Here is a 72,089-nt window from a genome sequence, read left to right as displayed (position 1 = left end):
TTTGAGTAAGTGTAAAAAACAGGTTTACGAACTTATCAACAACGTAGTTGGTGTCCATTTTATCCCTCATTTACAATGCTCTCCTGCATTTCCACAAGTCTGTGAGAGTCGATGACATTTCTACTGCTGATTTGCAGTGGCGTAGGCACCAACTGCTTTTTAAAAAACCCTCCTGTCATAACACCAAGAGAGATAAAAAAAAATCAGATGCAAATTTCAAACTTAAACTGAGCTGTTTTTCTCGCAAAAACCCTACGGAGGAAAGGTGACGCCTGAATCCTCCCATGGTCTGCTTTTTCACATCTAAGAAAGACCCAGCAAACTCTTGTGAAAACGCACTGAAGGGTTCGAGAGACAGAGAGAGAGAGAGAGAAAGAAAGAAAGAGAAAGAAAGATCGATAGAAGGAGCAGGGAAGGCAGAGTGATAGGGAGGGAGAATTTCCTACATATGTCGGTCGCTCCCTCTCTTTCTTCGCTGTTATCGGGCCCCTTCGCTGAAGCAGTCTGCCAGCACTTGGAATCTGATTAGCGTCGTCTCATTCACAATGACAAATATCAACCCACAGCCGAGAGGAAGGGCCTCCTCTGTAGCACATCGCGCATCTTATCCACGCTGGATAAAAATACCCTAAAGATGGAGAGAGCCAGCGGCCTGAAGAGAATGAGCAGAGAGAGAGAGAGAGAGAGAAAGAGGGAGAGAGAGAAAAAGGAGCACAGGGAATGAGCAAAAGGAAGAGAGAGTATGGAAAAAGCAAAGAAGACATCCACAGAGCTGCTTCCTTGATGATTGTTTTTATTTATTTATTTATCTATTTATTTACCTCTTCCCTTTCCCTTCGGATGTATGCTGTATATCCGGTGTACCCCCTCAACCCCTATGCTTTGGCAGTACTGCAGAATGTTATGGCCACGCCAATAAAGCTGCTTTTGAACTGGAATTGGAATCTGAGAGTAAAACACACAGAACCAGAAACAGACAAAAACAGAACAGGGACAGAGAGAAAGAAAAATAAGGAGAGTCTAGAGAGAGAGAGAGAGAGAGAGAGAGACGGAGAGAGAGAGAATGAGTAGGGAGAAGGGAGAGAAAAGGAGAGAGAAAAAGAAAAAGAGATAGAATAGAGAGAGAGAGAGAGAGAAAGAGGGGGAAAGGAAAAGAGGAGAGGATGAAAGAAGAGCCTTTTCTCTCCCTCCTCGGTGTCGGCAGGCAGGCAGGCAGGCAGGCAGGCAAGCAAGCAGGCCGGCTGCCAGCACAGATTATCCCTCTCCCTGGTTCACAGATTTGCATGGAGGCAAATGAAAGACACAGAGCCCACGGCTGAATTAAGAGGTCAGGTGCAAAGAGCTGGAGATGGAGAAGAGGAGCGAGAACGCCAGCGACGGCAAATGAGAGAGAGAGTGAGAGAGTGAGGGAGAGAGAGAGAGAGAGAGAGAGAACGTGAGAGAGGAAGAGTGCAATGAAAGTCAGCTCAGTAAAAGACGACTGCCAGAGATCAAAGGAGGAAACACACAAGGGGGGGGGGGGGGGCATATTAAGCAACACACACACACACACACACACACACACATATATATAAATATACTGAAAAAGCCTCTGAGGCATATACCTGCACAAAGAGCTAAGAGTTATCCACACAGGAAACAGACTCCTTCTTCAGTAAGTGTGAGAGTAAGTGGGCCCCCTTCACCACCACACTGACACACAGCAAGGCTAAGCCAGTAGAGCCCAGGCCATCTCTGCTGCCATGGGCCTCCATAGTGTGAGTGTGTGTGTGTGTGTGTGTGTGTGTGTGTGTGTGTGTGTGTGTGTGTGTGTGTGTGTGTGTGTGTGTGTGTGTGTGTGTGTGTGTGTGTGCGGTTGGAGTGTGGTGTAATCCCCATGATTATCTACTGGGGGACAACTCTATTTTTGGCAATTACACAGTTATGGAATCATCTGAGTATCACAAAGGCTGGCACAGACACAGTGATGCATACTGTATGATCACACACACACACACACACACACACACACACACACACACACACACACACACACACACACACACATTTCTACCATGTTAATGTGCTCAATCCTATAATTACACACAACAATTTGCGTACTGCTTACAGTAAAACACAATGACGATTCGGCAGCAAAATGACTGGACTTCAACTCTAAAGACCAGTGAATGTGATTGGACTGAGCCAAGTCCTCCTGTGAGTGACACTGAGGCAAACGAAGGCACAACACTGAAGCCTCTCTGCGTGTCATTTCCAACAAAGCATGCAAAAATATGCAGACACATGGAGGAATGCAAACACCCAGAGGTCACGCTGGTCCCCAGAAAATAGAGCCCCTGACTGCGAGCCTGCCTCATTCCCGGAGGACTCAACTGTGTGTGTGTGTGTGTGTGTGTGTGTGTGTGTGTGTGTGTGTGTGTGTGTGTGTGTGTGTGTGTGTGTGTGTGTGTGTGTGTGTGTGTGTGTGTGTGCCCCACCCACCCATCACTGAACACTTCCCTTTGTTTTCTTGTGTGGAGGAGATGCTGTCCTTGGCACTTTGTTTTTTTGTTTTTTTCCCCCCCATCTCGTTCTCTCCTTCTCTTTCGCAAACTGTCAGCCAGCAGCCAGAGACCTAGCCAGAGCTGTCGGCCTAACGCCGAGTGATAAATAAATCAGCCGGGAGGCTCCATCTCTTAGCCAGCAATTAGGCACTCTCTGACAGCTGACGAATCAGCTTCCTGCGATGGCCACCTCCTGATGCATTACCACAATTACGCAACGCCGCACAGCTGTTCCCGCCAAGCCGCCGCAACGCACCCCTGACCCCCCCACCCTGCTTTCCGCCTCGCGGGAGTGTCACTCGCGGGTCCCTTTTGCCGCGCGGAAGGAGGTGTTGTGTTAATCACACTGTGCCGCTCCGACACTCCCATGGTGTTGAGTGAGGCGCCACCGACCAAACAGGAGGAGCAGCAGGAGGGCGGGGACATCAACCATGGCGGCAGCGTTCAGGGGGAGAGACGGACGAGGAAGTGTCTTCCTGCCTCAGCTGTCTCCACTTCAGTGGAGGAATCAGGGATATGGGGGCCTTCCTTTTCTCCCCAGGAGCGTTGTTATTTTTTTTGTCATTGTTTGCATGTTTGCATAATCAGGCCATCATGATGTTTATTTTTGTCATTTGGTGTGTGTGTGTTTGTTTGTGTGTGCATGGGAGCATGTGTGTGTCTGTGTTTGCGTGTGAGTGAATGTGTATGTGCCTGTGTGTGTGTGTAAGTGCATGTGTGTGTATATATGTGTGTGTGTGTGTGTGTGTTTGTGTGTGTGTATGTGTGTGTGTGTCTGCGTCTGAATGCTGCACAGCTTGCAGCAGGAAATAATCTTTCTGCAGATTTGTGGCTGTGTTGTCCTTGGGGCGGCACAGGGGGGCGGGTGGTGTGTGGGGGGGCTGGGGGGGGGGGGGTAACAAAGGGACAAAAAGCTGATGGAGCAGTCAAAACAGACAGAGGGAGAAGTGAAGTGGTGCGGCTCACTACAGACAGAAGGAAGACCGCAGATGAAAAGAGAGACACAGCAGGCGACACCAGGAGAGAAGAAAAGAGGGATGAAGCTAAACAGAAAGAAGAAGAGAAAAATAGGTGTATAGTTGCCTTCAGCAGATCTCTCTCTCTCATCCTCCTTTCTTTTGCTCTCTCCCTCTCTATCTCCTCTCTCTCTCTCTCTCTCTCTCTCTCTCTCTCTCTCTCTCTCTCTCTCTCAGGCTTTCCTGCTTAACCACATGAAGCTGCATGCTCTTGGCGTCTGGTGGGGACTCTTTAATCGAGAGAGATCCTCCAACACACCAGGACCTGCAGATTGATTCCCCTATTTAGCTCCATCCACCCACACACCATTTGCAGGTCAGTGCCTGGGTCAGGGGGGATATAGAGGTCTCTCAGACACTAGCAGCAGTAGGGGGAAGAGAGGTGGAGAGAGAGAGAAAGAGAGAGAGAGGGCAGACCTGTGATAAGCGAAAATAAAAGGAAAGCAAGAATGAAAGGAGGATAACGGAGATAGAAAGAGAAGGCGCAAGAGAGAGAGAAAGGAGGATGAGAGAGAGAGAGAGTGTGTGTGTGTGTTGACTGCTAGTTTGGGAGAGTAGTAATAAAATCATCACTTCGCTCTCTGTGCTACAGCCTTAATTACCTCTCAGAGGAAAATCAAATGGGTAAACAGCATTTAAACAGCCAGCTGGGAGAGCAGCGCGGAGAGAGAGAAACAGAGAGAGGCAGAGAGAGAGAGCAGGAGAGAGAAAGAGCAAGAGAGGGAAGAGAGGAGCAGAGGAAGAGGGCAAGAAGATGAGACAGAGAGGAAGAGAAGGAACATTAAAAGCACTAAGATGCTCCTCGCCACTTGGCATTCAACTTATGATCTTGACATGAGAAAGGCACACAGTGAAAGGTGTCACTACAGAGAGGGAACGAGAGCTACCAAAACACCCTCACACACACACACACTAACACACACACAAACACACACACAAACACACTCACACTCACACAGAAAAAAACTAACAGGGCTCTTGATCTCAGCCTCCAGCCTGGTTGAGAGAGGAATTCTGTCTGATGAGCCTAGTTTTGCTACGCTACAACAGCCAACGGGATAACTGTACTAAAGCTAATATTTACATTATCTTTAAGTCAACTGTAATTAAGATATATATGTTTCTGGCGTTTTCTTTTTGTTTACCTGAAGAAGTCTGTTTAATCTTTGTACACAAACACATATACCCTGAACATATAACAGTTCCTCCACATAAGCCCACACAGGTACATGAATGCAAACTATGCAACATTTAAACCTCACAAAAAAAGCAGTACAGAAGCAGTTCATTAAAAAGTATATGACCGACGGAGATTGTAGGAGGCTTCTTAAAGTTTACCAAAGAGATTACACTCATCCTCTTTCTGAACCAGCAGCACTCTACCACAGCAGAGGTGAGGAGAGGAGGGAAGGGGAGAAAAAAGGGTGAAAAAAAGAAAGGTAGCACGTTGAAAGGTGGACTTATCTGGGGGAAGCAGGCTGCTGCTATCTCTCCGCCCTCCAGGCAGGGAAAGAGTGGAGTGCTCTGCTTTCCAGAGTGGAGACGGATGAGCGACAGCCGTGGTCCCTCAGAAGAGGGCGAGGTGGCGGAGACAGAGAGTGGCCAAGCACACCCCACTCACACACACGGGCACACACACACCTTCACACAGACACGTACGTGCACATGATGGTGAAAACACAAACACACCAAAACAGACTCATGTGTGTGTGAGTGTTCACAATCATTCACACACGTACATATGTGGGCGCCGCAAACACACACATACATACACAAGCACCCCCCCCCCCGAACACACACACACATACATACACAAGCATCCTCCCCAGTCACGCGCACACACACACACACACACAAACACACACACACGCACACACACTCCTGCCCCAGTGATGCCCCCTTCAACCATTGAAATAACATTACTGCACAGTGAAATGTCAAGGGCTGAGGCTCCACACATATGACAAACTGAGGCAGCAAATGTCAACTGTGCATCAACATGGCAGCAAGGGGGGGGGCGGTTATGGGTGGAATCTCATTAGGCTGTGGGGACTCGGGGGAGTGTGTGTATGTGTGTGTGTGTGTGGGGGGGGGGGGCATGTGTCATGTCAAGTGTTAGCTGCCATAGGTTCACTCAGACTCAAGGACGTGACCTCATACAGGGCATAGTCCATACACTTTGGCTCAGGTCACGAGGAAGTTAAACTAAAGAAATGACCCCGAAAATCGGATCTGTCTGAAATCTCCCACAGCTGCCACCAGGCGAACACTGGCTGATGCAGTAAAACTGAAGCGGATGCTTTTTCGCTGGCAAAGCCCGAGCAAACGTTGGCTATATTAGATGTGATGTATTCCAGCGTATTCCGGCGTGTGGCGTGGCACCATTAAAAGCTGTCAGAAAACGAGCCAAAGCCAGCTGAGTGAGTGATCTGCAGCCAAAATCTCTCCTCCTCTTCCTCCTCCTTGCCCCCTCTCTCCTTGGGCGGCCCCACCCAGCGCAACTGCCCCTGCCGGTGGTAGTCAAGCACAAGGTCATCGAGAGTTCCAGAGTCACAGAAAGAGAGCAGTGGGCTGTAAGTTCAGAAAGAGACGGACCAGGTTTGAGAATGGAGGGTGGGGCTGGAGAGGTGGAGGAGGTGGAGGCGGGGGCGGAGGAGGACTGCACTCAGCTGCAGATGTCTGAAGGTGCCAAGGCTTGGCGGGATGGGCGCCACGTCGAGGAGTAATCACCCTGTGAGCGCAGCCAGTAACGAGCCTGCTGCCCCGCCCAGCTCCATCCATCACCAAACAACCCCCCAGGCACCCCCACCACCACCACCACCCCCGCCATGGCTGGTGTAGAGGTCATCAGATCAGCCCCTGGGAGCGCTGCCAGAGACCTGCCACGAAGGATCCCGCTGAGCGCCCTCCTCCCCACGCCAGGCCCCACGGCTGCCTCACAGCTACACACCTGTGATTATCCTCCTCTCTCCCTCTCTCACCTCATGAGGTCACAGCCTTTAACACAGGCACGCTCACACAAACACATTTACACAGAATCAGACATATGTAAGTATCTATACAGATGACATAATAAGAGTTTAGTTGATACAATGAAAGAGGAGGTCCAATTGGAGTTTTGGCGAAATTTGGTTGCATTTTGGTCTTGTGTTCACAAGGCAACGGTGTTTTAAGTTCCTGAAAGCGCATCTTTATTTAAACATGTTAAAGAGTGGAGACTTTTGAAAATGCAGGCCTTAATTACGTTGTGTGGGCAGGTAAAAACAGATGACGAGATTGACGACACGGCCCAAACTTTATCCAATCCCCTTTCATTCTCCATGAAGCTTCAGCCTGAGCTCCATCCTTCAAGGCCTCCACCATGTCCTCAGTGGCAATGAAAAGAAAATCTATTTTGGATTGTCAGACACATCATGGTTCTCAGGATTTATCTCAAATCTTTTTGAAAATGCAAAGGACAAACATTGTTTTTAAAACACTCTTTTTTTTTTGTGATATCTGACATGCCAGAATGCTCCTCTCCTCTGAGCACTCCTGAAGTGACATATAGAAAGCCACGCACACTGCATAGATAGACGGTAAAGCCTTAGTGGTCACAAACGTCCACCTGACCATACTCTACTTTCAGTAAAAGCGACAAAAGCCTTGCAGCTTTTACCGTAGAAGCGTTCACATTAGCAGGCATGACCTCACTACTGCACAGCACCTTCACCATCAGCCCCTGGCCTTTCGACCTCTAACACCACCTAGTCTCCTCCACCCTTCCTCATTCCATTCCCCCACCCCACGTTTGTTTCCCGTCTCCCAGGGAACTAATCAACAGGAACAAGTTCAGGTAAAGATATGCAGAATTACACTTTCCCTCTCATTTGCATAATGAGGGCGATTCGCCTCTAATTATTGTTCCACTGAGTGGCGCCCCCAAAGCAACTCTTAACCCTCGTTATGGGCACTAATTGCTTCCTCTGCACAAACAGGAGTCACTTACAAGTGGAGGAAGTAATGATTTTACTTTTAATGAGCAACTGCCCTTCAAATCAGCTCAGTCAAATTGGGTACAATTCTGACAAAACAGCAAATGATAAACATTTTGGAGAACTGTCAGAAGTTCCTTTTAAACCCAGCAGGTGCTCCTGTGCTAGCCAAGCGAAAGAATGCTCATTTGCGACACAGATCTGTTCCTTTTGTATTTATTGAAGAAAGGCAAGATAAGTGGGAATTGATGACCATTATTTGAGTCAACAAATATTTAATTTTGAACACCACAAACAAAATGAATGGGCACCTCAGGGGTACAAATCCTCTCATGAGAGACTGAATATGCCCCTGTTGCCTGGCACGCACCTATGTACTTTCAGCTCTGGCAACAGCAGTCAGATTCACGTTTATGCACCTGGGGTAGGAGCTCAAAATCAATCAAGGAGCAACAAAGGCCAACATGGTGCATCTATCCAGTCAAATGAATGCAGATGACGACTGCACCAAAAAAGCATCCGTTTCATTCCCCAGTGGAAGTACATAACCTACATTCAAAATGAGTGTATCAAATTCCAATATCACTAAATCAGAGGACACCTTGTAATAGTTGAACACAGACGAACAGCAACATTTCGTAATGAAAGCACACACTGTAGGTATGCGCTTACATAGAGTTCAGTCACCTCTGGGACAGCAAAACAACGGAGGGAATTCACAATCTCTAGAGCAAATGTACAATAAAGGTCAGACAGGTAAGATCAGACAGTACTTCTTCACACTCTTTTCTCCTTTCTCTTCTTTCTCACCACAGCCTCCTTCATCCTTCTCTTCCTCACCTCTCTCTCTCTCACACATCCTCCAGCACACACTCGTCCTCTCTCGGGGCCTAGAGGAGGGTTCGCCGTCTTCCACACATCATGCACCACCATGTGTTCTTGAAGGCTTCAACAAATGCCATTAAGTGGTGAGGCAGAACCTCTCAAGCATGTAAAGCTCACTTTGTAATTGTTCAACCAAAAGACTGCATGTGTGACTCACTTTTGTTATTTAAAGGTTCCTTTGTACCCATCCCCATCTCCCAGACGCTGCGCTTAGCATTCAGAAGCCCGGCTTTTGTGGAGCCCAACTGGGAGTCAGCTTCGCGCAATTAGTTTGTTCTTGACTTGATTGTATTTCCTGATAATGTCATCAAAAGTGAATATGCCGATAAAAACTGATGACAAGAAACTCTGTCCGTGTTCTGGAATACTGCAGTAGCCATTTCCAAAGTAGCTCTAAAACATGTCCCTAATTTTAAATGAAATTAAAAACCTCAAAGGTAAATGTTTTTAGGAGAAAGCATAGAAATGTACCATCCTCCAAAATACAATCCTTGAATTAAAACCAGCTTTCAAGTTTTAATTGTGTACTGTTTATCTCATTACAATAATGCCATAACTGCCTACCTTATCACAAACGTATTGGCCCATTTCAGACAAGTTATGCACTATTTCAAATAAAAAATGTTACTCTGGCATTATCCAAGAGCTGAGGTCCTGGAAGAGAAGTCAAACTGTGAGGTGATTAGATTCTTTCACCAGACAACCAGATTTCTCACCACTTAACAGTAACCGTTTTGGTGCGGAACTGGGATCAAGGAGCACAAGTATTGTTTGTATTCCACCGAAAAGCAGTTCAGCTTTCACAAAAGTGTCAGTGGGAAGCCAACAAATGCATTTCTCACTGACTAGCTTAGCTTTCACTGAGTCTTATGTGTCTCACTAGGATGCATATTATATCATAAATACGGTTACAACCCAAGGCATTGATAAAATATAAAAATAGATTGACAAACATTCCAAATAATTTGTGTTGGGGGATTCTAGTCTAAATGTTAGCAAGAAGCCCCCACTAAAAGTGTCTCCCAGTTCTTTATTGTCTTTCTTTTCAAACCTGTTTAGCTCTTTCACATGTCTCATTCAGCGTTGAAGTCAAAGGGCAAGATTCCTTCCTGATCCATCATGATGGGTGAATCTGACATATTCATGCTCCAGGTATGACTGGATTACACTTACTGACTTTCAATAACTTATTCACTCAGTAGCGGTAAACTGGTTAGCAAACTGCTATCGGCATGGCTGTCCTTGAAAAAGTAGCATTTCATTAATAATAGAAGTTCTCAAAGGAAATTAAAGGCAGTGGCTTTTCATTAATATATTATAATAACACATCATAATACGGGGTAAGTGGTACTTAAATCTTCAGCGCTTATGGTTTGTGATCAAGTTTATAATGGTGTGCATTTATGAGCAGGATAAACAACAAGAATGAGCTTATCAAGCCCGGAACAGCACATGTGCTAGACAGCATATCACAAAAACACTGAAATGTCTATTCCTTAAAGAGATTCAGAAAGATTGATTTTCCTTCAGATTTTGTGTTAGTCACTGCCAGGGGATATATAAAAAGAGTGGGAGCAGAGGAGGGGAAAATAACAACATGGGGCTTTATCTCAATTAGAACACAGGCGATAATGATCTTTCATTTCCCTCTCCATTTCTATGGACACTAATCTGATGGGAAATAAGCTCTTGATTACTACCGACTAAATGTTACATTACTAAACAGTCCTCTCTCTCTCTCTCTCTCTCTCTCCTTCTATCTTTTTATCCCTCCGTCTCTTAACACACACACACACACACAACACCCCCCAGCAAGTAAAAGCAAAAAAAAAGGCAACCAAAAATGCATGCACAGTTGAGTAGAGACAAACAGAAGGATCTTGCTCAGTTTTGTCCCACCCAAATCATTCACTGTCTTTCATGTTTGTGTCATTAGTGAAATTTCAAGACAAAAAAAGATTATACTCTTTTATTAACATCTTCTGTGAGTCAAATAATCTAGTATATATTTTGAAATGCTCCAGACGTCAGACACTGAGAAGTGGGGTTCATCTGTTGACACACACCGAAGCACAAAGGGCAGGGGAAGTATGTAGCCTCTTGAGAGCTAAATATGTCCTCCGTGTCCGCAAGCCCTCAGACATATGGGTCCCTCTCTAAGTCACAGACGCGGCCCATATCAATTGTGAGTGTGTGAGTGTGTGTGTGTGTGTGTGTGTTTGTGTGTTTGTTTGTTTGTGTCTGTGTTAGGCTACCAGTCCGATGGTCTGACAATCTTAATCACACCTCTCTCTCGCCTTCCTGCTGCAGGCCACAGCATGGCAGCATCCTTGCACATTCCCCATTCCACATCTCTGCAGCAACCACACACACACACACACACACCCACAGACACACAGACACAGACACAGACACACACACACATACACACACACACACACACACACACACACACACACAAACACACACACAGGCCACAGCACAGAGTTCAGCACCACACAAGCCACTACATGCTCAGGCACCAAGACAATATCCCAAACACCCCACATCAATACAGCTGACACAATCAATATCATTTCATATCACATGTGAGTCATAGTCTTGGAGAAGCCACTTCTGAAAGCTGTAGTGTTTGCTAGTTAATGTGCCACAAACAACCTACGTGTATGAGAATCTTGTGATGCTCCAAAAACCTTTTGGTGGTACGTCTGAATTAGGATTCTTCCCAGGTCACTTACGCTCTGTTAGGTGTCTTTAGTTTCCCCTTAACCTCTTTACAACACATAATACAAACATACAATACATTTGTGGGGTATATGTGTGTGTTGGTGTGTGTGTGTGCAACAGTAACTCAGAGCAATTGACAGGACATGATGGGCAGCGGGGTTTTTTTGCCCAGAGAAAATAAAGCTGCACCTCTGTACAAAAACACTCTACATGACACACTTGATGTCTACAATGAATAACTGCACTTTAGCTTTCAGACTCCTTGCTCTCTCCTGCTCTCTCCTTAGCATGCCATGCTCTGACACTGCACTTGTCAGGAGTGTGTCCGGTATCCCTTAACAACACATCCCTAGTCACGTACTTCAGCCCATCAGAGCAAAATGACAAGAGGACACTGACTGTCACACCACCATTACATTTTCATGTCAATCTCGAAAACGGAAGCTCTAGTCCTTTGCACAATTCTGGTGTAAAAAGTCTAGTGTGTAAAATATATATATATTTTTAAAGCAATAACGTTTGATTAATTTGGTCTGTTTAATAGAAAGTGTGATTCCATAAATTATCAAATTAACTCACAAGCTTCAGATGACTGCCAAAAAGCGAGTCACCGAAACATGTGCATTTATTAAATGGGTAGATTAGTGTTTTCAAATGCAGCTTGCGCTTCATTTACCAATGCATTGATCTTATTGTCATCTCTCATGTAAGATATTATATGGATTTGTCTTTGTGGTAAACCAAAACTCCCTACAGGAGAGCGTTTGCATATGATTTCAGAAAAATCCGGTTTTATTTTAACCCCATTACAAACTCATTTAATGCGTTGAAGTGCTTCTTTGAACAATAAGAAACTCTTCAGTTACGCTATAGACAGCGTCCCTGCAGTGAAAGCGATCGCTAATCAGAATTGTATAATCGACCTCATGCATCTTGAATTGATAATTAATTCCACAAAAGCTTTAAATAGCGTTACATGATTACACGTGAATAAGGGAGTTAGTATGTTCCTATCAGATGTAATTCCAATCATCTTCCCACGATGTGCCGGTCTCGCTTTTCACTATGGGACGAGTTCCGAACAGTCACCGCCGTATAATAAGCAATCCACCATTTTAATGTCTTACATCATCTTACTGTCTCAAGAGAGTTTTGGCGTCAAAGCACTTTCTCTGTACAGTATTGCCCGTGAAGACATTGTACCGAAGGCTTCAGAGAAATTATCTAGTCCGCGCTTAAACACAAAAAGCGACGAAGGGGACAAGCATTGCTTCGCGGCTTGACATAGGAGCGTCGCTTGGTTAACATATGAATGGCTTTGTACTATTTTCAAGTAACGCAACACATGCATGTAAATTGTGTCTGGTAATCGGAGTTTTATTAAATGTGGCCTAGTTGTTTTATTCACATTATGTCAGTAGGTGACGTTGATGAGCACCATTAGAAATTGTTGAACTGACTTTGCCTAGTTTAGACATTCGGATGTCAAAGGTTGCATCATCTAAACGACGTGACTGCATTAAAGTTGCCATAAAACCGCTAAAAACAGGCTCTGATAATACATGGAAATAATTAGGTCGCAAACCGTCTCTACGATGTTAGTGCCTATGGAAACGAAAAAGGTCCGTCCAGGATCTCATTATTAACTGACCCCGTCTGTCATACATGGTTTAAACCAGCTATTCCGACTGGACTTAACATTAAATTATAAAGATAACATAGCCTACACTAAATGGCAGGAGAAAGAAAGAGAGTGAAATGTTGAATGAAGTGATTAAGAGAGGGAGAGTGACCACCAATTCCTCAATTTCACTTAAAAATCAATATATCACCCAAACACCTTGTGTTAGAGTAGCCTGCGTAATCGTTCGTCTTCTTCTGAAAATAAACCTAATGAGTTCTGCTGCTGGCAAATTAAAGGCTCGAATAAATGTAATGTGAAGACCCAAGTAACGCTTGAAGCTAGAACTACGTCGTTTTAAAACCAAAATTAGGGCCAGGTTAAAATTATTATGTAAAATACACCACCAATGTTGCGTGCCGATACAATTCTGTACAAGAGAAGCCTGTGTTGTCGAAAAGAACTGCGAAAAGTGTCTTTTCAGTCCTTCCTTTCGGCCGATTAATAGGCTACCTGCCTTTCAAACATTACATCTGTTGAAATAGGCTCAAGCCAGCGCAACCTTTACTTTAACGTGCATGTTAACTTAAGTTTCCATATAACTGCAATATGTTGGCGTCTACATGAGAAACTCAAATACTTGCAACAAGTTTTACATCTTCCCTTACCTCTGCAAAGAGACGTCAGGAGAGCCCATTTTAAAATCTGACAAAGCCGTCCGTCCCCTTTGGCATCTCGGTCCCTGTTCATCTTTGGCATTTTCAGGAAACTGTCCAACGGGCGCGTCTTAGCGTTCTATTCTTAATTAGAAGGCGAACTATTTTCGAGCAAGTCCTCCAAATAATGAAATGTCGGCTTGAAGTGCCAATCCTCTAAACTCCTTGACTGTTAAGCAGATTAGATGACGAATTGTTTACTTCTCCCAAACAATCGTTATCCACAAAAATAGTGACGAACTCCGTCTTGACCTCCCTACATCCCAACTCATATAGAAAAAAACAGTAGACTAGAGAGCGACAGCCCGACTAGTCGTCGGTTCCTTGCATCCCAGAATATTTCCTCCGATTTTCCCTTTTTGGCTAAAGTTCTGCACAACATCGGGGGTGATCCGCTCAAGCCTACTCAATACCCCGCTTTTAAATATACACGTTGTCTCAATCCATCCCTCTCTGTGCAAATCATGGGGAAGTCGTTGTCACAAACCCCATGTGGAATTCTCCCATCACTTCTCGCAAGCTCAGTTCCGTTTAGATGCCTGATTTCATGATGGGGATCTCTACGACAGAACTTCGTAGGCTACTTGCATGGAGCCGAAGGGGCCAGCTTTCGGGCTTGTGGTCCTACAAGGAATAGGAGGCGGGGCAGTCAAGAGATGTGACCGACGTGTTTGAAAGCCAATGGTTTTGTTGCGACTGAACAGGTGAATAAAGAATGAAAGTAGCAGCTCAACCAATCACACTGAAGTAAAATATCCTCAAACAAGCTTGAAGTGGAAAACAGTGAGGAACGAGAGCTTAGAGGGAGGCTACAGTCAACCTGTAAAACTTTGTTGATATTCTTATCTTATTCTTTCTCGCCACATACACGCATAATGTCCAGGTAAGCATGCGTTGCAGGCTTTCATGCAGATATCATATTTTATATAATTATGATATGTATTTGTTGATAAACTCTTTATTGTTCTCCCGACCTTTTATACTTCCGAATACTTGAAATACTTGAAAAATGTATTAAAACAAATAACCCAGTTTACATCAATTCAAAAACAGTCTGAAAGAATGTTAGTGCGAAGAAGAATCACATTTTGCCATAGTGAACCATGTGGAAGCATACAAATACGTCATTCGATCCATTTTTTAAACAAACACCCCGTCAGAATATAACAATATGGTATTTAATAGTCTTACCATTCGATCTTGTCCACAGAACATCTCATTCTCATACAAAGGAGTAATAGCGTGCCCTAGTGTGTAGTCCGCGCATCGCCGTATAGCCTGACGTTCATATTCCATAAAGCGTAGGCTATCAGTCTTGGACGCCATTGATTTAAGTTACTGCATGCCAACATGTGTTTTCCTTGACTCAGTCAACCCATTTAAAAGCAAGATTTTGATCCATAGCCAAGATTCACAATAACGCAAATGTTAAATAGGCTTATCTATTAGATTATGTGATGTATACATTTCATTGATTTCACTGTTGCCTCTGTGGTGGGATTTTTAGGCTTTCTGAAACTATATCTCAATATTTAGCCATTTTGAAGCGATTTCTAGACATTTCAGTAGAACATTACCAGTTGAAATACGTGCAGTGTATCTCATCAACAATCATATGCCATGTGTATTTGTACAGCAAAGAAATGTAAACCATTAAACATTCTGCTAATTATATGTGGTCAGGTGAACAACTGAACAAAAGTAATTGTTCAATTCCATCATATTCATTTCTGAATACTGTATTAGCATGCAATTGTATTATTATTTACAGCTTCATACAGCATGTTACCACTGTAAATGTTATTCAGATACAGAAAGACAGTACTGGTGTATGTGAAATTAAGGTCTGGTAACTCACTCCAGACCACCACCTTCACAACCTCTATCTCTTTCTCCGTCCCTCTCTCTCTCTCTCTCTCTCTCTCTCTCTAGCTCTCTCTCTTTCTGCTCTCCTTGTCTCTCTCTCTTTCCAGCTCTCCTCCTCCTCCTCCATCCCTCTCACCCTCTAGCCTCGGCCTCTAATAAACACAAGGCAACACAAGGAACAATCCAGTGCTGAAATCGGGGTTTGTGAGCACTGGACCACATAGAATACATTAGAATCCAATTAACTGGAGCCCAGTGAAGCAGTCCTTCTTCGAGCGTGTGTGTAGGTGCAGCCCAATAGGAGACCAGCCAGTGACTGACTGTTAAGACCATTCCAGTGACACTTGCCAGGAAGCAATTCATTAACTGGGAATTATATGTCATACATGCAGAGCCACATCACAGCTCATAGATGATCACTGATCCACAAATCAGCTGTATTCCATACGGTAATTATTTGGTCATTCTTTGGTAAGTATGGTGTATATGGCACATTTTATCATGTCTTTTGTCAACTTAGAAACACTTTTTAAATGCACACGCTAATTGACACGACTAAAACAAAAGGTCCCTGGATAGTATTTGTTCACATTCAAATGACTGATCGGTGCATGAGATGATTTGACACACAAGCCCTGTGCTGAATTAAAAATGCCCTTTTGTAGAAAGAGCCATTGTCTCAACTTATCTCGTCAGTCTGTCTTTCCCCCCTCGCAGAGGGTTTCTCTGATCCAAAACAACAGGGCCTTTTTTATCGGACATAACAATGTCTTCAAAGCTGGGATCAATTAAGCTCTTTAAAACCTGCGCTGTGAAAGGGCCCTCCTTGAGAGTATAAATCAGTGTGGATGAGTGGGGCTAATTTAAACCATTTGATGTCAATTTGGCCCTGACCCTAGCTCTTCCTAATGACTAAATCTGTTAGGAGTATATTACGTGGAACCGAATTACGGAGCGACCACTCATAACTCCTCACCCTCTCGATACGGGGGATGAGATTAGCATATTGTGTCTGTCCAAGACATTTTGTTTACTAGGCTCTTCAAATGAAATAATGGCCCCTGGTGCCATCAGTTTCCAGAACAGGGGCATAAACACACTCTCCATTTGGTCCTTTCGGAAGCTAAGGGCATCTGTTAAGCACTGAAAACCACAACACAGGGATATCTAACAGGACTTTTCCAAGTGGTGCTCCATACAAAAAAGCATGCATTACCACAATGATGGTAAACTGCTTCAAAGAGCATGTGGAAATGTAGATCAAGCTGCCTGACTGCTGTGGTGTGTGAGGTGCATCAAACACAGCTAAACCCCAGCCCAAGTTGTTGTCACAAATCAATGCTTAAGGGGTATTATGGACGTTTTATTTCCACCAACTAAATATGAGAAGATGCAGAAATATGAACAGATAAAGACATTTATTTATGTATTAACTTGTTTGCATATTTACATGTTTGTATTTATGTATTTACAGTGTTCTATTGTGCAACATACACTCCACAGTGAGGCCGCAATATTGAACTACACAGATAAAATAAAAATGAACAGTGCAACAAAATGTAAAACACATACATATTTTACAAATCACAAAGCAAAGGGGTAGCACTGAAAGCTCACTAAGCTAGTCACATTTTCAGACAACAGTCAGCTCTATTAATTGTAACTCGCTGCATCTGGGGTGGACAGATGTCTGCCTGCATCTGTGGTTCAGAGATATCCATTCTGTGTATCTGAAGAGATACACAAATTTGGCTCGGACACCATTTCAGACATTTAGATTTGTCATGTGGACATTATCTAATGTTTGATGGTGACGAGACACTTGACTCCGCCAGCAATACTATTTATTATTTTTGCCGTCTAATGAAAAAAAGGCTTTCTCATTGACATCCAAGTATGTCATCTGTATACAATGTCTGGCGAAAGATCATTCTGGAACTACAGGTCCATCAAAATGCAGTGATGTATTACTTTGGCCCTGGGTAACTAAGTGTAGTCTGCAAAACTGTCACTTTCATGGGGGATAAACATTTTTCAGTAGTAACCCACAGCACCGTTGGCGGTGGAGATAGCCCCTGCAGAGAAGCTGGCAAGCAGTCCAGCACCATGGACAGCACCTGCACTAGCCCCCTATAGACCGCAGCAATAAGCTCTCCCTCCACCTAAGCACATTCCCCTCGAGTCCCATGGTCTAAAACTGAGACATATCAGGATCAACTCATGGGACTGTATAACCCAGAAATGGTTGATATGGATAAACTAACCAATAAATAAATTAAAACATCCACAGGTGTCTGCTTGAACCAAACAAACAAAAACAAACCTATTTATAAATTAAATGTCACAATAGGCTTGGCATAGACTGTTCCTTTTTCACTTTAACTGGCCCAGTGTTGTACAAGCTTATTTCATCCATAATTCAATGTCCAGTGTGCTCCTATATCAGTTACACAATGTTGTTGCATCGCTAAAGGAGTCGATTTGCTTATGCAACTGGATGTTGAGGTTCCTTTTTAAGTTCTGAAAACAGTCCAACAAGCTGTTCTCAGGACAGAAATGTAAACAGCCTTACCTAACCTTCCATTCTAACTCCAGTCTGTTGTTCTGTTCTTTCACCAGCATTATAGGCAGCCGTGGCCTAGAGCACTGGAAGTGGTAGAGCACTGCTCTCCCATGCCCACATCCACGGCTGAGGTGCCCTTGAGCAAGGCACCTAACACCAATGACTGCTCCCCGGGCACTCAAAAGCAGCTCACTGCTCCGGGGTAGTGTGCTTCACTGTGTGTATCACTACCCTGGATGGTTAAATTGCAGAGATAAAATCCAGAGTGTGTGTGTGTCACTATCTCTGCCGTAAACGTCACTAGGGCTCATTTCCATTCCATTTCCATTTCCATTTATGTTTCAGTAAATAAATGCCAGTTTACCCTCATCAATACCTTGCAGTTTTCCAAGAACTAAAAAAAAACAACACTCAAAACCTAGCAGTATTTCTCAAAGTAGTTATAATTGTCTGCATCCTCACAACATATTTTTTTAAGGCTTTTAGAACAGCAGTTCAAAGTGATTTACTTCAGAAATGAAGATGTTCATGGAACAGTAGTATGCTTAGGGCATAGGAAGGAAGCTGGTCATTGGCGTCTTATCATTTATTAACCAAAGCATACATTCAGTTAGACTGATACAGAAGACAGAGAAGGAAGACAGTCTTATATGGGGACACAACACACTAGGTAGGGGCTAGCAAATACTCCAACAACTAAGAATCACAGACACTTGATTACGCATAGCACATCGACTCAAACTGGATAACAGAAATGCACACTAACATTAACACAAGCAAGAAAACACAAGTACACTCGAAAATGGAACATTAAGTGCTAAAGAAGCACTACAAAGTTGACAATTGTACGTTAAAATCTGTACAACACATAGGCCTAGCATTATGGGGTGAAACATCACACACAAACACCAGGAAGCACACAACTCCCTGTGCACGCTACACCACATTGCCTAGTAGCTATGTCTGTTCAAACTCTCTCCAGGATTACCAATGCCAATAGACAAGTCTGACTTTATGCAAAATGTCCATCATGATACACAGAAGCCTACCTCTAATTTAATCTAAATCACAATTACAATTACAAATTCATTTAATTTCACCTTAACAAAGAGCAACATGAAACAACCACTGTTTTAATGCTACAAGGTCAACTATTTGTTGTCGGATCATTGTGAGAGAAAATTAACTACAAGGAAAAATAAAGTGAATATAAATATTTACATTAGCACTATTGTTCAATATACAACAGCTAAGATCAGGTCAAATGCATTCATTTCTGAGTGGACAGGAGCCATTCCCTGAGTGAGGATATTCTGGAACAACCTCACTCTGATGCTTCACTGCTAGTAACCACTCGTTCAACCACGCGTTTGCTGTAATTTAACCTTTGAATTGTATGACATGAACATTCTGCTCATTCAAGACGAGAGAGCAGCAATTGGTATGTTTATATCAAAAGGATCCGACGAGTAACTCCAGCCTAACAGAGGGCTAGACACACATCTTCTTTGTAACCCTCACCAACTTACCCTTTTGTTTATTTGTTTGTTTTCTTTTTCTCCCTATAGGCCAGCAGCATGGTGAGCAGGTCTCGCTAAGGTCTACAATGGTGTTGAAATATCTCCTCTAAACCCACAAGAACAACACTTGAGAGTGTACTGTGTCATGAATTGGGAAAGATCAACAGCTAGCTGGGAGCTCACAAAGTTTAGTGTTAGAGTCATTGCTCAACATCTTCATTTGATGCGTTTGGGTGTCCTATGACATAAAGTGGGTGTGGTGGTTCACATCACTGTTTTTCAAGCAGTTGACCGAACACTGCAGGTTATTCGCAAGTCGCTTTGAATAAAGGCATCTGCTTAAATACCTGATGTTTACCTTTTAATGTCCACTACTGATTTGGAGTGAAGCCGTCAAGCGTGTGACCCCCTTTCGACTTTTTCAAACACAGGGATGATCAGGAACCATTCATTTGAGAAGGATCCAAACCCTCTGTATAGTGACCGGAAGAGGTCTGAGGCAATATCTGTGTACCTGGTTTTAACGATGCACACTAACAAGCTAATAACATGGACAAACTCTATAGCAGATTGCCCATTGTGTTATTCACACTATCTTGCCCAGCTTGCCAATGCCCAACAGCTTTTGTTTTCATGTTGGCATACTGAGGTCCTGGTTTTCTAATTTGCAGCAATGATCACATCCTTCAGCTCCTTTTACCAACCAACCATTAAATAAATATTTCAACCAAACCACCAAACAGCCCTACATCTGAGCCTGCGCCTCACACTGGAACTGTCCGTGGTGCTGAAGCTGCGGGCAGCTCTTTATGGTTTGTTCTATTTAACAAGACTATAGGCTGTCATTACCATAAGAGCTTTAGTTTTTCAAACAGCCGTGGGGATTGTAGGTTAAGACCGTTCCTACGCATAACCAAGTTCAGCTCAAGGGCCCCTCCGACTTAGACAAAGTATTCCACATTTCATCATTTAACTATGTACCATATACTTTAACAGCTACATTCATACACGAATACATGAATAATGTAAAAGTCGAACACTACCTTGAACCTTTATTTCTAAACCTTTTAAAAACTCAACCTGTTATCCCAATCTCTTTGTAATTTCTCCATTCAGTTAAGAATCTGTCCACGAAGCATTAAATGGATGTTAACCTGGGAATGACTCTCAACTACCTCTACACTGCCATCTTACAATAATCCTAAAAACCCTGCCCAAGCCTAGCCCTCATCCCACACCCCCTCTCGTCACCCTCAAAAACACCGTGATTAAAAAAAGACATGATGCTAATAATGCTGCAGTGCTATCAAGGCTAAGAGTAAGCAGAAACTCGATGAATAATTACAATCATAGCTTTCCATATGATTCCCATGTACGTAGTTGCTCTCCCAACAGAGCATGATTCAAGTAAACATCCAATTTGCTGCCAGAGGCCCCAAGGGCCCCCAGTGGCGCTCCCACCTGCGGGTGAGGAGAGGGGATTTATTAGGAAGAGTGTAAATATTCATTTTGATCTTGTCCCGCCGCGCGAGAGGACTTAATTACTGTCATTTGCATATAATTGTCTCCCATGGGTCCAGCCCCACAACGTGTTTCCACAATGCAAGACACAAGCCTGCTGTCGCCTTGGTGATGGGGTGTTCCAGCATTGTGGTTGTTTTTATTTATTTATTTATTTTTGTTTTGTAACACCTTAACACCTCATCTTTCCACCCGGTTCCAGCTCTGCATCTCCCATTCTCCCATGTTCTCTTGTTCCTCTTTTATGCGGTTCCTGACTGTATTCACAGTAGTGAACACTGCAGATCCTGGTTAGAGGATACTCCCATTGTCCTTCCTGATTCCTTATCTAGCTGCTGTGGATGGAAAAAAACATTCGGGGAACATTCACAACCATTGCAGAAAGGCACATTCTCTTTGCAACACAGTGCATTGTGCTCAGAGAGAACAGAGGGACTCTCAAAGTCAGAGATACATCCGCATGCAATGCCTTTACCATGCCATAGGCTTGACTCCTTACACTATGTTACACATCTGATGTGCCACTTACAATTTTTCACTGAACTAGAATCCCTGAGAGCTTTGGGCTATAATCTCAACAGCTGAAGAAAATGTCACCGTGAATTAGCTTGCTGGACATCTGTGTTCAGTTTCCAAAAGGATTAGTACAGACATTGTATTATTAATGAGTATTTCTGGTTGATTTTCCTCATGTACCTATGGCAGAAACCCTTGATGAAAACTCCTGATCCCAAAGCTCTTCCAGTTTTCCTTGTTCTATCAGTATGTATTGTATTCAAACTCAATAATAAATAAGAGCTTGATTAGAGTAGTGTAATTTAGATGACACTGTACAGTACATTCATGACACAGTGGCATGATATACAGAACAGCATGTTCTCAGTCTGCCATCATCATTACTGTATCTTTATTCAACTTTTAACCTCTGGACATAATCATAGAATCACAAGTAATAGCAATAGAAATGTTAAAAGTGTGTCCATGGATTGCAGCAAGTAAAATTCCAAACAAGGGAGAATGAGATTCAGATAGAGAGTGCAAGATGACACAATGCTGAGGTTCAAAGGCTTGAACCCTGCGATGAAACTGAGCTTTCAAGGATCCAGACTCTTCAACGGATGGATCTTTTACATAGTGATTACTGGCTAGATGCATATGGAAAAGTATGTTTAACTATTTCCCTAAAAGATCATCTTTCAGATGCACAAACATTTGCCTCTCCTCTGATATCCAGACACCAGACTCTTCAACGGATGGATCTTTTACATAGTGATTACTGGCTAGATGCATATGGAAAAGTATGTTTAACTATTTCCCTATAAGATCATCTTTCAGATGCACAAACACACCCTATTCCTCTTTTTCCAGTATCTCCCTCGTTCCCCACTGGTATTTTCTCAAAAAGCATCCTCACTGCCACAGATCTGTTGTAGTTTCTTCATGCAGACTCTGGAACTCTGTAGATATGTCACATTTGCCTCTCCTCTGATATTTATGAGGCATCTCATGCATACATGCATATAGCAGATACAACACTACCTCCATGGTCTAATGATTCTCAACCTCTCACAAACAAACAGGAGAGACAAATGTCACTTCTACCTCACGACACGGGATGCGCCAGTCTGCGTTTCGATGTTGTGCCCTGGCATTTGTCATTTTCAAACACACATGAGAACTCTGCACATGGGGTGTCGCCACAGAGAGCAGAGGCTAATGCTGAATTATTGGTGTGTTCCGGACAACATCTCAAGCTACCCCGAGGATATTTTGGCAAGGGCACAGCATCAGTCAAGGGTGTCACTCCGCTGAGCGAAACTGGGCATGTCTTGCTTTTGTTTTGGTTCAGCCAGCCCAAAGGCTGGAGTCCTCGGCGCATCTGTTCAAATATTCTAGAGACAAAAAAATGTGTTTGCAGACTGCAGGGTTTATGTCACCCATATTTAAATATTTTTGGTGTTTCATGAAGCGATGCCCCCGTCAACAGCATCGACAAAATTTTGCTGAGAAGAGGAAAAACACAGTGACGGGTGTTGTCTCTGAGACGCACACTCGATACTCCATGCTTTCAAAGGCTGGTGAATTTTCTGCAGAGGAAACAGAACTCAGAACTCATTTGCTGCCCCAAAGTCGGTGACAAGCTCGGGCTGAGGCTCCGCGCACTGAGTTACGCTGAAGCAAAATTTACATCTTACACCCGAGCAAGGCAACCACCAAGCATTAATTAATTGTAACGAGTGTGTCGCTTTGCAAGGCAGTGTCACCAAGCCGTTTAAGCACGTTCCGGTGAGTTGGAAAGGGAAGCTAACGAGATGCCACCCTCCAGATGTTCAGTTCATGGAGCACCTCGTTAGACAGTGAGGGAAGAGACAGAGAGAGGAAAGGGAGGGGGAGCATGAGGTTGTAGCCGTGTTTATTAACACCGTACCGCATCAGCTGCCATCTGGTGTCGTGCCCTGGATGCTGTGGGCTCACAGGCAGATGGATCCTGCTTCAACCATCATTAAACTCCAGGGCCCGGGCAGGGGGCGAGCCAAGCCACTCACACTGCGCTCACACTGCGCTCACACTGCTACCTGCAGGAGGGCCAGAGAGCTGTGGGTGGGAGAGCTGGTAGGAGTGGGGGTGGGCTTCCTAACCTGGCATTGCTGGTAGACTGAAACAGCAATTCAGGGCTTTCAGGCCAGAATGTAACCTGGCTGTTATTTGTTAAAGTATACAGGTACAAGATTAGCTATACATTTCTCCACTTCATCTAGGAGGAAAGTTATCCAGAGTTATCCACTGCACCACTTTTGTGTAGTTGGTAACCAGGCTGCACACAAATAAAACAAAGCAGAAAACTGAGTTTCAAAGTTTTTTTATTTTATAAAATAAATGTATTCATAATAATTGTATGTAAAAGTCCAATGTCATATGATTACTTTGTTGCACTCATTGCTATGATATAATAATTTTAGCTTGTGTTTTTGACCTGGTCCCAGCTGTCATGCAGCTGTGTCTGTGTCAAGAACCTTTCCCTTATTTTACTCTCTCCCTCTCTGCTCCACCTTTCCTTTACTTCTGACCACCCGTTTCTCTGGGCAACAATGATTGCGGTTTAATATTTGATGTTTAGAAAAACACTAAACAACAAAACAATGTTATCGGTAGAGAAGCAAGTAGATGTTTGTTATGTGCGTGGACATTGCACCAAGAGTTGTGTGGATGCATGGATTCTGAGAGTTACGTCAACGCATTCCCACTTGTTAGATCATCACTGGTGAAGTTGTAGCCTGGTGACACCAGCCTACGTATTTCGGCCTGAACTGATTTCAAGCTCATGAAATGGAGTCACAGGCTGGTAATGGCCAGGCTAGTGAAGTTGACCATTCACGACCAATAAATGACTTGTCACTGGTCACATAATTACCCAGAATATACATCTAGACAGACAGATTTAGCGTCTTTCCCAAAATTGTAAACCAAACCAAATGCCTTCACGTCCCCAAACAACACTGCACACGACATTCACCTGTCAACTGCCTAAATAGCTATTATGGCATTGGCAGCCATCATCAACCAACCACTTTTTGTGTCAATGAAAGTAGTTGATTGGGTATGTTTAAGTTATTTGTGACACATCTGTAGCAAAGCTTTCTCTACAGACATTGTTAGATTCCATTTCTGTCTAAGATTTTGATGATAATCCAAGTTATAGCCCATAAGACTTCATGTTGGAGCAATATAAGCTACCCCTATTCACCAAATGATCCTGGCAGCCTAGTGAGCTCTTTAGAGATCCACTGGGGACCCCAGGCAGTCACGGAAGTCAGCCCCCTAGAGACACCCATCACCAATCCCCAAACCACCTTCCTAACACAGGAGAGTGTTTTTTCATAGCTGTTAAATGCTGGACCTTTACCAGGGAAGAAACAGCTTTCCATGCATATTCAACACTGAGTGTCAACGTTGTTTGCTGATACAGACACCTAATGGCATAATCTGGGTCTACAGCAAGCCCGGGAGGGGAAGCCATTTTGGACTGTTTTTCTGGGAGGGACGAGAGAGGGTCACTAAACTCAACAGGAACATCAGCACAACATGATCACTTGTAGAGACCAGGCCAGACAGTTATACATGTCCTATTAAGAACACGGACATGATGAAATCCTATTCATTAAGAACATCAGCATTTTATGAAAAAAGCTTTTTAGGGACCACGCAAAAACAATAATTAAGGAAACCTCCCATATCTTATGCATTCCCCATTTGTGTAGGCTACTGGTCTCAAAGAATATCCCTATCCATTATAATAATTTGCTTAAGTTTACAATTTATAGGTGGTCATTTTGGAGATGTTATAAATAGTTATAAAGAGGGCTACAATGACTTATAGCTACTTTTTAACGTCATCATTAATGTCCTTATAGGACCTTATTAAGGCAGGCTTCATAGAAAGTGTAACCCGACAGATAGACTGACGATCACATATAATATAATGCATTATTCCATCTCAAATAATAACCATTCATAATGAACTGATATAATGTATTATAAAGGTAGTTAAAAGTAATTGTGAAGACATACGTAGTTATAATGATTGCTACAATGACTTTTAGCAACCTTATAAGTCATTATTAAGGCCCTTATAAGAGAGCTGACCTCTTCTGCTCCAACCGCACCGCACCGCAACAAGTGCCACAATGTCTGCTGAAACGTTTAACATTCCACAAAATATGTCAACTTTACATTCTTTGTTTCAAAACCTAGCTCAGAAGTTGCAAATGTATTCCATTTAATGTATTTAGATCATGTTACATTTAAAATTCTAGTCTAAAATAAATTCTCCAGAAGGTATAGATATATCGATGACATTTACAACATTAGACTGTCATGAAATCGCTGTGGCTGTCTTTTCCGAGTTTTTTTTCGAGACAATAGAATAGAAACCTAAATCAACCCCACAGTTTTGTACCTTTCCTTCACCCGCACACTCATCAGTGTGCCTTTGAACATGTCAATATCAATCACATGAAGACCAATCAAAGAACAGGCCCGATGAATTCTGTCACTTCTTTGTGTTCTCAGGTGTTTTGATATTCCATAGTTTCATGTTCCTCGGGTTTACATGTATGCAGCAGCATGTGCTCTCAACCTGCACTCGGCAGCAAGCCCACCATTTCACTGGAGTTTCCCAGCACCTCACAATAGATGTTACTATTTTAAGACCAATTAAAAACTTCCATATTTTCTTGCGGGTTTACATGTGTGGCCTTCACAATAATCTCAGTGAAGGACAGTGATAGATGCTTGAAAGATTATTAGAGAAGGAATGCACATCGTTTCCAATCTTGTTTTCCTCTTTTTTTTTACTTCCAAAATTATAAATATTTCCCCTGGGGGCATTATTATGTTGGAAGTGATCCTGGTGGAAAAGCCCTTCAGTACCTTCATTAGTGCTTCTTGTATTGATTTCTCCCACTGGCTGAAAGGTGAAACATTCAAGTCCTTCAAACCGACTTTGTTTACCATGAACAGGGAGTCAACTCTTCCGTAATGACGCATCTCTCTGCGAGGCTCTGTGAGGTTTTTACATTGCATGTTCATGCATGTTTGTAGGGCAGTCTCTGTGTGGACTCATATGACTGTTTATCCTCACAGCCAAAATCATGTGCCCATACACGCGCACCATATCCCTCTAGTGTAGATACACGTTTCACTTAAAAAAACAGCAAACACACACACACACACACACACACACACACACACACACACACACACACACACACACACACACACACACACACACACAAACGTGGAATTACTGAGTGATTTATGCACGCTGCATTATTAGCATTAACTTTTAGCATTTTAAAATGCATTTGGAGGATGAGCAGGCTCATGCAGCTGGACCGTGTATTCATAAGGTTTTACGGCTGCGTTATCATCCTAATCCAGAAAGGATTTGGTGAATGTGCTGACTTCCTTGCCTTTTCTCAGCCCATCTCTGCTTGTCGAAATGACAAAGAGATCCCAAAGCTCAAGTATACACATGTAAATACACACATGGAGTTTGTGCACAGGTCCCGCATTCAGTGGGCTCTGTCATCCTCTTAGCTGGCATCTGCTCAGAGAGACATAAGCATATCTGCTTTGTCCTGCTTCATCAAGACGTGCACAATGGTACAGCTTTGCCAGCACCAATGTAGATGAAGAAACAAATGGTAAACAAAGCCGAAAGCGAACCACAAAGCACCACCTTTATTATACCGGTGGTGACGGTTCTAAATGCTAATTGTTCCTCATCAAAGCACAGCCATCTCTATGCCAGTTATATAGGTGCATGCAGCAATGGCTAACACTCCTGCTGACTTCTTGCACTGTGTCGTGCATTCAATGGAATCTAATTAATCAAACAACCCCAAATAACAGTTTATCTTCCGTCTCAATCAGAATAGTGTTAAACTTGGGATATGAATCCATGCATAGGGGACACCAGGTACTGCTGTAACTTTTAGGTTTGCCTTGTATTTTGTGAAGTGACATATGTGTTACTTGGGTTGTGTAGGACTCAAACTCACATCCTCGGACATGGGAGGAGGGCATGATATCAAGGAAGCTCAAACCCATGGTTGCTAGCACGTCTCTGGAGATGTTGGGGAGTGAGGTATACTCACTGCACAGCACTGTACCAGCTGAATTCATCTCCTTCAACGTCACTTCCATTCCAGGTCTACGGCACCATTATAACCCACGTTGTGTAAACAAGCACTGGACTCAACTTGCAACCTACCTTGGACATGGGGGCATGCTAGCAAGGAATTTAAACCCACAGGGGCCACTGGCATCTGTCGTTAGCACGTCTCTAAGGTGTCGGGGAGTGAGGCTCATTCAATGCACAGCACTTTACCCATTACATGTGCAACACACCACTAATTGAAACCTATGTGCCAGAGTGCAATCAGGGACAGTTGTAACATCCTAGTTTGAAGGGGTAAAGTAATACTTACGACAACACACAAGCTGACATTTTGAACACAGCACGCTAATGCCATCACACAAGTTGTGTATGAGTTTCATCGGTTACATGGGACAGCAGCTGATAAATTAACTACGTTACAACTGTCCCCTTATTACAACTGTATCCGTTCTCTCCTATAAACATATGGCCAGTGGCAGCGTTATATTTTATACTTTCTCCATTCCTGTTATTTTAAGCATTCCAACCTCCTCCCCGTGTGTGTGTGTGTGTGTGTGTCCACACCTCTGCACTTCTGGCTTCCATTTATTTTACATTTACCCAGGGAAAAACTTCTGACCTTGGCAGGGCCATCTTTTCCAAACCAGTGGGTGCTCCAATCTCCACTGCTGGCTGGAACACCAATGTTTATCCGTGCAGGATTAAAACCAGCCGTCTCCAGGAGCCCGTATAACAAATGCAAAGAGGATTTGTGAATCATTCCCTAATTCGGAAGTACCGGAGTCTGTTAATTTTTTTTCTATCACAAATTCAATTAAAAATAAAGCTTTGTTGTTTGGGTTTTTTGGTCTTTTTTTCAGAAAAAACGGTTGTTATCAACATATTTATGTGTTTTATTTTTATTTTATGAGCACAATTAAACTAGAGAATCACATTAAGACATAAGTGAACAGAGCTATGCCCTCAAGCCTTATTGATTCTTTGAGGATCATTCTTGTATACCTTTTTCTGAATTAAACAAGTCTTTTATATCAAGATCTAACTCCAGTGGAATCAAAACAACAGTTAACATGTGTGGATGCATGTGAAGAATTGGTCAGTTTGGCTGGAGATAGAATCTAAATGAGCATGCCAAAGTTGAAGAAGGGACCGGAGGATAGTCAGGTTTCTGGGGTTTATTTCGGCGTGGAGACCCCCTCTAAGCTGGTGCTCAGAAAAAGGCTTACCTTACTGTAAACTATGTTGGCAATTATACATTTCAGTCAGGTAGAATACATTAGGGGAGGGGATGACCACACCCTATAAGTGAGAGGGGGGGGGCGGGGGTTCACATGCCATTTGTTCAGGTCTCAGTGAGACAAACAGAGTACACCTCCAAGAATGAGTTAGATACAAAATAAAGCTACACTTAGTTAAAGTCTTACAACAACAGAATAGCAATGTTTACGGTTCCATCAGTCCCCCATATGAGCATTTCTATGCTCACACAATAACCACCATGCAACAGCCAATCAGAGCAGGAAACATCAATATATGTTACAGATACACATTATACAAAATAACAGTAGAATAGCTATTTTACAGTTCCCTCATTCCCCCATATGAGCATTTCTATGCTCACACAAGAACCACCTTGCAAAATCCAATCAGGCCAGGAAAACATCAATATGCGGTTCCCTGGTAATTTAGGCTACATGCCTGAAATAGAAAGAACCCAAAAACTAAACCTAGTTTAAAATTAGCTTGTAGGTAAAGATGCTAGTATTACCAACATGAATTTTGTAATTAGTCCTTGCTAGCTGGCACAACCTTTTGTAGGTGGTCTCTCAGATTTACGTAACAAAGCCTTAAAGTCCTGGTGAAAGTGTGGAGAAGAGCACTAGAGCCAGATCACTGAGCTCTCTTCCCACCGTGCTTATTTTTCAGAGGGCATAGCTGATCTCTGAGGTTCCTGCAGGTTTTAGTGTTAGGATAGATTACTGTCACAATCTACCAGCGTGATGATGACACCCTTTTAGGCTTTGTGCTCTGTGGTGCTATGGTTTGACTGTTTACCTCTGTCCATGGCACTGGAACCAAAGGGTTAAGGGGTGTTTAACCTTAGGCCTTTTAGACTTTTCTAAGTTGTCTGACATGCCTTGATGTTTTTGTACATTTTGCTTAACTAAAAACATTGATGCACAAATGGAATATATGATTCTATTCTAGAAGACCTCAGCAATAATATTAGAAAAGGGTTCAATGTTTCCGTGGTTGTTCTTTTTATGTCTCTAAGACGAAAACTCAAAAATAAAAATATCCCGGACGAGGGATATAGACCTTTTAGTGTTAAGGGTGCACTGGATCACAACTGCATCACTTGTTGGGTTTTCAAATATTGTTGTTCATGTCCATCTCTGGATTTAATTCCAATCCAAAAACCAATGAGGAGCATGACTAGGCAAAACCGAGAATACCCCAAATGTGGCAAGCGTAGTCTGTGTTTATATTTGTGTGCCTGAAGCTTGGAAGGTCGGAGTGCTCACTCTGGCAGAGTGTTGGACCCAGAGAGAGGACGACACGGAGGCCAGAGATGTTATTTGCTGTTATTCCATTATTAATTTCATTCTCCTAATCCTGCGGAGGAAAGAGGAAAGCGATCTAAAGATGCAATCACACCCACAGTCAACCCTGAACCCCAGCTGAAACAACAAGTACAGAGAAGCTGAGTGCAGGCTATGAATTCAGCATTTTTGTTCTGTCTTTCTTTCCTTAATTTTTCTTCTTTTTCTTTATGACTGCATACGTGCATGTACTCATACACAGATACACAGGAGGCTCTTTAATACTTTTCTAACGATGATGAAAAAAAAAAAAACAATTAAGTCAGAACCAATAATATTCAGCTAAGCACACTACTTAGAGCCATAGAAGGGGGCATTGCACGTATTTATTATAAACAACAAACTCAAGTGTGGAATTGTGAAAAGCTGCTTATACAGGCTGCAGTCACTGTGTTATTTCCTGTAATTGTATTTATTTTCAACCTACAATGCCCTGGAGAGCACACTGACGTAACCTATGGCATCCATTAACAGTTTAAGGGATTCATCCTGTTGAATGTGAAGAGTTCCTCGGAGGCCTAAGTAAATGTTAATATTTAACAGAAGTTACATCAGGATTACACACAATTGTGTTGTGTATGTATGTAAGTAAGTATGATGATGACAGCATCTCCCAGCACAACAATACATCAGTCTGTCACTGCCAGTCCTTTTACATGTCATGGCATATGTTGTTTGGTGTGTGTGTGTGTGTGTGTGTGTGTGTGTGTGTGTTTGTGTGTGTGTGTGTGTGTGTGTGTGTGTGTGTGTGTGTGTGTGTGTGTGTGTGTGTGTGTGTGTGTGTGTGTGTGTGTGTGTGTGTGTGTGTGTGTGTGTGTGTGTGTGTGTGTGTGTGTGTGTGTGTGTGTGTGTGTGTGTGTGTGTGTGTGGTTTTAGTTGATTTAGGTTGTGTTATATGTTTAGGTTGAGTCTCACAGGCCAGTGGTGAGAAGCACTAGTTTACTGTAAGGAGTAATGGTCCATCTACCATTTATTCACAGACTTATGAGAGTGAAAAATGAGAGACTGGGGAGTGGTTAAGGTCTTTTGTGAGAGATCTAATGGGCTGTAAAATAGACTCTTTAGTTTGTTATACTACATGTCTGAAATATAATGTGCTCTCTCTTTCTCTTTATCTCTCTCGCTCTCTGTGCATATACTGTATGCACATAATCACACACAAACACTTATTCGCATATATCTAATCAATGCAACTCTCTTGGTCTCTCTTATCTGACATATAGGCTACATGTACAGATATACACCAAACAAATCTATATCTATGTGAAAACATTAATAAACATGATTATAACAAGAAACGTGGTGCTCCAATGAATGTGAAGGTTTGGAAAAAAAAAAACAGGGACAATACAAATCCAGTTTCTTGTAGAGATTCCAATCAGACAGAGAGGAAGAGTAATACGAATGTTAACGCCATGGAAGCAGGAATGTTTGGAGTCATGGTACATTACATTTAATCAGAGAATGATTTAAGATAATCACCTGTTAATTTATTCTCATTGAGACGCTCTCCATTACCGAGTTCCCCATTCTCACTGATCATCAGACTGCGTAATGCATCCAAACAGGCTTTAAAGAGAGCTTTAAACAGGTGAGTGATTAATGCGCGACTCATTCTACATCGAATTTGCTGATAAGTGGCCGTGTGCATGGTGCATCCTCTATCAGTGGTTTATTCCGTCTTTTCATCTCTTCCCGCTGCATTCATTTCCACAAATAATGCTCTTTCCACTTCCATGTAAAATGAGCATGGCATTGGCACGCTGAACAGAGATTACAGGTTGAGTGAGAGCAATTCACAAAGAGGCACGCTCGGGCGTTTCAATCAAGTCTGGCCGCACTGCGCCGATAACACTTCACACGTCCCCACAATGTGACCCGCAGACTTCGCTACAAGCCCCTTGAACACTTTTTCACTATGTGATATGTGAAATGGGACCCGTTTATATTTTCTGCTCCAATCACCAATTCAATGAGCGCATCTGTATTGAAAGTGTTTTCTGATTTTTGAGGCGGAGTTGCATGTTCCCGTTGTCTTTTCAAATGAGCTTGTGTTTTGATCATGATGCAGAAGAGAAGCTGCAGGAGAAAGACAGAGAGAGAGGGAGAGAGAGAGAGAGAGTGAGAGAGAGAAAGAGAGAGAGAGAGAGAGAGAGAGAGAGAGCGAGAGAGAGAGAGCGGATGATGAGTCACATCTGAAGTTTAACAAGACAAAATAGAGGTGCTTCACACTCTTTGAATCTTGTCATACTTCATATTTCCATCTGCATCTATCCTCATGATTGACTCTTGATTTCCCAGAATAGTGTGGCAAGGCCATCCATCCAATATAAGTCAGTTACACTGATCAAGTTACCTCCTAGTAGTCTCCTCTTCATTTGTACAAAGCACTCTTGTTATCCCCATATAGCTTAAACAGAAAAAGCAAAAGAACAACCCAGTTTAAGATTTATGATTATGGCCAAGAGTATGAGTCTGCTGGGCTCACGCCATTTCTCTCCTTGAAACCTTGCCAATAAACATCTCACAATAAGGTTTGACTAGCAACAGTAACAAATCACCACTTTATCTCTTATTCTTGCTAATCGTATCTAACTTTGTGTGCTTATCCTGGTTAAAGTCTTCTTGGTAACTATGCTTCTCTGTCCATCAACCTCAGTGACTCAAGATGAGGTGACTAACTGGAGTTCCTTGTGACTGTCCAACAGCTGATACTGATGGAGCACATACAGTAGGTGAGAGAAACCAGTTTTGAAATCAGCCAAGATTAGCTACATTCTTAGACTGAAAGATCCTGTGTTTCTTCTCCTGCAAGATTTAAGATTCACTCTCTTGTCCCACATTGTAGGAAATTGGGCTCAGGCTTCAATCCATGCTGCCTCTACAGTATAAAGAAAAACATACCACACATATAAAAGACCGGATAAGACAACTACAGGGAACAAGAAACGTATCTAAGAACATAATAATAATAATAAAACATACACTGATCTTAAATAGATGAATGAAATGGAACAGGAAAATGGTCAATCATTAAATAAAATAAAAAACTCTGTTGGTTTCCATATGGGTTCCATCCCTCTTCCCTCTGCCGCCACTTCTATTCTTTATTGAAATAGGGATAAGGGAGTTTTTAAATCTATTCAAATGACAGTGTGGTATTTTAAACCTCCACCCCGATGACAGTAGCAGGTAGTGTGTAGCACATCGGATGGGCTGGTTATGATCTTGCTGGCTTGCCTTAATAGTCTGTTCATAAGTAGACTGCAGGGATTTTACACCTATTATTTTCCATGCATTCTGGATTTTGACTTCAACCGCAGTAAGGTTACCCAACCAAGCCATGATGCCATACTGTACCTAGTTAGGCTCTCAAAGACTGCCTGACAAAAGCATACCATAAACTTCTAGTCAACACCAATAACTGTGAATTAGCGCAAAAAGTTCAAATGTTGTTATGAAGAAACTATCAACATGCATACCCCAGGTCAGTGTCACCAATTAAAACACAAAGTAATTGTAAGAGGAGACCTGTGGGATGGTTTAATCTTGAATGACCAGTAGTCACCCAGTCTGCTAGGGTCAAACGCCCTCTCCTCTGTCTTTTTAAAAACATCATCATATCATGCTACAAATCTTTCTATCTCTAAAGTGTTGCTGTCCTTCTTCATTAAACCTAATATGACAGTATAATCTGGAAATGTTATGGCAGAGTTATTAGGGATCCGGCTTTTACACTCGTGTACAAAAAGGACAGGTGAACGTACACTCTCCTGAGGGGGAACCCTGTGTTCAAGATTTGGGGTGCAGAGAGAATACCATTAACACTGACCTGTTCAAGATTTGGGGTGCAGAGAGAATACCATTAACACCTACCTGTTCAAGATTTGGGGTGCAGAAAGAATACCATTAACAATGACCTGTTGTTGACCAAGAACAAGTGGCACCATCTAATGTTTAGAGGGGGGACATTAAGCTCCTCCAGCTTCCTAATTAATAGATGTGGCAGTATAGTGTTAAATGCTCAACTATAGTCTGCAAACAGAAGATGGACATGAGGAGCAGGATCCTCTAAATGCTTCGATATATATACAATGTACCGTCGCGGTGACAGTATCACCTGCACCTCTATTAAACCTGGAAGAAAACTGGAAAGGATGAAGTGAACAGTTCAAGAGGTTCAATACCTCTATTTTCAACAGGTTTGATAATGATTTTCTCAGAACATTTCATAACAACAGAAGTCAGAGAAACTGGTTGATAGTTGTAATTTTCTTTACAGCATGCTTTTTTTAGGAACAGAAATAATATTAGATTTTTTCAGATGAAGGGAATAGCATATACATCCAAAGATGGGTAGATGGGGCAACAGACCCAGGAATGCTGTCTCTGTACTACCTGCTGGTCAATGGCCATTTGTGGACAGTCAGATGCAGGTAATATATTGTTACTTCTTATATATATATATACAGTTTATATTGTTACTATTATATATATATATATATATATATGTATATATATATATATATATAAAATCCTCTCTCTCTCGCCCAGAACCAGTCCTGCCCCCTTAGAGCGAGTGTGAGTGTGATGGCAAAGGTGCAAGCCTCCTCCTAACAGACATTAATTGATTGATATCGCGCTACCCGAGCCACCCACATATGCCAAGGTAAGCCATCTGTGATGCAATTAGACAGCCATCTGATGCACACCTATGTGCACCTGTCGGGATCCTGGTCCATGGCAAACAATTAGGAGCCCAGATTCTGGTTCATCATGACAAGAGATGAGCACTGCTCAACTGAAGTCCATGCGGAACGATCCCCTCTAAAGTAACAACAGGTAATCCTGATGAAATAATACAATTGCATCGAAGTGATATATTGTTACAATGCTTTTATTTAGTTTGTTTAACAGAATATGCATCTTAGTGTCCATGTAATTTATGTAGTTCTCTGAAAGACACTATATTCATAAATATTCACTCTATAGGTATATTCCACATTCTTCACAGTAAAATGAAAAAATATTGTCAAAACAAAATAGAAGCCATCAAGTAGAACGATTGCTTAATTGATTTAAACTAATTTACATCAACATACAAGGTAAGTTTGACATTCACATGAACGAACATTTATTATCTGTTATACATCTTTCATCAAATAAAAACAAAATTACAACGAAAATGGAATAGACATCATAGGAATGTCATAACTGAGATGTGGTGACAGTTCTGCTGATATCAAATATTTTCTTACTTCCTCCCATTCGGGTTGACACAAGATTAGCCACTCACAATGTTGAATAAAACACACATAAAACTGAAGTCTTTTCCTCAAATAGACCCATTTAGCAGGGTAACCTCAAAATGCTAACCGTCAAATAAACCAAAACAAGACTCAAAGGCCGTCAATTCGATCGATTCACCAGACAATACAGAGGTAACTTCATAACCAGTCAACCTATAAGCAGCAACAGGGACTAAGGAACAGGGAAGTAGCTAGTTTGTGTACTTGTGTTACACTACTGGGTTGTCCAATAGTGGTTTCACATGCATTTTAGTGCAATGATCACAAAGGCTAAACCAGTCAGAATAGTAGAACTGGGTGAGACAAATGCCGACCGTAAACTTCAATGACAAAACATTAAATAGCTATTATTATGTATCCAAATGGCCTGCTGCCTCAAGTAGAGTGTCTGCGGTTAGCCTTTGTCAAGGTATCAATGAAGGCATATTAGACTGACATGTTACACTGACAGATAACGGTCTTAATAAGATACAGATGTGTGATATTTTTATAAAAATGACGCAGAGGTGGCATAAAAGCCATTTCAAAGAGGAGCACCAGGAGAGGGCAGAGCTACTGGGCACTAGTGGAAATGTTCCAACTTGGCAGGTTGGGGGAACCAAACTACAAGGGACGTCAAACAAACACTGATGGATTTTGCTGCTTGAGGCGACAGAGTACACTGTATAAAAATCGAATCCCTTTTTAATGTCTACTTCAAGCTTGTAAACAAAGTACCCCTCTTCCGATGAAACCAACAGTGAGCTATTTTTCCTGGAGAGAGACTAGCTTTGGGCCTGGTCCACAATTTATGAAAAAATAAATAAAAAAAACCTCCAGGGAACTAATTAGTTCCATGTCCAAAATAATCAGATAGAGTTTCAATCATGAGTCTGCTCACGTGACACCAAACAGTGAAGCTGGACAGGTGCTCCTCAAACAAAGTTTCCCCGTAGTACCCGGCCTGGACGTACCTTGAGTATATCACAAACAAATACGTTTCTTAATTGACCTGAACCTGATAGTTACACCAGGTAAGATTGCAGCATTGTTTTATTATGGGGCATGAGAAGCAAAGATTTCAAATGGGGACTTTCTTTAATTAAGCTCCAGAATTTGAAGATAGCTGCTTTTACACACATAACCAGGGCAAGCCCTTATGTTCAAAATGTATCTGATGCAGCCTTCAAAGGCCAAGTAGAGGTCCCTGACAGAGCAGTTATGGACCATATGTCTTGAGAGCAACTAGAAACACATGGGATGAATCTCAATCCCACAATGATAAGATAAATGACACCAAATCCTCCTTTTCTCGACAACATTAAACTCACTATCAGAGTGTAATTGAGGCAACTGTGAAAGGAATACATGATGGGTAAAAATAGACTTCAATAAAAGAGGATTTCAGAGGAAATAGGGGGGAGGGGCACTAAATTATGTAGTTTTTTTGTTGTTTGTTTGTTTGGCTGGATTGACAGAGTGATGATGCCAAAACATTCCACAGGGAGGAGCTTGTGGGGGGCCAACTAAGCAGCCTCTGGTGATGAAGAACCACTGGGAATCTTTGGACAAATCCACACTCCCAGTGCCCCTAAAGGCGGACAGGTTTATGCAGCAAGTAAAAAAAACAAATAATAATAAAAAAAGAAAAAAATTCACTAGTCAGTTCGAGAAGCTCTCTTTCTCTATTGTTTGTCCCTTGGTTTTCCCATTTGAAGCCATGAATAGCCTTAGAAGTTCTGCAGCTCAGGCAGGTTCTTGTAGAGGTCCAGAGAGTCCGGGTTTGAGAAGGCACCGCGTTGGGTCACCTCTTTCCCTGCGATCACCTGCTTCACCGCCACCTCCACCTTCTTCCCACTTATGGTGTACTACACAAAAGGATAGAACAGAGCAACATGAAGCAATATGGATGTGTGTGTGTATACAAACTGAAAGGAAGATAGAGATGGACAAACATTTTCATCGACCTTCCTATCCATTCCATTCATTCACCCATCCATTCATCTTTCCATTCTTCCTCTATTCACTCATCGATCCATGCATCCACGCCTCCCACTCACCGGAATGTCCCTGGTCTCCAGGAGCAGGGCAGGGACGTGTCGGGCAGACAGGGCCACCCTGATGGCACTGCGGATCCTCTGCAGCAGCTCAGGGTTAAAGGGCTTGTTCGGGGCCATCTTCAGGAACAGAATGACCCTCTCCTCCCCGTCGTTGTTGTACTGGGGAACGCATAAGCTGTCCGACACCTCTTCGAAAGCCTCCACTGCGGAGAGAATGAAAACGGACCCAGCTTGAGTTCTGACATATCTGATCCACTGACGCCACTGAAGTTGAATGTGTTTATTCACAGTTAGGAGTGGAAGGAGATCATATGTGGATCTGCAGACTGGATCTTACCGATGTTATAGATCTCGGAGCTCCCAAATCGCACTCCATTGGGGTTCAGAGTTCCATCACTGAAAACACAGAGAAGAACATCAATGCACAAATGGAAGCCATTTTACTCTCCAAACTGAGACCATGTACAGTATTTCATACAATAAAAGTCCCTCAATTGATGGTGTATGATCAATTTTCCTTATTTATAAAGAATAAACCTTTTTCTATGTTCAGAGGCAAATGTAAATCTAAACCAAACCAAAATTCAAAAATAGCAATTCTTTATTTAATTTTTAGTGTCTTCTGAATTGCAATGCTATTACTTGTTTAGAATAATTTTTAAGTTTAACTACAAACTGTTTATTGCACCCGAACACACAGACAAATAGATAGACATAGACATAGACATAGACATAGACATAGACATAGACATAGACATAGACATAGACATAGACATAGACATAGACATAGACATAGACATATATCGAGGCAGAAGAAACTAACAGACAAAGAGGGGAAAATAGAGAGGGAGAGACAGAGTGATTGAGAAAGAGAAAATCACCTTCTACCCAGCATGACTATGCCTCCCGTCTTTGGATTGATCTTGCAGTAGTCGCCGTGAGCCCAAACACCTGAGCCGATGAACACACACACACACACACACACACACACACACACACACACACACAAGCCATGAGAGAGTGTCTCCAGCTGGAGAGATGAGCAGCTGAGATGAGCAGATATTGGGATCTTAAGTGCAGCTTCCATGCACATGGTATAGACAGCTTGTACACGCACACACACACACACACACACACACACACACACACACACACACACACATCCCTGTGTGTACACAAACAACCAAACAGCGAGAGAGATAGAGAATGGATTCCCTCATCCCCACCAATCTCCCATCCAAAAATATGTCTGCAAAACAAACGATCCACAGCCTGGGCATAAATAGCAGTTATGCCGTGCCACCACTCAGCTTAATGGCGCCGGGCCCCATCAGTGGCAGCCGGCTCTCGCTGGCAGGCGGAGGGGGTTACCGGGATAAGTGGAGAAGTAGGCCTTGTGGTATTTGATTCCGTTCTCATCGTTCCAGAAGTGCGTTGGCTGACAGGGCATGGGCTTCAGGCAGACCAGCTCACCGCTCTCCCCCCACACCGGCGTCCCTGTTTGAGAACACACACAGACACACACACACACACACACACACACACACACACACACACACACACACACACACACGGTGAGCCTGGCACTTAAAACTTTTTGAAACTATGAGAAAGAATCATTAAATCACGACACAAATACCTTTACTGTTTGGTGAATCTGTTCAGCAGAAAGACTGAAATAAATTCTTAATCCAAAAGACGCCAAAACTAAAATAAACATAAACAAGGCTCCGGACAAAAAAAGAAAAGAAAAGCCTTGCCTCCTAAACCTGAAATGTTTTGGAAATATTTAAGTTTTAGGATCCAACATTTACATTTTCCAATGTGAGGTAAGGAAACTGTCACGTCACACAGTTCATTTCTGTGTTAGGTCTGTGTTTCCATTAGCCAGCTGACAGCACCTAGCAATGGGTTCTGTAGCCTATTAGAGCCCTTTACTGTTGATGGACAAAATTGCCTAAAATAATATCATGATATAGCAAGATCATTGAGACATGATCACATCAATACTAATTGTGGCAACATACAGTAGGATACCCTTGCAAAATAAAGTGTTAACAAAAAACTAAAAAATCTTTCTATAACAAAAATGGTGCCATGGGTCCCTATGAGTAGATCACCTTATTTACAATTTAGTATTTGACACATCATGTTTTCACCACCTATGCTGATAAACCTATAGATCAGAACTCGCAATTAACTTTCACCATTTCCTTGGCTGATATCCAAAAGACTGGCCAGTGGCTTCTACAGAAAAATTACCTTCACTCTATAAAGATAGCATTATGCATTATCCATACAATCACCACATCTTAACACTAACTTCAAGATGTTTACAGGTTCAATAACGCAATAGGCACATCAGGCAGTGTTAGAGTCTACAGTGAACAGTAGTGAATTGTTGTAAGCTTGATGCACTTTGAAAAGCGAGAAAAGTTGTCAGGCTAACTGCCTAGCCTACATTATTATTTGTTGTTCGACAGAATTTCATGTGATGCTGATTTTCCGGCAGCTGGAGAAATGGTAGCCTAAACAAGTGTTTACTTGTCTTGGAGGTGAAGAAAGAAGACATGGCTGTTGCACAGCTCAACCTAGTAGTTACCAACTGAAGTATTTCATAAACGACGATGCTAGCTAAAAACAATTTACGTTAGAATATCAGCTTGCTGAAGGAAATGTGTTCTCCTGGGGGACAGTCACCACTGGCAACATAATGAATGGTGCATTGGTACATTGACACCCATTTTAGTCGCCATTTTAGTCCATCTGGTGCCCTGTGCATAAAAAAAACTAAAACGAGCAAATTCAGTGGCTATTGTGGCCCGTGTCTTTCTGAATCACCAATCAGCAGACAGCAATGGCACCCTATTTGCATGGGCCAACACCGCCAATGAAACACACATCCTTAATCGCTGATTACTGAAGACAGTCAGTCACTGGCATGACACACATGGCACAGATATGGGTGGAAAACCATGGGACGTCGGCACCCTGACAACCCCTCCCGCCCCCCAAACAGCCAGTGCCTCCTCATCCTCCCGTTGGCTCTCACCTTCCAGGCCCCATGCCTCCACGGCCATGCCCAGATTCCTGGCCTGGATCTCGCCGCGGTGAACTGGCAGTGTCACATTCTGGCCCATGAAGCAGGAGACGATGTCTGTGCCACCTGTGGATCATAAACACCAGCATCGCCGCCATCATCATCATCATCATCATCATCATCACATTTTACATGCACATGTATTTATTTAGCAGATGCTTTCATCTAAAGCGACTTAGACTACAGATATACGTGCTTCATTGGGACATGGGTTCCCTGGAAATCAGACCCATAATCATTGTGTTGTCAGTAACTTGCTCCACCAGTCACTCTACTAGTTTAGGTAAAGGAACAACTTCACCACCACCACCACCATCCTCATTATTACCAGGTGGCTCATCCGGCTTGACCTCACCATCCTGCATCCTACGCAAGGGCTGAGTGTCATGCACACCGCACCTCAAACCTCCGCAGATCAGATCAGTTCTTCCCTTCCCTTCCCTTCCCTTCCCTTCCCTTCCCTACCATTCCCTGAGTAAAGCTCAAATGCAGAGCCAGCACGGGGAGCTCACTTTCCCCACATATCGCCTCGTTGGAAGCCTGAACCAAAAGACAATTTATATTACAAAATGATACAAGGGGATATCAGGCTTATCAAGTTTGTTTTTCGGAGCGAGGAGATGGTGGTTGCTTTGTTGTCTCTTAAGCTAAAGGCTCTGCCTCTCTTGATTTCAAATGACAGGAGTCTCCCTGTGTTGGATTAGATTTGGAGTCTGACAATGGGTGTTGGTCTTCTCAGTGTAATTGCCTGTATCTGATACAATATACTCGCACTATTGCTATTCATGTAAAAAGCATAATATGGATTTTTTTCTTCCTTGTTATAGGGCATATCCGAAGTGTAGCATCCTCATTCTGAAGTGATTTGTTATCAGTGTCGTCTGTGGCTTGTGTAGTTCATCACTGGTGTTCTATGTATTTTCAGTGTAAGCATTTGTATGCTGTGTATATAAGTGCACATAGAGAAATAATTCTCTTTCTCAATTCATCTATCCATCCAACCAACTAAACAATGCTTCCTTCACTCCTTGTCTCCAGTATATTCTCCCACCTGCCTCTTTAGTAGGTATTAATTGGGTCCATGGGGAATGGGTTAGCTTATCTGCATTTAGGAGGCCCACAGGTTAAACACAGCTGTGTGTGAGTGTTGGGTGGGGGAAGGGGCAGACGCCATTGCAGCATCTCTATGTCAGCGTTTGTTGTTTTGCTCATGTCCCCTCTCTCCCAAACAATAAGTTTGCTCTTCTTTAGTTTTATCTTTATTATTCCACCTGTTTCTTGCTGCGGCTTATGCTCCTATCGCTTTTGAGACATCGGCATTGCTCCAACTCAGTTATGTCCATCCTTATCCTGGTAGTGTGATGCCCCCAGTAATTTCTTTTTCTCTCTTTTTTGCCTACTGTGATGTTACTCGCTCTGCCAGCTGCACAAGTAGACCAATGGTAGCCGGCAAGTTATGAACAAATATTATATAGCGTAAAGCACCATCATGTTTATGCTGATGATTACGGCTACGGCCTGCGTGTACAGTAGCATAGGCCATCTGTTTTTTTTTTTTTTTTTCTGCGAACATAATACACACACTAACAGATGGACATAAATAAAGAAATAAAAATGCTGACTTCATATAATTTATTTAGTTTCCATTGATTTCAATAGTCTAAACTAGGACAGCTGCGATCTTGAAATAGCCTATATAGCCTTGCCTATAGACCGTCAGCGAAAATGAACACCCACTTTTACAGTGATTCTTGTCATCGCACCCATCAGCAGGAAAGTCAAGCTCGGACCCTGGTAACTCCTGGTCTTATCACCTCATAGTTAGCTATGGTACTGGAGACTTGCAATCAGTGGAATGAAGATTTTCTGTATCGCAAAAAACTCGCGGCTCGCCGTTTAACTAGAAGTACAAGCCTACAGCAAGCTAACAAATGAGGCCTAAAAACCTTGCCAATAGGTCCTCACATTTCTGTAATATGAAACATTTAAAACAGGCAACTACAAAAATGTTAAATTGCCTTCTTTAAAATGTAGTGACAATCTGAATATGCTCTTTGGGGCTAAGTTATTCGTAATGGATGACAGAGATGAAGAAAAAGTTGCATGCAACAGCTAATTATCATAATATGGTTAGGATATATGCATCTTCCTATTGCAAAAAGTAAGTAGCCACAATACAATCACAGAAATATTGAGACAGCAAAGGCAGCTGACTTCAGCTTATTACCAACTCTGTTTTACGGGCGCTGTTTCCCTGTCATAATACTGCATTCATCTTCCTGCATTCAAACCACATGTTGGGAATCATTGTCAGAGCAAAAGGAAACAATTTTTCTTCAAGGACAACTCTGTGGCTTGATTCATGCGTCCTTCACAAAGACAAATCTGCCCCATTCCAGTCTTGCTGAAGCACCCCCAGATCTTCACGATCCTCCTCTAAATTTCAAAGTAGATGTGAGACACTGTGGCTTGTAGACCTCTCCAGGTCTCCGTCTAACCATTAGACGACCAGGTGTTGGGCAAAGCTTCAAATTGGACTCATCAGAAAAGATTACCTTACTCCAGTCCTCTATGGTTCAATCCTTATGGTCCTTTTTTAAACCTCAGCCAAGCCAAGTACAACGTTGTCCTGGAAGAAAACTTGCTTCCTTCTGCTCTGACAATGTTCCCTAACTCTGAGGAGTGTTTTTTCCAGCAGGACAATGCTCCATGCCACACAGCCAGATCAGTGAAGGTGTGGATGTAGGACCACCAGATCATGATAAAGAGGGAGATGGATGGTCACAAACCATCAAACAAAGCCAAGCTGCTTGGATTTCTGCACCAGGAGTGGCATAGTCACCCAACAGCAATGTGAAAGACTGGTGGAGAGCATTCCAAAACGCAGGAAAGCTGTGATCGTAAATCAAGATGATTCCACCAAAAATTGATTTATGAACTCTTCCTAAGTTAAAACAATAGTATTGTGTTAAATGTAAAAATTAAGATGAACTTGTTTTCTTTGCATCTTTTTTTATTTATTTGACATTTGGGAGAAACTGATCATTTTGAGTGGTCTCTTAATTTTTTCCAGAGCTGTATATCAATGAATAGTTTGTTCAACAAAATATTGTTGCAATTTCCTGTGTACTGCTTTTATTCCAATGTCAGATCGGTGTGTTTACTGTTAGTGACCCACTACGACTGCTGAGCAATCATACTTAACATTTCCCTGCGGCACTGCATCTGTTGTTTAATGTTGCTCCACTGTTGACATTTAACACCTTTCCTGGTTTTCCTGCTCTGATAAATATTGTTTTCACAATTTTGAGCACACACTCCTCTTTTAAAAGAGAAGAGGTTGGTGCTACAAAAATACCCTCCCTGGGAATCATTACATGTATATGAGTACACAGAGGAAAAAAAACATCCACAGCCACAACTACACTGGTAGAATGGTATGGAAGGAAGCATTTGGAGTGGTAGCAGGAAGGAAAAAGAAAGAGAAAAAAGAGAGCGCAGAGGAGAGAAAGAAATATACAGAAAGAAAGAAAGATGCATAAATTAAAAAAAATTAAAAACTGAGAAATGAAAGTGAGAAATGGTGATGATAAAAAAAGTAGACAGGTGAAAGGAGAGCCAGAGAGAAAGAGAGAGAGAGTGACAGAGAGAGAGAGAGAGAGAGAGAGAGAGAGAGAGAGAGAGAGAGAGAGAGAGAGAACCTGGACGAGGGGGCAGAGGAGAAAGCTGGCAGGACAGAGAGTGAGAGAGAGAGAGAGAGAGAGTACCAGAGAGAGAGCCAGAGAGAGAGAGTATGAGAGATAGAGAGAGAGAGATCCTGGAGGAGGGGGGCAGAGGAGAAAGCTGGCAGGATAGAGAGTGAGAGGAAGGACGAGAGGAGCAGGGACAGATGGCAGTCAGGTGGAGGTATATTAAACCGAGGCGAGTCGTAGCGGCTAAAGTGTTAAGGCGCCCTGTGGCGAGCGGCTGCGGGCCCGGGAGTCCGTCTGGCGGGTGAGCCCGAGCAGGAGGAAATGGCCACAACTACATATGCTCAGCCCGACCTGCAGGTCAAGGTCAAACCTGTCGCAAGCCCACAACCTGCAGCGTTTGCTCGGACGCCTGCGGAGGGTGGACTCGCGGCAGGTTCTGAATGAAGCAATACTGGGATCTAAAATGAACGCACGCTCATTCAATGACCAAGACTGAAAGAGTTTGTAGTTTTTTTTCATGAGGCGCATCTACCCTTCATCCAGACACCGCCTCTGCGTGACAGCCGTGCTGCTAGCCTAACCTCGGACTGACATTTTAAATGCCAAAATACGTCACTCATGTTTTCTCCATCCCAAATGTTAAGTGCCAAGCGCTCGCCATCAGGTGTCAAAGTGTTTTTTTTTGTTTTGTTGTGGGTTTTTTTTTTCCCGGTGGCGGGCACCGTCAGAGCAAAACATGGGAGGATTTCTAAATGTGCCAGAGCATCTTATCAGGGGCGAGCAGCGTCACGTCCACACAATGCTGATGGATGTGGCCATGGCTGAAAGACTGCCCGCCCACCCCCCCCCCCCAAAAAAAAAACCAAATCTCCACCGCGCCAGCCAGCTGAGATAGTGAGGGGAGATCATGAAGAGGTGACGCCTCGCATTCACCACAACAAAAGGATGCCTCGTCTGCTGGGAGGACGAGACTTTAAGCACCATCTCTTGCTTGATCCATTTCAGCCGAGTGAGATGACAATAGCTCAAAAGCACCACTCTGCTATGAAGTGCTTTCCAAAGCAAAGCAAAGTAAAAAAAAAATATGAAGAAAAAAACCACTAGGAATTTTAGAATGGTACTTGGATCCGATGGACAAGGTTATTTCTTCAGATACTTTTTATATTTATTTGAGTGAGTCTTAAGGTTGGCACATCTATGCCTGTGTCTGTGTGTGTGTGGCACAGTTCTCCTTTAATGCCAAAGAGCATGCATGTGTGCGGGGTGCCTCGGTTTGAGTTGGGCATGCATGCGTGTGTGTATGTGTGTGTATGTGTGTGTGTGTGTGTGTGATGTGTGGTGTGTGTGGTGTGTGGTGTGTGGTGTGTGGTGTGTGGTGTGTGTGTGTGTGTGTGTGTGTGTGTGTGTGTGTGTGTGGTGTGTGCGTGCGTGCGCAGGTGGTGTGTCAAAAGCCATGCTGAGAGGGCTGGCCGTGCTGCAGCTGGCAGCGCTAATGCTAATTTGTTTCTGCCGTCCCTGGGGGGCACGTCAGCTGCAGCGCCCTGGGACCACAGAGGTAGATGTGTGTGTGTGTGTCTGTGACTCTGTGTGTGTGTCAGGGGGAGGGCATCTCTATTGAGCGTCAGGGGCTGTCGATGAATCGGCTACAGCAGCCTGACGGATGGCCTGGCGTGCCCTTCCCCCACCACGCCTGCTCACCTGAGATGGATCCCAGCAGCACGTTGCTCTTGATGCTGCGGTACACATAGTCGTAGCTCTGCGGCTTCAGTGGCGAGCCAGTGGACAGGATGGTGTGCAGCGACTGCAGGTTGTGGGTGTTTGCTGCGACGGGGTGACAAAGCACAAAATGTGAGGTCAGAACAGGTTCACAGCAAGGAGAAGATCAGAGAAACCAAAGCTGCAAAGTTAGGTGAATATCAAGAGTACCCTAACCATTCAAAACAGCAGTGAAATGCAAAAAATATCCTTTTCTCAGCCCTAATAGGTTCAGAGAGAGAATGCAAAGTTACAAGGGCGATGGGAAATGGGAGACGTATTTCGGCAGAGAAACACAGGAGATCCAGTCCTGTTCAAACCAACAGAGGAGCAGAGATCCAGTCCTGTTCAAACCAACAGAGGAGCAGAGATCCAGTCCTGTTCAAACCAACAGAGGAGCAGAGATCCAGTCCTGTTCAAACCAACAGAGGAGCAGAGATCCAGTCCTGTTCAAACCAACAGAGGAGCAGAGATCCAGTCCTGTTCAAACCAACAGAGGAGCAGAGATCCAGTCCTGTTCAAACCAACAGAGGAGCAGAGAGCCAGGCTACCAGGCTGCCCGGCAGGAAGGGCCAGTGCCCTGCCCGGAGGCCTCGCCACGGGTTGCGGTACACCCCTACCGTGCAAGCAGGTGTCTCTCCAAAATGTCATCTGTACAGACGGACCTCCAGTGTCCGGGAAGTACCCCTCCTAAAGCTGCCCCCCTGCCCTCTTCCCTCCTACCCTGAGCATATGCCAGAAAGCTGCCCCCCCCCCCCCCCCCCCCCCAGAAACACACACATCACCAACCCACCCATCCAGCCAGCAATCTCAGTTAAGAGCAGCAGTTTAGAGCAGAGAGAGAGAGAGAGAGAGAGTTTGTGTGTGTGTGTGTGTGTGTGTGTATGTGTGTATGTGTGTGTGTGTGTGTGTGTGTGTGTGTGTGTATCGGGGGGGGGGTAGGCGTTTATAAAAGAGAGACTTTAGTCAGGGGCCTGTTTCACGCGTAGCAGGTATCTCAGAAGCCCCCCGCTGGTGGCACCACAGGGGGCCTGGCTGAGTGCTGCCTCTGGTTTGGTGGCTGTGAAAGTGTGTCGCTGCCTGAGAAGGTGTCCTCCGCCACATCACTGCCTCTGTGCCTCCGTACAATATCAATTATGCTACACTTAGAAAACAGAACACTGGGAAAATGGGCACCACAGAGACCCTTTGATGGCTCGTAGCCTCGTAGCCTCGTCTCCATCGTAGCCTCACATGGCTGCGTCTTTGTAGAAGGGGATCGGGGTGAAGTGAATGAAATACTTTATGTGTGGAAGCAGAGGCCTACAACCATCGCCATCATCACCCCCCACCCCCACCCCCAAACAAACCCCTCTCTCTTGCCTCCTGTCCATCAGCCGTTCATCAGCCATCGCATGCTAACCGTCTGATTAGCAAGTCAAATGCTGGCTGGGTGGGGGGGGTGCAGGGAGGGGATAGCAGAAAACGCCAGAATAAAAAAAATGCATGTGATTACGACTAACCTGCGCATTGAAATGGGCGAACACAGCCCTACAATCACCGCCACACTAACGCTGCTAACACTCTCTTTGGGAGTTCATCCCACCGCTTACGTCCTTGGGGCCGACAAGCGAGCCTCTTCTGGCCACTCATGTCTTTAATAAATGTCGGCATGGACGAGCTCCCGACGAACGGGGGAGTCGAGACGGGCAGGAAAGGTGTAGAGGGGAGAATTAAAAGGTGGCACCTCCCCTCCATCAGCATTGGCAACCTAGGGCGTTTAAAGTGGCTGCTAACATATGGGCCTTGTCTGTGGAAGAGAACAGAGTCGGTGCTCACCTGGCTTCAAATTGCGCTCCTCCAGAACTGCCAGCCACTTCGCTCCCGTCCCGAATATCGTGATCCTGGATGGGGGTGGGAGATTAGGAGAGCATGAGGCAACTCAATCGGGGAAAACTGAGGCACACTTATTTCCATGTTCAGCTGCACGTCAAACTCTCAACTGCTATGTGTATAGAGGCGAACTCAAGTGATGCTTTGCAGCCATTTTATTGTTTTCCATTTGATTCCATTGTTTCCATTGCAAAACAAAAGGTTGTCAAAAAGGTACTAGCATTGTAATCGTAGCCCTGCATTTCTGTATGTTACCATATAAAGATCACAAAAGGGCCTGGTTACAATGTGTCGATAAGCCACCAAGGGTATTCTTAACCACATATTGATTGTGCATTACTTTTTACCCCCCCATTCCCTACACAATACGAACAGGGAAGTTCATGACTTATTGATGTGAGCATCATTAACTGTTCATATCAAAGATTAAAAATGATTTTCACTTCAGGTCATCTAGCCCTGTACCCCTCATTCAGGGAATATGTAATTATGTAAATGGCCTAAACTAATTTCCATGACAAGTTGTAATAGCAGTGGCTGCAGTGATGAATCTCCGCAGAGACTTCTCGCTGCATCTGTGCACACTTTGCAAGGTCCAACTTAACACACAACAGACACGTTACTCGGATGCCCCCCTAAAGGCACTGGCATTTGGGTGGTAAATGAAAAAAAGGGCCACGACATGAAAAGTGCCATTTTCACGTGAGGCAACGTAATGGCGCTCTGCATTTTACCCAGGTGCAGCAACCGACTAAAGAAAGATTAGCTGAGGCGTTCGCATTGAGGTAGATATTGTGAGTGTAAGAACGTGACCTCTTAGATCTGCAAAAGTGTTGCTTCTCCTTCCACTTTTATTGGCGACAGCTTTGATGGAGGATACCTCACAGCCCATTGATTGGTCATTTCTTCACAATAGCATTTATTGACTACTGCATATGTGCATTCATGTTTTCAATCAACAGGCCATTGATATGAACCTTTCCAGCTCAAGTGGTTATGCCCAAGGGGCAAAGGAAGCATGTCAAAATTGCATCTCTTAGCTATAGCAGCTTCCCAACAAACCATCCCCACACACACACGCACACGCACACACGCACACACACACACACATTTACATTTAGTCATTTAGCAGACGCTTTTGTCCAAAGCGTTGTAAAAGGGAGAGAACAATCAAGCTAAGAGCAATAAAACCTGGTGTAACAATAAATACTGCTTTTTTTCAAAAAATAGAAAATGACATAGAAAGAAAAAGAAGTGCTGGACTGTCACTGCTTAAGTGCAAGTTAAGCCAAGGTGCCAGTTAGGAAGGGAGGTGCTCTCTGAAGAGTTGGGTCTTCAAGAGCTTCTTGAAGGTAGAGAGGGACGCCCCTGCTCTGGTAGTGCTGACACACACACACACACACACACACACACACACACACACACACACACACACACACACACACACACACACACTTTTACTAAAAGACAAAGAAAAACAGAGAGGCATAGGAGAAAGGGGGAAGGAAGTTACAAAGCAAGACAAAAAGAATGAAAGACAAAAAAAGAAAGAAAGACAAAAAGAAAGAAGTGAAGAAAGAAAGCAAAAAAGAAAGAAAGAACCAATCTATGTGGAGAAGGCTATTTTTTCAGAGCATATGGATCATGGTCAGGCTCATATAGACAATAATGAAACAAGTCAGATCAGGACCTGGCTCTTCCATCATAGTAATGATATCCACCTCAAAATCTGAGGATATAACATGGGACATCATATCTAGAAGGATACACATCCCAGGATCCAACATGAAATGCCATACCTCATATAAACCAGAGATATTTCTCTTTTGGTGCAGTCAAGGTGTTTCTGGTAAAACTGAGGTAATGCTTGCAGGCATTAAACAATTGAGAATGACACTATCCAGCCATCTACCCACAGTGGATGACATCTCATTTAAATCCAACACTAGCATAACAAATCTCGATGTTATTATCAACCAAGACCTTTCACTCAACGCACACATAAAACAGATCTCAAAGACAGAATGTTTTCATCTATGGACTACTGTAATGCTGTTCTGCCTGGAGGAAGAGCGTAAAACTGATACGGAACACTGCTGCTCGCACACTTACTAGAACTAACAAATATGAACCTCTCACCTTTACTTGCCTCTCTGCACTGGCTCCCTGTCAAAAGTAGAATTGACTTCAAAGTACTCCTTCTATTATCCAAAGCTCTAAACGGCTTCGTTCCAAATTACCTCAAGAAATTAGGTGTCCCCTACTGCCCATCAAGAACACTTTGTTCCCAGAGTGCAGGTCTCTTTGTAATGCCAAGAATATCAAGAAGCACAATAGGAGGCAGAGCCTTCTGCTATCAAGCCCCCGTCCTGTGGAATAATCTTCCTGCCTTCATCCGAGAAGCGGACACCCTTTCCATCTTTAAATCGGGACTAAATAAATTCCTCTTTAGTGCATCCTATAGTCATGAATGAGGCATCAAAACCCAGTACCTTGTTAGCATGACGTGCGGATCACTTGTACAGCATGCGGCACATGTTGCGGCTGTCGCCAGCCATTTTGGGCACTAATGTTGTATCCTTCCACTCTTGCCACCCTTGTATAACTAAAATTCTCAAGCACCATGTCAGCCAACTATACAAACTAAACACAAACAAAATTTCAACATACCTCTCCCTCTATATCATATTATGCTAAGGCTTTAAGACTGATAAAGTGAACATATTACCTACAGATAATTGTTTACCTAAATGTATCCGTTTATCAAATTGATCTTTACTAACCAAATTTCCTCTTATAGTGTGACCTTTTACCGCTGTTGTTCCTCATCACCATAACCATTAAGTGCATCTCCACATATTAGGGAGCTGAGCTCTGCCCACTCACTTTGTCTCTTTTCATCCCCTCTTAGTCTACGCTGTCTCTGCTCTGGGATGCTGCTGTGGTGTCTCTCCTTGATCTACACCTACCTATCACCACCACTCTATTGTGCATTAATTCTACCCTGATACATCTACATATTGTGTGCTAGCCTATTAACCTGTAATGAAAATAATTGCCACCATTGACATAGTTTCTGTTTCATTGCTCTACCTACCCTTGTAATAGTAACCATATGAGCACACTGTATAACCCCCCCCCCCCCCCTTCCCCCTGTTGCCTTTGCACTTGCTCCCAGGGGGTTCAGGCCCTGGGCTCTTTAGACAATTTTATTGTTTTGGCAATATCAATAAAATTGAATTCAATGGAATCAAGAGGTGCAGGCGAGAGAAGCTGACGCTTTGTGCTTAGGCTGCTCAATGGGCTCATAGGAAATGTATTCCGGTTCAGTTCCAGGGCAACATACATTTCTCAGTGGGACCTCAAATCTTATGAGAGAATAGAACATGATTTTCCCAATGTACCAGACATAAATGCGGGGGGGAAAGTAGGTAGACACCAAAAAACATGCTGTAGGTGGAAGCCTTGGCCAAAGAAAAAATAAATCTTTTGTTGTTGTGCCTTTGTCAAAAACTCTTTCTGAGTCTGTCCTTCGAAGCAAGGATCCATGGAGCGATAAACCATTTTGTCATTCAGCTCCCGACAAACTCAAAGGAGTGTCCCAGTGTTGATGTTTATCTGGCTCTGAGATTACTTTAAGGCGAGCAGTACTCATAGTCTTTCAATCAACAAAAATCTTCTATGATGGAGACGGGAAAAAAAAAAACGATGAAAGTGTGTGTGCAGAAGTATGCACCTGACTGCTGACAACTGCAATCATCCGAAATCAGCCAACCTAAATTGTGACTTAGGAAAGGTCACGACGCAGCACAGCATTTCTTTCCTTCTCCCGTCCAGTCGAGTTCAGTGCAACACAATGTCAAGAGCACAGGTGCCGTGCTCAGAACTAGGTCAACACATGAGTTTAGGACACACGGTGATCAAGGGTAGAAGCAACCCTCCACCATACGACCGCAAAATAAACATTGAGATTCCAGTCCTCAACCGTTGCCAGCAAGAGCTCCTTGTATTTATTAAAGCTAAGTTATTTATTGAAATTAACTCGAAATGGCAACAGCAAGTGACAAAAACAAACCGCGCCCCTCCCCCCCGCCTCTCTCATCCCTCTCTCAGCAACACATTTCTCAGGCTCATTTCTCCACTAATAAATTCCTACAATTCAATAAAGCTCCTCGCCAAGCAGACCGACAGCTCATTGTATAAAGTAATTTGTTCTTTTGTTTCTTAAGGTAACTCATAAAGACAGCCTACTGGGAGTGAGTATTTTTCACCGCGGTGTGTAGGGATCCTAAATGTCTTTGCTTCCTTATCAATATTTTAGATCAGGGGGGCCTTCAGTTGGGCATATTTCGACAAAATCCATTTGTTATAAAAAAAAAACAGTACCATTCCCTTATTCTTTCGACTTAGTTTGCTGCTTATTGTTTTGCCTGATTTAGTGTATGAAGGTAAAGGTCCGTTATGATGTGGGGTATAATGAGTCTTCTTTATTCGGCATTACTGTAGCATGCATCGATGACTTCCCAATTTAATTAACAGAACAGGTCAATATGAGAGATTTGAAGAAAAAGTAAGAAAAACTGTTTCTCGAGGACAAAAAAAAAGAAAGAAAAAAAAAAACCACATCATGTGCAATTAATATATCTGGCCGGCCAAATGCACTTTTGAAGGTTCGCACAAGCCTCTAATACAGCAGATCAGATCAGTTATAAAGATTAAAGCTACATTCCCCATTACACACTCCCTGCTGCATCTCAGAATCATTTCTTCAATAGTCTGGTCACGTTACACCTGAAATACCTCTCCTTCTTGTCAGATGCCCATCCGTGGCTGTTATATCTAACAGTGTCTTTTGTTGTGTTTACACACTAGTCCATCACTACAGTAAGTATGGACCTTATCTATGACATGGTTAAGATTCACAGTCTGAACTTAGCAGGGATAGGCTAGGCATGGTTTTGTTCACCTCCGTAAGGCCTGCACTTACCCTTAAAGAAAATAGAATGGTGATGTTTTTATTACTACATTATCACTACTTACTACTACTTATGACTACATTCATCTGTACAGCTGGACAGACGTCAGACATCAGATACATCAGAATATGATAAAGACATCAAGAGCGGAGGTCTGGTACTCTTTTAAAGCATTTGACAGGACAGAACACCTCTGTGAATTTGCTGAGTTCACTGCAGTCACAGAGCATTCAACTAGGAGAATTTCACCATCATTATTATTTGCCCCATTTCTCTAAAGGTTTTTTTTTTTTTACACAGCGTTTTGAAGGTGGGAATATTCAGCCTCGCCATTCTGTATAAAAGGCACGGAAGCGGAATGGGGGGTCATTGTTGTCGTTCTGCTTCTGCAGAACAACATCTGTGTAAATAGGACAGGCAGCATGGCGGAGTAGGGGTGTGATGCAGACTAGCAGCCAATTAAAACAAAGCAGGACTACTGTGTTGTCAGACACACAGATCTGGCATGATGAGCATTAACATGTTGTACATGATGCATGCACACCTGAGTCTAAACATTGCTATAAATGTGCATGGCTTGCAAGTGCCTGCAGACACTAAGTTCAGTTGACTGTTCAGTTCCGATGCATATGTTATGGTGCATTCGAGACATCTCGGAATTCGGAACAAGTAAAAGGACAACTCGGAGGATAAGGTGAGTGTGTGTGTGTGTGTGTGTGTGTGTGTGTGTGTGTGTGTGTGTATTTATGTGCAGCAGGAGGGCTGGCAGGTGGTGTGTTGGCACTCTACTCACACCTCAACACGGAGTGTAAAGGGGAAACACACAACTTAATTCTCCCAACACCAACTCATCTCCTGGGGAAACAATAGAGACCTGATGGACCATGACAAGACATCCACGCACCACCACCCGCAGCTCCCAGCTCCCCAATGCAGTTCCACACGCATCCCCAGTCCCCAATACACCATCTGCATGTAGACTACAAGAGGAGCTCAATTGAATATTGACCGCATTTTAAAATTGAACATCATCGCAATGGGGCCGCTGCTGGATCAAAAGGGACGCCGCAACCAGGTCCCTTGTCTGTCTGATTAAACATGCTGTCACAGTGGACCACCGCCATGGTTTATTCATAGCGACACCTTTGCTACTCTTCTACCCCCTCCCGCTCTTGTCAATGGACCGTGATTTGCCACCCATACTGCCCTCGGAATAAATGTGGTTAGATTAGTCCATAGTCCAAGTTTAACCACAACTAAGAAGTCACAAGGCCCTTTTTCCCCTCTCTTGGGTCGAACCGCCTTGAGCACAGAGAGTCACTGTTACTCTGGTATATCCACCCTGTTTATTTTGAAACGATTCCAAGCTACCATCGCCCCAGCGTGGTTAAACAGCCGTACTCCATGAAGCAGAACCGGTCCAGTGCACGGCTTTTCATACCGCCAGACGTCTAAGGTCACTGACCCAATATAACTGGGCAATCGCTGTGGAGTTACTTAGCTAAAACACACTGTTCATATTTGTTCATACTCTCTATTTAGCAGCACCAGCAATGGTAAGAACAATGAACCGTAACCATAACAGTTTGTAACAGTGTGGTTCTGTACAACTGGCCATGGCAATTATCTCACCTGTGGTCAAACAGAACCAACAGGCCAGAATGCAAAACCAGAAGGCGGACACTCAGACCTGCACAAGTTTGCCTCTCGAAAACTCAGCCCGCCTAATGACAGGCACTGACGTAACCGTGGCAACGCCATCCTCTTTGACACCCGTCACAAAGACATTTCATTCAAACTACTGGAGTGGTGAGGAGGGGAAAAAAAAACTGCAAAGTTGCCCGTCAATCACACATGTAAAAAAGAGTCTCCATAAAAAAAAGAAAAATAATGAAAAAAAAAAAGAGAAGAAAAACAACAACAGAGACCTAACACAGTTGCAAGGCAAGGCAAGGGTGTGCAGTTTAAGGTGGGTACGGAGGTGATGGAGAGAAGGCAGCCTGTGGCTGTGGTGCGGATCCTCTGCAGTGGGTGATGCTGTGGTCACGGTGGAGTCTGTGGTTTGAGATAATACATATTACAGGTGAGGCTGTCGGAGGAGGCTGCACCAGCTTAAACCAGTTCTGTGGGGCGTTGAGATGCATTTATGTGCTGAGAGGGGGCCTCTCTTCTCCTCAGTGTGTGTGTGTGTGTGTGTGTGTGTGTGTGTGTGTGTGTCTTTGTGTTGCCTTCTGAGGGAGCTATAACAATGTCTGTCTATTTTATCCCCTTTAAAGGAAACGGCACAGAGGAACACAATGGGAACGAAGAATGCAGAGAGCTTTTATATCTGGGGCTGTGGAGAATGTACACACACTGTGCAAAGTGGGTGCACACACACACACACACACACACTCACACACACACAAACATGCTCATCTAAATAAGCTGAAGACACTCACACACACACCCCATAAAACTGCACAGTTTGAGAGGAAGGACACCAACCTCTGTGTATGTGAACTCAGAGCTAGGTGTCTCCCAGAAGCCAGCACACAGCAGCATCCAGAGGCAATTTTCCCTCTTTTCGAAGGGACAGATCAATCCCATGCAAATGTTTGCCCCCCAGGTCATGGAAGGACCAAATAATGATCAAAGAGTGTGTGTTTCTTTTAAACACACACACACGAGAACTCACTCACTCGGACTTGTCAACACCGCTGTCACTCATACAAATGTCACGGCGGATGTTTTTGTAAGGGTCTGTCACACCTCATGCAAACGAGACGTTAGTGACGTCCTGCGGCGGACCCGGGGCAAGTGACTTCCTGTCCTCCTCCTCGGCTTTGATCAGATCAAGACCACCCCCCACCCTCACCTCACCTCCTCTGACTCTCTTCTCCCATGTTGCACCATGGCCCTTCACCCTAGTGCCCCCTCACCCCAGTGCCATCCCACGCCAGGTGCTGCATAGGGCCCTCCTATCTCTCCAGATGGCCTACACATTACACCCACTAATGTTATGGTGACACAAGCCAGCCCAGCTTTTCGGCAAGAGATGAGTTAAACTGCAGCGCTACTGGTGCCACATGTAGGGATCTACGATGATGGTCACAATCGAGCACTGCACTTTTAAACTTCAGTTCATCCCTCCTTCATAGCCCTCAACCTTTTCTTCCTTCCATTCCTCCAGCCCTTGTCCACTTACCCGAGCTCGTCCACCAGGTCCCACAGCACGTTGGGGGTGGGCACCAGAGGTGAGCCGTCGTAGAGCACCACTGAGGCCCCCACGGCCAGCGACGACACCAGCCAGTTCCACATCATCCAGCCCGTCTGGAGAGAGAAGGCAGAAAGACGACACGGTTTCAACACACTTCAAGCACCGCAACATCCCGCCGTCAAAAGATTTCCCACAGACAGCACCGACTGCACGAGCACTTCCCTCTCACAGTCAGCAATCTGATTGTTTACATGTTGAGTGAGATATACATTCATATAGAATTTGAACTTTGAAATATATTTATAGTCGGTTAATTGCTTACAAAGAGGTGTAGTGCAAATTGTATTTAGTACAAATTGAAAAGTTCAACTCATGGTGGGTTTTAAAATGCATTATAACTGGGCTTTGACTGGCGATATAGCCCGGTCTCACTGGCCTCATTGCCTAAATACAGACACACAAGCTGCATAAATATGGAGGCATTGCTCAGTGGGAGATGCTGGAAATGACGGCCTCCTACTCGCCCTGTCATTTCCCCACACTGTCTGAGGACTGGACTGACTTCTTTTGAAACGACCTTTTCAAATGCTGACCGTTTTGAAAAAAAAAAGGCACGCTATAGGGGAGATTATATTTAGCAGGTCAAAACAAACATTCAATTGCATTTCAAAACAAGAGCACACAAAAGCCATTATAAAATGGATTTCAGCTTTAAAAATAGCATCCCAGGGTGCCAAAAATAATTGGCTGGTTGAGGGTCGCCTCCATGCACTCCCACACTCAGTCTTACTGCGACTGAGGGAAAATTACAGTTAAGGGGAGAGGTGGGGGACGAAAGAGAAAGAGAGAGAGAGAGTGTGTGAGAATGACAGGTGGCATACCGTAGTGTAGTAGATGATGATGTCACTGCTGGTCATGTTGCCATGGAGTACATGCTCCTTCAAGTGTTGAATAAGGGTCCCCTGCATCACACACAAAGAAAGAGAGAGAGAGAGAGATCATTAGAGGAAGAAAACCACAGAAGAATGGTCACAGAAAACCCCCACAAGAAGCTTTGTGACCCATCTCCTTTCTACATCTCCCCTGGAAGAGGAGAGACTTTGGAGCAGCCCCTTATCGAGACACCATCATCTCTCCCACAAGGTCCTTTTTCTTGGCACACAAGATGAACCGCAATCCTGTGTCATCTCTTCCCAGGGTGCCTTTGAAGGCTGCAGCGAGTGCATAAACAACCTTACGTGGTGAAAAGAATGCGGGGTTAAGCGTGCGGTGGCGAGTGCCGTATTAATCTGCCGTTGAGTGACACGGATATACCCGGCTCCTCTCGGCATGGAGCTAATTACGGGATGAAGGCAGCCTGAGAGGAAGTCAGCTGCCTTCAGTTGAAGAAAGAAGAAAAAAAATGTTAAATGTCATCATGGTATCCCCCCCTTTCTCACACTCCTTTTCTTCGCCCAGCAGTCCTCTTCATTCTGACAGTAGGCGCCTCTAAAATGAGTTTAACAAGGTGCAAGGCGTTAGCTTTAATTGCTAGCGTCGCCTGGTGGGTGCGGGCACAGGAGCAGGCGCAGGCCCGGGCTGAACGGATGCTCCTCCGCACATTCTCACAAGTGTCTAATTATCCTCCAGCAGAAGGAGAGAGATGGGGGGGGGGGGGGGGGGGGGGGGGGAGTGTGGAGGATGGAGAATGGGTGACATCCAGGATGTCTGTTTAGAAAGAGGAGTAGCCTCAAAATAAACGACCCCAGAACAAGCACACATTCCCCCAACCAACCCCTGCTTCTGCAAACACAAAGCTGAGGAGGGTTTTCTGTGGGGCAAGTGCAACTCGGGGATGTCAGCACGAAAAAACACAGTGTTTTCCAAATATTTCCAATATTTCTGTTGTACACAGGCTTTTGACCGCCTGGTGCAAGCTCCTTCTGAAAAGAAGAAGAAAAGGCAGTGTCTCTCAAAAGTAAGACCTGAGATTCTGCATTTGTTTGTGATGGTACAGATGTGCAGCATGTGGGCCCTGACACGAGTGCCACTTCTAGCTGCTGTCTCTGACTGCCATCTGGTGGATAAAGGTGGCAGTCACCCTGCGTGCGGAGCAACGTATCTGACACCGTATGGACACAATTCAACTGTGTGTGTGTGTGTGTGTTTGTGTGTGTATGTGTTTGTGTGTGTGTGTGCACATGTATGTTCCTGAGGGGGAGTGTGTCTGAGTGAATCTAGGGGAGTGAATCTGCCTGCCACTGTGCATCTCTTGTGGGGTAGGCTCACGCATCCTCCTATATACTCCAGTGACAGTGTTCCACAGCACCATGCTCGGTCAAAAGTATGAGGAGAAAGCAGTGTATCAATTACCTGTCTCTCATCATTTCTCTTATCAAATAAAATATATTCAGAGAACAACATCTATAAGACAAATAACATGACTGTAACCGTCCACATGGATTGATGGTAGGACTGGTAGGATTGATTGATAAGATGAAGAAAGGAGAACTAATCTCAGGGAGCTGTGTGAAGCTGACGTGTGTGTGTGTCAGATGGTGGCAGAGACGGGGCAGAGGGCAGACTGGGAGGCCGGGGCAGGCAGTGGCTCTTACCCCAGCGGAGTGCACCATACACTTGGGGGCGCCGGTGGTCCCTGAGGAGTACATGATGAACAGAGGGTGAGAGAAGGGCAGCTGCTCAAACTCCAGCTGAGGGTAGTGGTCGCCCTCCATCCCCGTGGCCAGGAAGTCCTCTAGGAACACACTGAAGAGAGAGAGAGAGAGAGAGAGAGAGAGAAAGAGTAAGAGAGAGAGAGAGAGAGACGCATCAGTTGTCGATTACACACACCACTCCAAATAACACACACACACACACACACACACACACACACACACACACACACACACACACACACACACACACACACACACACACACACACACACACACACACACACACACAGACACAGACAAATGCTTATGTGTACGTTGGTCACCTGTTTGGGGTTCTGGACAGATCGACTTCCTGTCTAGAGAGGACATAAGGAATAATCACAACCTTCTCCAAATCTGGGAGACCTGAGAAAAGAAACACACAAATTAAAAAATGAAAGAAATAGTATCTACACCACTCAGTGTGATTATAAGGTCAGCTGTAGTCTTGTAGCAGTCGTGAGAATGGAACATTAACGCATGCTGTACTGTATTTTAGTCTCTCTGGGTTATATCTATTGTGCCCGTGCACCAAGCTCTATGCTGTACCTTTGACTACACTGTTGAGTTTCTCCATGTGGTCGTGGACTTTGCTATTGTATCTGACAGCTGGCACTGAGAAGATGAGTTTGGGCTGGATTTGGGAGAAGCGGTCCAACACGCCCTATAAGGAGACAGAAGTAGGAACTTGGTTAGGAGCAGACATGATGTATACACATATACCACACACACACACACACACACACACACACACATACATAAATAAATAAAGTTACTATATCCTCACTAGCACATCAATGCACATACAAAAGTGCACAGCTGTTCCTAATTCAAATCAAACCTGTCAACAACACAGTAAGTCCTCACCCCAAAATGGATTTATTTTGTCTGAATCAGTTCTCCAATTTGTCCACAGGGTGGCAGTATAAGCTGTGTTCACACTAGGCCTGGATGGCCACTCATGCGAGAATAGGTAACAATGCAGGCTGCCCTATTTACAGAGCAGCTAAAGCCCCTCAGGGGTCTTTCTATATAGACTTGGATCCTGTGCTTGTGTAGACATGCATGCATCTGTGTGTGCGTGTGTATGTGTGTGTGTGTGTGTGAGTGTGTGTGTGTGTGTGTGTGTGTTGAGCGTGTGAGAGGACAAGAGCGTTTTTTCTGAAAGCATCTACACACCACGTGTTCTCATGCATAAAATTGTGGGCCGATGGATAGTAGCTCATATACTGCATGTTCATCTATGAAAGGGAGATTGTGTGTGTGTGTGTGTGTGTGTGTGTGTGTGTGTGTGTGTGTGTCTGTGTGTTAATTAATGTATGCATTTTGTCTGTGTCTACATGTACACACACCAGCATTCGTGCATATACCAGCACTGGTGTCTCTGTCCCTATAGCCATCTAAAGCACCTTTATTATGTAATTAGTATGAGGCGTACGTGGGAGCTTATGGGAATGTGTACACTTCCTGACCCCATAGCTCCTGACGACCCTCCTACCCTCTCCCACCCACGGCTGACCCTCAGTCCTTACGTTCACTCCAAAGTCTGGGGACGTGGAGCTCCAGATGGCTCCTATACTGGCTGCAGCAAGCATGGCCTCCACTGCATGAACTCCATTAGGCAGGTACCCTGGAGGAGGGACAGAGACCAAGATAGATGGAGGAAAGAGAGGGAGAAAGAGAGAGAAATCGACAGGGAGGGAGGGAAAGGGGTGAGAGAGTGAGTGAGAAAGAGGGAGAGAGAGGAAGGACAGTTTTTAAGATAATATATGGCAATAATTAAGCGCAAACGTCCAACTGTGGCTCTCAGATAGATCTTGGAGGGAGGGAAGACAGTTGACACTGTTCTGAGTGCAAATGGATTCATGTGCCAATGTGTGTTTCTGTGTGCACATATCACCCTGGTTATAAACATCAAAAGTATTTCTACAATATGTATGTATTCATTGTAACAGACATATGTATGTGTGTGTGTGTGTGTGTGTGTGTGTGTGTGTGTGTGTGTGTGTGTGTGTGCGCGCGTGTGCCTGTGTGCGTGTGTGCGTGTGTGTGTGTGTGTACCCTGCCTGCCTAAGACAAGGCAGCTAAGGCTAGGCCGTCCTGTGACCCAGTGACCCAGTGACCTGGTAATCTCCTAACAGGTTCAGAAACAAACACAGAAGGACAAACCCTGTATGTCCTTGAATGACTCAATCCATAAATGAACTTAACAGCATCTCTTCAGCATGCATTTCCAATAGGGTGTGGTCCTACTTAGCACAACGGGTGCTGACAGCATAGATATAAGGCAGCAATGACTGCAATAATCAGTACTACTCCAACTATAAGTGGTTTGTTCCTCACCTTGAAAAGGACCGTATTCTACAAGAATGACTGTATTACTATGATGATGATGATGACATTCAAGATGAGTAAGGAAGAAAACTGGATATGAAGGACACTTGATAACAACTAAACAAGATTAGGCCATGGCACAAACTAGGAATGATATGTCTAGTGTGCTTCTTTTGTTATCTTGACACAATTTTTTTGTGTGTTAATATTTTAGCAGTATCATTTAGATACTGTGTGGTGAGGGGGATGGTTTCCTTTGGCTGATTGCAGTATTCTTTCTCCTCTCCAGTATGGTTTTTGGCCTTAACTTGCAACATCCTTGAAACCAATATATGTTCTTTGGTGGGAAACAAGCCAACGTGGTAAAATGAATCATCTGTAGGTCACCTTCTTATAACCGCTACATTCTGTTCAACAGGGCAGACGGAAACCACAGTGGTGCCAGAACCGTAATGGCCGACTTCCATTAGCCGGCTCAGCTGCATTCATAAAGCTGGACGTTCTTAATCTTTAAAGTGGCTATATATTCTCCGCCTCCCCTTGGGGACAGATCACACTTAATCAAGCACCAGAGCGAGGCCACACAGCAGTGGATCCCACTTCCAATATCTCCTTCCACTCTCTTCTTACTCGCAGTCAATTCAATCCACACACACACACACACACACACACACACACACACACACACACACACACACACACACACACACACACACACACACACACACACACACACACACACACACACACACACACACACACACACACACACACACACACACACACACACACACACACACACACACACACACACACACACACACACACACACAGGGAGAGGAACTGCCCAATTTATGGATCCCTGCGACATAACGTAAATCCGGACTGATGTATTGTTCTGCTAGCACTGGGACGTCTAAAATTGACACATTGCCAGCACGACTCCTTTGGCTTCATGACGACGCCTTCCATCTCCAGGAAATGAGGTGTTTTAATAGGTAAGCATTGGATCTCTAAACATCAATACACCTCAGAAATGAGGCTTCAAAAGCAGGAACGTCCGTTTTCAATCAGTTTAAATGTCTGGTTACAGAAATAAGGCATAACTCACATGCAAAGGAGACAGAAAGAAAGGTAGAAAGAAAGGACAAATGACCAGCACTGAGGGAAAAAAAGAAAGATATGTATACAAATGCAAACAATTATTTGTAAAAGAACAATTCCTTTCAAACTCTCTCCTTTAATCCCTCTCACTTTCTACTTCTGTCTCTCTTCGTCTTTCTCTCTGACACAGTGCGCACCCAGATACTGAAAGGGTGAGTGGCCAATAAAAATCCTCGTGCCCATGACCAGTCCCTATGAGTCACTCAGGTCCAGACGCAGTCTCCCAGCCCCACCCAATGACTTTCAACTAAGGACTCTCCATTCACCACACAATGTTGTGATGCAAAGAAGAATACGGCCAAAGTCCTTTTGGGCAAGTCTAGCCACTCGACAGCCATCTTGGCACGCCTCCGAGCAGCTATTTTGGGCAAACAAGATCAGGCTTCTATTTAAATGAATGGGGAGAGATCCGTTACAGGACATAGTATGGTCAAACAGGCATTTAAAGTATGTGAAATTGTGTTTAAATCTACAGTTAATAAACGGTGTGAATATCTTTACCCCAACAGCTCCAAAAAGGCTAAAAACAGACTTTTCTTTGTGCCAACTTGTTCATTGCGCATGCACCAAATTTCACATTGCGGCTATTGCTATGGTAACAGTGGAACAGAACGTTCAGGTAAAGCGATCAGTTATGACATTTCCAACAATGTGATATTTATAATACAGGGCAGGACTTTCATTTACAAATTTACATAGCGGGTAAACCCCCCCCCCCCCCCCCCACCAAATCCCCATTCATCTCCGTGTGGTGATTTGTCTCCTCCCTTATAACGTCTCTTATTCTGCCTCCTGTGATTGTGACAGTGAGCCTAATACAGTGATTCTGTAGCTCCAATACAACCACTCACAACTTAAAGGTGCAGTTCGCGTATTCATAATCTCCTTGCCTTTTACTGTCAAATTCAGCTAATTGGTCCTCTCCCACTCCTCTAACTGTCCATTCAGTGTTTGCATATAAAAAACCTCCGGTGGTCAAACAGAGCCCTGGCTCTGTAAATCGGAAAAAAACATAATAACTCGGACCGAGCCATAAACAATCCCAGCCAATCAACGCGTTGCTTCAGGATCACGGAAGGGTCATTTCACTGGCCGGTGAGCTGAAATATCAACCTTTGGCAAAACCAAAAATCACAGCCTTCATCTGCCTGCATGCAGTTACAAGAAGAAGAGAAATCAAACAAAGTTTGAGCCAAACTGCTTTCTGTGAGAGTTCCTTAGGGCTACATTATGTATGAAAGGCCAAGGCCATATTAACATATGCCTGAATAGACCAGGCAGTGTTCTGACCCAATAGCTGCATTCAGCGGCTGTGGAGCCCTAACGCCAACTGAGGCCCCCATACATTCACACAGTGGCTGTCCGCTGTTTGATTCCTTCAGCCACAGGGTAGGGAGGGGGCCTGGCCTCCCTGTCCAATCACAGAACAGATGTGGGCCCAGTGGAATCGGCTGACACCAATCAGGGAGCCAAGATGTCATTTGGGCATTTCACACGAGGAAGCCAGCACTGCTAGAAACGACATAAGGATAAGGCAACTTTGCAGCTTTTGCTACTGACTCAGAGCTGTGTGATTGAAAAGAGAGATATATGCTGTTATGATCAGTATATTACATCAAAGCGTTTCAGACAATTTCTCTTTACTGTTCCAGACTGACTCAGAGCTGTCTGTTTGAGTATAGCATGAACTGCCCTTGCGCTGCCCTGAAGAGCAGTCCTTGCTGCCTGTAGATGAGACAGAAACACTAAATATGTTTCGGCTTTCCCTGGATACCCCAAAGCACAGACCAGCTGAAGTCCTTCACAGGGAGAAGAGCAGTGCGCCCTCAACCCCCTCACGTCTCTCCGCCAGACAGCTCGTCCCTCGGTGGCTGTCATATCTCCACTGACCCCTGACCCCGATGAGAACGCTCGGGAGACTCACCTACGACCCTGTCGCCTGTCTGCACGCCCATCTTCCTCATGGCAGCGGCAAACAGCGCCACTTGACACCTCAGTTCGCCAAACGTCACCTTGGTGATCTCTTCGCTTGCTTCCGCTAAAGAAGAGAGGGAGAGAAAGAGATGGAGGGAAATATAGAGTGATATGAGAGAAGTTACCTGAGCTGTTCATGTTAATAACAGAACTGACATTTTCATGTACGCTAAAAACCAAACAAGTTTTGTTATTAAATCAACAAATCCCAATTTGTCTTCACACAGGACAGGTATTAAATCTACGTATGTGTGACATTAACCTAAATATGGCCAACCTAAACCTGACACATTCAACTTGTGCACAGACATTTTCTTATTATAAGTCCAACAGTTCCTTTTTTCTATTCTATTTTTGTTCAACTTTATTATTTATTTATTTGTATCTTTGTATTTACATGTACTGTATATCTTGGCTGAATTATGTGTGCATTTCAGCATACTTGACGAGAATTTCATTGGCAAAATAAATAAATAAATAAAATAAAATCTCTAGTAGGAGATTCTGAATGACTTTTTTGACCCCCTGCCCTCTAGCAAATCGGAAACTAAATGTCCAAACATGTCCTCCACCGCTCACATCCATTCCTTACGGAAAGGAAAGATGGAGAGAGGGCATCGGTTCATCTCCGCCCATCTCGGCTCCAGCACTGATGTCTAACAGCCTCCCTGATCAATGGCACTCTCGTAATTAAACTCGGCCGTGAGGAGCTCCTAACCGCATCAGGCAGACAGCGCAGCCCATCCATTAAGATATGAGAAATTACAGGAGCACGTCACAGACTAAACACTGCAGCAACAAATCAAATTAAAGGGCCACAGTATTGATTTAATTTAACGTCTGCCACAATGGACAGATTGGGTTGTGTTGCTATTTTTAAAAGTGGGACCTTGGCATGCTTAAGGTAAACAGAGGCATCATCCATGCAGATATTATCTTGAATGTCAAGCTAAGAAGGCTTTCCAGATACCTGAAAACACACAATGCAATCTAAGAGGTAAGAATATGAACACGTAAGCCTGGTCCTCAGGTGGAAAAAGTTCTCATTATAACAGGGTGAACCGTTGAAATAGGATGACTCATTAGGATTTACTACCGGACATCTGCAACCCAAGCGCTGATACAACATATTGATAAAAGGCCTGAAGTCATATCCTGTATCAGATATTATGAAAAATGTTTTTGTTTATTGCTTCACAGCACATCCCCACACCATGTTAATTCACATCATCAATTAATCAGACCATATTAAATAGAGGTCGAGAAACATTAACCAGCTTAAACTTTCTGTACAGAGAGCACTGATTTCAGCTCCTTTGGCTTAAGAGATTCTCTTCACCAAGGCATCCCCTTGGCACATGACACCATCACAATTTAGACTATCATGATTGGATGAGGAGTTATCTTTTGCTCAAATGCAAACCTTAACTTACTGACGGCGTATAGAGCTACTTTGTCCTGGTCCTTGTGTTTAAGGAGGTTCTCTGCGTAATTCAGTCGGCTGCCTTTAAACCACTCAGGCACCTCAGATATCCTTTTTGACGTGTCGATGACCTGGAAAAATGCACAGGCACACAGAGGGGACATTTTATCAACATTTATCCAAGAATCAAAATGTGGTCCAAAATGATAAAATTTGCTTTGCTTTGACTTTAAGATTTAGGTCATATACATCGATATAGAGAAAACAATGTAAGGAAAGCCTAAATGACATCTGGCCTGCCATTAAATGGTCTCCAGCATCTGCACTAAGAATTAAAGCAGCCTACATATTAACATTTCAAGTAAAATTCCTATGCAGAGCCCATTTCTCTATAACTTCCTGCTAAGTTCCTGCTCATTCAAAGGTGTGGCAGAACAAACATTAGCCTACATCATACACGACTGTATGTGAGGATGTTGTAATTGTGCAAGGGCAAAATAGACCGTCCATAAAGCAATCTTCTTTACAGTCTAATATGCTTTGTCATACAGGAATATCAGACTGTAAACAAGACAACTTTATGGGAGCTACTTCAGATTGCCATCACTGCATAGAAAAACACTTGTCCACTCACACAACCACTCCTTTCAATGATAAACGTCAGTAGAGATTGATTGTTCAAGTGTGACCACATTATCTTTTATACACATTCACTGGAATTCATAAAGTAACACTATCAGTCTATAACAACGGCAGCACAGTGACCTTGCCTAGTGACTACACTGCACTACATAGTTACTTCACTCTACTGGTCTGGCTCGATTTACTTGTCTTAACGTCACCACTTACCACACCAGCACTGCAGGAAGATACAAAATGTATCTTATATTCCTTAAGTGAGAGGAGGCAGCCTCACAGTCACCAGCCCATTTAATAATAACAACTGCTAATATTTTTGCCGTTTCAGTTCTAAGGGGAGGAGGGAAAGCACATGTTGTGATAACACTGGAATAACTCAGTTGGACCCCACTGTGATTGCATGCATGACTGCGGAGAGAACAATTCAGTCCCTTCCCAGGGAAAGAGGAGGGGGATGGAGGGGCCTATACATTGTCCAACTCCACCCCCACCCCCACCCCCACCCAAAAAGCTGCCTTGGCTGTCTATCATGAGAACACTCTGTATCCTGAATACATGGGAACACATGGGTGCATTTCTGCTTCAGAGATGGAAAGGGACTGTACCTCTTCATACTTGCTTGAGCTGACCACCCCACAAAACCTCCAGACCTCTGTCCAGAACTCTGGGTAGTTCTGAATGGACCACTGATAGAGGTCGTCATAGTTGGCTGCAAATGCAAAATACATAACCATCATATAAGCAACATCAGTGCTGAGGAGCATGAATTAAATTAAAGGGATAACAAGGCCTACTTTTAAAAATATTATGTGGCTTGGTCGTTTATAGTAAATTTCAGACATATTCTGCAAACGTTCTATATGTTTTGAGAGAATACGGTTTTGAGTTTAGTCACAGCCTGAAACTATGAATGATACTCAACGTACTAACAGGGCTGCATACTCCATCAAACAGGTCACTTCAGAGGAAGCCCAATCTAATAAAGCACTTCCTCCATACAAAGACAGACAGACAGAATAGCCATTTGAAATGCGTTGACTGGTTAACCAAAAGAAAGAACCAGTCATCTGGGAGAGAGTGAGCTCCTAAAGCTTCTTACTGAAACAATGCTGCTTGCGCTTGACGACCGCGATTACATCATAAAAGAGAGACGGGAAAGTTTATTATGTGATGGTCCTACATGTAGCCTACACACGAGTCTACTAGACAAGTCATGTTTATGAATGACTGCTATCCAACACTTATCAGCTACCTAGTGGTGAACGGCAGCAGTAACATCAGTAGCTAACACACTTACCCAGATTAAGTCCGAAATCTCGATTCACCTGAGACCTGAACCGGTCCATCTGTGTGTTCTTCTTGGAGTCTGGGTACCACAGCACCTTCGACTCCATGATTTCCATGCTCTTCCCGTCGATGTCTTTAGGCATTGCGAACGCTTTCGCACAAGACCACAATAAATGTCCTTAATAACGTAAGGTGAGGGGGACAACACTAGACAGCACGGACGTGTTCAGAGGGACGGCAGTCTACAGTGTCATGCACACTGTCATGTTCCACTTCCTTGCAGCCACTGAGTAATCTAGACAGCCCCTCAGTCTCCGCCCCCAGATGACATGCGCGTCGTAAAATACTCCTCCCTCCTATCAAACCTAGCACTTGCTGGATCTTCCGCTTAGCAAAGTAGACCCTTGAGATAAGATTTGTTTCGAAATGTTAGCAGGAAACATTATAAAATACTCCCGCTGGTTTTAATAGTTATACTAATGACTGAGTTTGTAGATAGATTCCAATTGTTTCTCACATATTCATTATATTATGACTGTATGCAACAAATCTGAAACTGGTGCAGAAAAGAAAAGGAATATTTGCAAAACAGAATTTGACATTTAAAAAGCGAGACATGTCAAGTTACTAGAAGCCTATAGCATGTGAGAAGCCTATTATTAGATATGCAAATACGCTCTGGTTGTTGTATGTCACTATAAGAATTTGAAGGGAGTTCTTCAAGGTGACACGAGTTCAGTGCCCTATTTTGTCCTTTTGAATATTCTCACTCCATGTCGCAATGATATATGGCAACGGCACACCACCGGTAGTACTCTACTTGATTGGCTGTTGAGATAGTCGTCTCACATCAGCCGAGGAATGGGTCTTCTTACATGCAATGTTGACAGACCACAAAATGATCCAATAGGGAGAGACGGTCTCGTTGAGACCATGCGTTCAACGCTACTGATGCGAGCCTTGACCAATGATGATCGAGTCCCGAAAAATACGTTTTAGAGGTGTGCCCAATCAGACGTCTTGAGGTGATTTAGTCCGTTCTAAGCTTTTGTGCACTCCTAGCTAAATGAAGATGAGTTTAAGATATCCATGCAATTCCTTCTACCATTTGAATTGTTCTCCAAAATGTATACGTCAATCTTTGCTATCATGACAATAAAATCAGTTTCAAGGGTGACCAATGAAAATGTGTTTGCAGTTAGCTATTTGGTTTTAATCTGCAATTTCTTACATTTCTTGCAGAATTCAACCTCATATCAGCTCAGCTGTATAATGAAGTAAGAATGAGAATGAGCTACATTGTAATAAAAAAATGTATTACAACTACTACTACTTCTAATAATAATATGTTATCTGGTGTTTGTGGACAGTGCAAAGTAAAATGTGCATATCATTTTGCATTAATCTATTGCATTGAAAGCCTCTTGTAATTGCTGAGACCTTGGCCAATTGCCTTTGATGGAATGCACTTGCCTCATAACAAGTAATGTTAGCAATTTCGGCGGATGTACATTTTGTCCTGTTTGAATGCAGGTGAAAGGAGCTGTGTGTGTGTATGACTCCTCCTTATAAGAACAGAAATTCACACCACCACTGCTCTGCTCTACACTTAACACACACACACACACACACACACACACACACACACACACACAGCTGGCCCAAGTCAACAATTATCAGGGGAACCTTTGTAAGAAGTTGATAATGTCATCGAATTGGGTGTAGAAACATCCTAGGAGAAAAATGAATCACACAACGTTCAAAAATCTCTTTCGGGCAATTTCTCTTGGGGCAAGACATTACAGGGAAAAAACAACACCCTCTCTTTTTTCCCAATAGTTTCAAAATGTGAGCAATAATTTCAAGAGCACACAAAGTAATGTCCTGTCAATCAGTCTGATGAAATCAGATACATTCACCCCTGATGAGGATGGTGGTGGAGATGTACTTGTGACCTGACCAAAGCTGCAAACCAGACAGATCAATGCTTGCTAGGTAACTAATAAATCCCCCATAGATAAAATTTTCAGGAACGTCACATGTTAACCTAAAATGTATGTAACATTTCTCAATTTCAACACACAGGCTGTAATTTCCAAATGTACTACGATTCATGATTATTTGTTCTGTTCTCAAACACTAACAAATGTAAGATGTTGTAATCTGAAATGAATTCATACAATATGGATCCAACACAGATGGCTTGCACCACTGGTTTTGGGTTAAATAATGAGCATCAGTAGCCTTTCTGTGGTCATGGGGAGAGCATCTGGGGTTGTGGCACCTGGCATTAGGCCTGGTCCTCTGTGGTGATGGTGAAAGAGAGGGCCAAACCATCAGCTGAGCCAATTACAAGTCCAGTCCAGTCTGCATAATGGAATCCACATAGCAAGAGCCAACTCAAACACAAACCACCTCAAGGTTATCGTCCATTGGGAGGTGGCCAGGGACTACATGAAGATGCTAGCCATCTGATTACCCCACAGGTTACACCATAGAGGTGTTCTAACAGAAGTCAAAGTTTTCACAAGGGTCGAATGACACAATAAGCCAACTTCTACTTCTGCTAACAGCTCACCCATGTTTGAATAACAAGTTAAGAATTAAGCTTATGGTGTATGTGTAGGTAACAAAACGCAGGCCACAAAATAAGGACATATGGAAGCATGCTGTTGAATGGTCAAAGCTCTTGAATAGGATGATGATACCTAAATAATACAACATGGAGACGAAGAAAAGATACAATTATGTGTTCATTTAATCAACTGTTGGACCTCTGATTCGGCTGCAAGCCTTAACCACGAAAGAAAAAAATAACACAAAACAAGGAACTCCCCCCCAATAAAAAAAACTGACTCACACAAAATGAGAGAAAGAACTTAACACCAATATAAATCAGACAGTTTTTCCCTAGCAATAAATGTAAAAGAAATATGTTGAGATTCTGTAACACACATGATTTCATTGACATCGTGACTCAATAAATAAGGATGAATAGGCATCCGTTGAAAATGTTCAGTAACTGCAATATTTCAATAAATCTGTAAATATTCACTTACTTTCCTTTTTAATTTATTTACATTTTCAAAGTGGCAAAACATTATAATTTCAAACATTTGTATCTCATCTACAACTAACCATGAAGATGCACTGAAGCAACAGTTAAGACCCATGACACAGGTATCAACAGTAAAACAAAAAAAAGAAAGAAAGAAATAGCAATGTCATTCTTACTTATTATTACAGTGACTTTACTTCTCCAAACCAAAGTGAAAAACACACATCTTCATCTTTATTCAGATAGTATTTGTATGCATGTTTGTAGTTTGGTGCACAGAGTGAGAGATATTATATGCACTACAGTACAACATATCTTCTAGTATAGTAGTCTGTGAGTGTAAAAGACAACTCAGGTTTAAAAACCCAGTTGAAACAAGATCATACAGATGATGGGCCTGGATCACATGTTTCTATACAGGAACTCCTCATTCAGACAGAATGATGATGGACTCTATATACATCAGTGCAAAGTTATACTGAGACTCTACTGGCAACTTACAAAACTGCATACCTTCATGAGGGCATTTCAAAAACTTTACTCTGAAGCTATCCAATTAAAAACCACAATGTAAGTCATACATTTTCTATATGAATTATTGATATATATACCGGTTGAGTCAGACCGATGGACAGCTGTGTGAAGCACATAGCAATGCACATAAAATCTGGCCAATGCTGTGAAGTAAGAATAGGTTAACAAGCTAAAAAACAAGTTAGCATACAGTAGGAGTGTGATGGGCATGAAACAAACATACAAAGGACAAAATAGGCATGGGTGCCAATGAAACCCCCACGCTTAATGGTCTTGGCATTATTAAAATGGACGCTTTTGGGGGCAAATTAGACATGGTCCCCAATGCTGGCAACTGCTGTTCACATCTGAATCCCAGTTCTCAGGGAAGTCTAGAGTGGTTCTTCCCCACTGGGTTCTTGCACAGCTACAAACTAATGAAAACATTCCAGAACAGCTAACGTCCTCTGGAAAAGTATTTCAAGATTCACACTAAATTTCAAGTGTTTTTTTTAAACATCACTGGGTGTTGAAAAAAAAAATTCAGACTTGTCCATTAGGAATGTGACATTAAGAATATCAATAGGCGAGCAAATACATAACTATTCTGCTTACCATCTATCTAAGTCAAAAAACTATATGTACATCTCAGTAACAGGGAGGAACTTTAGGTACATCAGTGACCCATTTCCAGTTTAAAAAAGATGCAGGGAAAATATAAGGGACAAAGACAGTAGATTCCCTTTAACAATCAGAGGAGCATCCACACTATAGAACACAAATGACATGTTCCCAATGCTGATATCACATTACAAATATCAGCCA

General features: G+C 43.4%; 2 protein-coding genes across 2 annotated transcripts in view; both read right to left on the bottom strand.

The window, feature by feature from the left end:
* The window catches only part of LOC308376675 (transmembrane protein 132C), a gene marked incomplete at both ends in the record, with an annotated part of 164,422 nt that extends 150,897 nt beyond the window's left edge, over window positions 1-13,525 (bottom strand). The window contains one exon of the mRNA XM_080853113.1: window positions 13,435-13,525. Within this exon, the coding sequence (XP_080709239.1) occupies window positions 13,435-13,525 (91 nt within the window). The remainder of the gene's footprint in view (window positions 1-13,434) is intronic.
* A 22,874-nt stretch (window positions 13,526-36,399) lies between these two features.
* aacs (acetoacetyl-CoA synthetase) lies at window positions 36,400-67,836 on the bottom strand (the record flags this gene model as incomplete). The annotated part of the gene is made up of 18 exons (XM_080853045.1): window positions 36,400-37,393; window positions 37,586-37,788; window positions 37,923-37,981; window positions 38,467-38,536; window positions 38,957-39,082; window positions 40,638-40,751; window positions 46,076-46,198; window positions 47,951-48,015; window positions 56,168-56,292; window positions 57,061-57,141; window positions 58,774-58,924; window positions 59,157-59,238; window positions 59,422-59,536; window positions 60,405-60,502; window positions 64,295-64,408; window positions 65,778-65,898; window positions 67,012-67,115; window positions 67,704-67,836. The coding sequence occupies 18 exons, from the start codon at window positions 67,834-67,836 to the stop codon at window positions 37,256-37,258; spliced, it is 2,022 nt and encodes a 673-aa protein (XP_080709171.1). The 3' UTR covers window positions 36,400-37,255.
* Between the last annotated feature and the right edge of the window lie 4,253 nt (window positions 67,837-72,089).

Source organism: Sprattus sprattus (genome assembly GCF_963457725.1).
Source record: "Sprattus sprattus genome assembly, chromosome: 15".
Classification (NCBI taxonomy): domain Eukaryota; kingdom Metazoa; phylum Chordata; class Actinopteri; order Clupeiformes; family Clupeidae; genus Sprattus; species Sprattus sprattus.
Note: the sequence above shows the minus strand (reverse complement) of the source record. Positions and strands in the feature narration are given on the sequence as shown.